The sequence below is a fragment of the Electrophorus electricus genome, chromosome 9 (assembly GCF_041902795.1).
Source record: "Electrophorus electricus isolate QZ-2024a chromosome 9, ASM4190279v1, whole genome shotgun sequence".
NCBI lineage: Eukaryota > Metazoa > Chordata > Actinopteri > Gymnotiformes > Gymnotidae > Electrophorus > Electrophorus electricus.
Genome location: NC_137505.1, coordinates 31,834,875 through 31,906,963, shown reverse-complemented (window position 1 = coordinate 31,906,963; position 72,089 = coordinate 31,834,875).

Here is a 72,089-nt window from a genome sequence, read left to right as displayed (position 1 = left end):
ATTTCTTCTCCTGTTCACAGGCCATTTTCAGATCTGCCAGAGCAAGTATCATTACTGCTGGATATAACATAGATTGTATATACTACATAATTACTACTGAATATATAAAATATAATATATATAGTACTATACATATATTAGTATCACTTTTATTGGAGCCTAAAGGCTAGCATTCATTATTAGTTATGTTAGTATTATTGCATTTCCATAGTACTTACTCTTGATGGACCTGTTATGCTCCTCCTCCTCCTGCTGTTTCTGCAGGAGCTCTGTCTCCTCCTGCTGCTTGTGTTTCAGCATCTCCTGAAGAACCTGCAGCTCCTTCTGCTTCTGCAACCTCAACTCCTTCAGCTGCTCCAACAAACTGTTCTCCAACTCCTCCTTCTCACACCGCAAACACTCCAATCGGGCCACAGGCCCCACTAGTGACACAGAACCACACACACACACACACACACACAAAGAGAGAGATAAACATGTATAAATGTATAAGAATTTGTGGATAAAATTATTATGAGATTATTTATAATCAAACGACTACACTACACAACCACATCTTCCTTTTATTTACATATTATACAGATATTTAGAGATATTTACATTTTATTTACCCGTGTGCGTCTCTCTTCTCCAAGGTAGCGGAGAGATATGAAAGGATAAAAGGGGAAAAGAATAAAATGCACGTCGGTTTTAAATTCGCAGGCTACCTGCGCTGAAGGCGTGGAAAACGAGCACGTGACGGAAAGGCTTCCGTACCCGATGGGTCCAAATCACATGCCCAGAAAAGTAGCCTTAAACCTGGACACACAATGGAGACCATTTGACCCTTTAAAATCATACTACAACCAGACTTCCAGGCCCAAGAGGTCACACAGTCATGCCCAGCAAAGTAGCTCTGGGCCTGGGCACACTTCACGCAGTTTGACCGTTTAAATAAAACTAGAAACAGACTTCCTGGCCCAAGAGGTCACACAGTCATGCCCAGCAAGGTTGCTTTAAACGTGGGCACACTTCAGACCGTTTCACTCTTTAAATCATTCAAAGCACCACATTTCAAGGCCCAAGAGGTCACAGAATCATGCCCATCAAAGTAGCTCTGGGCCTGGGCACACTTTACGGAGTTTGACCCTTTAAATAATACTACAACCAGACACATACAGGTGCGCACATATACACAGATACACATTCTGTTTAATTTCTTCACATCTGCAGACTAGAGTAAGCTGAGGGTATAGTGTTAAACCAGGAGCTACATAAACAGTATATAGTATATATAAAGAGGATATAGTGTTAAACCAGGTACTACATACAGAGTATATAGTATACATACAGAGTATATAGTTTGACCAAAAGATCGTGCTGATCTTTGATCTCCTGGTTCTTCATCTCCAGCGCCACTTTCAGACTCATAATGTCCTCCTCTATGGGCTGGTATAACCCACACATACGAATCATCACTACAGCCAGTACAATGGAAAGGTGGGAATGTGTACTGAATGTGTACTGACGTTATAAGTGAAAGGTGGAGGTACTGGTGGATGTGTACTGACACTATAAGGGATCTCTACCTGCAGTGACAGTCTGAGCTTCTCAAGTTCTTCCTCCAGAGATTTCTTCTCCTGTTCACAGGCCATTTTCAGATCTGCCAGAGCAAGTATCATTACTGCTGGATATAACATAGATTGTATATACTACATAATTACTACTGAATATATAAAATATAATATATATAGTACTATACATATATTAGTATCACTTTTATTGGAGCCTAAAGGCTAGCATTCATTATTAGTTATGTTAGTATTATTGCATTTCCATAGTACTTACTCTTGATGGACCTGTTATGCTCCTCCTCCTCCTGCTGTTTCTGCAGGAGCTCTGTCTCCTCCTGCTGCTTGTGTTTCAGCATCTCCTGAAGAACCTGCAGCTCCTTCTGCTTCTGCAACCTCAACTCCTTCAGCTGCTCCAACAAACTGTTCTCCAACTCCTCCTTCTCACACCGCAAACACTCCAATCGGGCCACAGGCCCCACTAGTGACACAGAACCACACACACACACACACACACACAAAGAGAGAGATAAACATGTATAAATGTATAAGAATTTGTGGATAAAATTATTATGAGATTATTTATAATCAAACGACTACACTACACAACCACATCTTCCTTTTATTTACATATTATACAGATATTTAGAGATATTTACATTTTATTTACCCGTGTGCGTCTCTTTTCTCCAAGGTAGCGGAGAGATATGAAAGGATAAAAGGGGAAAAGAATAAAATGCACGTCGGTTTTAAATTCGCAGGCTACCTGCGCTGAAGGCGTGGAAAACGAGCACGTGACGGAAAGGCTTCCGTACCCGATGGGTCCAAATCACATGCCCAGAAAAGTAGCCTTAAACCTGGACACACAATGGAGACCATTTGACCCTTTAAAATCATACTACAACCAGACTTCCAGGCCCAAGAGGTCACACAGTCATGCCCAGCAAAGTAGCTCTGGGCCTGGGCACACTTCACGCAGTTTGACCGTTTAAATAAAACTAGAAACAGACTTCCTGGCCCAAGAGGTCACACAGTCATGCCCAGCAAGGTTGCTTTAAACGTGGGCACACTTCAGACCGTTTCACTCTTTAAATCATTCAAAGCACCACATTTCAAGGCCCAAGAGGTCACAGAATCATGCCCATCAAAGTAGCTCTGGGCCTGGGCACACTTTACGGAGTTTGACCCTTTAAATAATACTACAACCAGACACATACAGGTGCGCACATATACACAGATACACATTCTGTTTAATTTCTTCACATCTGCAGACTAGAGTAAGCTGAGGGTATAGTGTTAAACCAGGAGCTACATAAACAGTATATAGTATATATAAAGAGGATATAGTGTTAAACCAGGTACTACATACAGAGTATATAGTATACATACAGAGTATATAGTTTGACCAAAAGATCGTGCTGATCTTTGATCTCCTGGTTCTTCATCTCCAGCGCCACTTTCTGACTCATAATGTCCTCCTCTATGGGCTGGTATAACCCACACATACGAATCATCACTACAGCCAGTACAATGGAAAGGTGGGAATGTGTACTGAATGTGTACTGACGTTATAAGTGAAAGGTGGAGGTACTGGTGGATGTGTACTGACACTATAAGGGATCTCTACCTGCAGTGACAGTCTGAGCTTCTCAAGTTCTTCCTCCAGAGATTTCTTCTCCTGTTCACAGGCCATTTTCAGATCTGCCAGAGCAAGTATCATTACTGCTGGATATAACATAGATTGTATATACTACATAATTACTACTGAATATATAAAATATAATATATATAGTACTATACATATATTAGTATCACTTTTATTGGAGCCTAAAGGCTAGCATTCATTATTAGTTATGTTAGTATTATTGCATTTCCATAGTACTTACTCTTGATGGACCTGTTATGCTCCTCCTCCTCCTGCTGTTTCTGCAGGAGCTCTGTCTCCTCATGCTGCTTGTGTTTCAGCATCTCCTGAAGAACCTGCAGCTCCTTCTGCTTCTGCAACCTCAACTCCTTCAGCTGCTCCAACAAACTGTTCTCCAACTCCTCCTTCTCACACCGCAAACACTCCAATCGGGCCACAGGCCCCACTAGTGACACAGAACCACACACACACACACACACACACACACACACACACACACACACACACACACAGAGAGAGATAAACATGTATAAATGTATAAGAATTTGTGGATAAAATTATTATGAGATTATTTATAATGAAACGACTACACTACACAACCACTTCTTCCTTTTATTTACATATTATACAGATATTTAGAGATATTTACATTTTATTTACCCGCGTGCGTCTCTCTTCTCCAAGGTAGCGGAGAGATATGAAGGGATAAAAGGGGAAAAGAATAAAATGCACGTCGGTTTTAAATTCGCAGGCTACCTGCGCTGAAGGCGTGGAAAACGAGCACGTGACGGAAAGGCTTCCGTACACGATGGGTCCAAATCACATGCCCAGAAAAGTAGCCTTAAACCTGGACACACAATGGAGACCATTTGACCCTTTAAAATCATACTACAACCAGACTTCCAGGCCCAAGAGGTCACACAGTCATGCCCAGCAAAGTAGCTCTGGGCCTGGGCACACTTCACGCAGTTTGACCGTTTAAATAAAACTAGAAACAGACTTCCTGGCCCAAGAGGTCACACAGTCATGCCCAGCAAGGTTGCTTTAAACGTGGGCACACTTCAGACCGTTTCACTCTTTAAATCATTCAAAGCACCACATTTCAAGGCCCAAGAGGTCACAGAATCATGCCCATCAAAGTAGCTCTGGGCCTGGGCACACTTCACGCAGTTTGACCCTTTAAATAATACTACAACCAGACACATACAGGTGCGCACATATACACAGATACACATTCTGTTTAATTTCTTCACATCTGCAGACTAGAGTAAGCTGAGGGTATAGTGTTAAACCAGGTACTACATAAACAGTATATAGTATATATACAGAGGATATAGTGTTAAACCAGGTACTACATACAGAGTATATAGTATACATACAGAGTATATAGTTTGACCAAAAGATCGTGCTGATCTTTGATCTCCTGGTTCTTCATCTCCAGCGCCACTTTCAGACTCATAATGTCCTCCTCTATGGGCTGGTATAACCCACACACACGAATCATCACTACAGCCAGTACAATGGAAAGGTGGGAATGTGTACTGAATGTGTACTGACGTTATAAGTGAAAGGTGGAGGTACTGGTGGATGTGTACTGACACTATAAGGGATCTCTACCTGCAGTGACAGTCTGAGCTTCTCAAGTTCTTCCTCCAGAGATTTCTTCTCCTGTTCACAGGCCATTTTCATATCTGCCAGAGCAAGTATCATTACTGCTGGATATAACATAGATTGTATATACTACATAATTACTACTGAATATATAAAATATAATATATATAGTACTATACATATATTAGTATCACTTTTATTGGAGCCTAAAGGCTAGCATTCATTATTAGTTATGTTAGTATTATTGCATTTCCATAGTACTTACTCTTGATGGACCTGTTATGCTCCTCCTCCTCCTGCTGTTTCTGCAGGAGCTCTGTCTCCTCCTGCTGCTTGTGTTTCAGCATCTCCTGAAGAACCTGCAGCTCCTTCTGCTTCTGCAACCTCAACTCCTTCAGCTGCTCCAACAAACTGTTCTCCAACTCCTCCTTCTCACACCGCAAACACTCCAATCGGGCCACAGGCCCCACTAGTGACACAGAACCACACACACACACACAGACACAGACACACACACACACACACACACACACATACACACACACACAGAGAGAGATAAACATGTATAAATGTATAAGAATTTGTGGATAAAATTATTATGAGATTATTTATAATCAAACGACTACACTACACAACCACATCTTCCTTTTATTTACATATTATACAGATATTTAGAGATATTTACATTTTATTTACCCGCGTGCGTCTCTCTTCTCCAAGGTAGCGTAGAGATATGAAAGGATAAAAGGGGAAAAGAATAAAATGCACGTCGGTTTTAAATTCGCAGGCTACCTGCGCTGAAGGCGTGGAAAACGAGCACGTGACGGAAAGGCTTCCGTACCCGATGGGTCCAAATCACATGCCCAGCAAAGTAGACTTAAACCTGGATACACAATGGAGACCATTTGACCCTTTAAAATCATACTACAAGCAGACTTCCAGGCCCAAGAGGTCACACAGCCATGCCCAGCAAAGTAGCTCTGGGCCTGGGCACACTTTACGCAGTTTGACCGTTTAAATAAAACTAGAAACAGACTTCCTGGCCCAAGAGGTCACACAGTCATGCCCAGCAAGGTTGCTTTAAACGTGGGCACACTTCAGACCGTTTCACTCTTTAAATCATTCAAAGCACCACATTTCAAGGCCCAAGAGGTCACAGAATCATGCCCATCAAAGTAGCTCTGGGCCTGGGCACACTTCACGCAGTTTGACCCTTTAAATAATACTACAACCAGACACATACAGGTGCGCACATATACACAGATACACATTCTGTTTAATTTCTTCACATCTGCAGACTAGAGTAAGCTGAGGGTATAGTGTTAAACCAGGTACTACATAAACAGTATATAGTATATATACAGAGGATATAGTGTTAAACCAGGTACTACATACAGAGTATATAGTATACATACAGAGTATATAGTTTGACCAAAAGATCGTGCTGATCTTTGATCTCCTGGTTCTTCATCTCCAGCGCCACTTTCAGACTCATAATGTCCTCCTCTATGGGCTGGTATAACCCACGCACACGAATCATCACTACAGCCAGTACAATGGAAAGGTGGGAATGTGTACTGAATGTGTACTGACGTTATAAGTGAAAGGTGGAGGTACTGGTGGATGTGTACTGACACTATAAGGGATCTCTACCTGCAGTGACAGTCTGAGCTTCTCAAGTTCTTCCTCCAGAGATTTCTTCTCCTGTTCACAGGCCATTTTCATATCTGCCAGAACAAGTATCATTACTGCTGGATATAACACAGATTGTATATACTACATAATTACTACTGAATATATAAAATATAATATAAATAGAGTACTATACATATATTAGTATCACTTTTATTGGAGCCTAAAGGCTAACATTCATTATTATGTTAGTATTATTGCATTTCCATAGTACTTACTCTTGATGGACCTGTTATGCTCCTCCTCCTCCTGCTGTTTCTGCAGGAGCTCTGTCTCCTCCTGCTGCTTGTGTTTCAGCATCTCCTGAAGAACCTGCAGCTCCTTCTGCTTCTGCAACCTCAACTCCTTCAGCTGCTCCAACAAATTGTTCTCCAACTCCTCCTTCTCACACCGCAAACAATCCAATCGGGCCACAGGCCCCACTAGTGACACAGAACCACACACACACACACACACACACACACACACACACACAGAGAGAGATAAACATGTATAAATGTATAAGAATTTGTGGATAAAATTATTATGAGATTATTTATAATCAAACGACTACACTACACAACCACTTCTTCCTTTTATTTACATATTATACAGATATTTACATTTTATTTACCCGCGTGCGTCTCTCTTCTCCAAGGTAGCGGAGAGATATGAAGGGATAAAAGGGGAAAAGAATAAAATGCACGTCGGTTTTAAATTCGCAGGCTACCTGCGCTGAAGGCGTGGAAAACGAGCACGTGACGGAAAGGCTTCCGTACCCGATGGGTCCAAATCACATGCCCAGCAAAGTAGCCTTAAACCTGGACACACAATGGAGACCATTTGACCCTTTAAAATCATACTACAACCAGACTTCCAGGCCCAAGAGGTCACACAGTCATGCCCAGCAAAGTAGCTCTGGGCCTGGGCACACTTCACGCAGTTTGACCGTTTAAATAAAACTAGAAACAGACTTCCTGGCCCAAGAGGTCACACAGTCATGCCCAGAAAGGTTACTTTAAACGTGGGCACACTTCAGACCGTTTCACTCTTTAAATCATTCAAAGCACCACATTTCAAGGCCCAAGAGGTCACAGAATCATGCCCATCAAAGTAGCTCTGGGCCTGGGCACACTTCACGCAGTTTGACCCTTTAAATAATACTACAACCAGACGCATACAGGTGCGCACATATACACAGATACACATTCTGTTTAATTTCTTCACATCTGCAGACTAGAGTAAGCTGAGGTTATAGTGTTAAACCAGGTACTACATAAACAGTATATAGTATATATACAGAGGATATAGTGTTAAACCAGGTACTACATACAGAGTATATAGTATACATACAGAGTATATAGTTTGACCAAAAGATCGTGCTGATCTTTGATCTCCTGGTTCTTCATCTCCAGCGCCACTTTCAGACTCATAATGTCCTCCTCTATGGGCTGGTATAACACACACACGAATCATCACTACAGCCAGTACAATGGAAAGGTGGGAATGTGTACTGCATGTGTACTGACGTTATAAGTGAAAGGTGGAGGTACTGGTGGATGTGTACTGACACTATAAGGGATCTCTACCTGCAGTGACAGTCTGAGCTTCTCAAGTTCTTCCTCCAGAGATTTCTTCTCCTGTTCACAGGCCATTTTCATATCTACCAGAGCAAGTATCATTACTGCTGGATATAACATAGATTGTATATACTACATAATTACTACTGAATATATAAAATATAATATATATAGTACTATACATATATTAGTATCACTTTTATTGGAGCCTAAAGGCTAGCATTCATTATTAGTTATGTTAGTATTATTGCATTTCCATAGTACTTACTCTTGATGGACCTGTTATGCTCCTCCTCCTCCTGCTGTTTCTGCAGGAGCTCTGTCTCCTCCTGCTGCTTGTGTTTCAGCATCTCCTGAAGAACCTGCAGCTCCTTCTGCTTCTGCAACCTCAACTCCTTCAGCTGCTCCAACAAACTGTTCTCCAACTCCTCCTTCTCACACCGCAAACACTCCAATCGGGCCACAGGCCCCACTAGTGACACAGAACCACACACACACACACAGACACAGACACACACACACACACACACACATACACACACACACAGAGAGAGATAAACATGTATAAATGTATAAGAATTTGTGGATAAAATTATTATGAGATTATTTATAATCAAACGACTACACTACACAACCACATCTTCCTTTTATTTACATATTATACAGATATTTAGAGATATTTACATTTTATTTACCCGCGTGCGTCTCTCTTCTCCAAGGTAGCGTAGAGATATGAAAGGATAAAAGGGGAAAAGAATAAAATGCACGTCGGTTTTAAATTCGCAGGCTACCTGCGCTGAAGGCGTGGAAAACGAGCACGTGACGGAAAGGCTTCCGTACCCGATGGGTCCAAATCACATGCCCAGCAAAGTAGACTTAAACCTGGATACACAATGGAGACCATTTGACCCTTTAAAATCATACTACAAGCAGACTTCCAGGCCCAAGAGGTCACACAGCCATGCCCAGCAAAGTAGCTCTGGGCCTGGGCACACTTTACGCAGTTTGACCGTTTAAATAAAACTAGAAACAGACTTCCTGGCCCAAGAGGTCACACAGTCATGCCCAGCAAGGTTGCTTTAAACGTGGGCACACTTCAGACCGTTTCACTCTTTAAATCATTCAAAGCACCACATTTCAAGGCCCAAGAGGTCACAGAATCATGCCCATCAAAGTAGCTCTGGGCCTGGGCACACTTCACGCAGTTTGACCCTTTAAATAATACTACAACCAGACACATACAGGTGCGCACATATACACAGATACACATTCTGTTTAATTTCTTCACATCTGCAGACTAGAGTAAGCTGAGGGTATAGTGTTAAACCAGGTACTACATAAACAGTATATAGTATATATACAGAGGATATAGTGTTAAACCAGGTACTACATACAGAGTATATAGTATACATACAGAGTATATAGTTTGACCAAAAGATCGTGCTGATCTTTGATCTCCTGGTTCTTCATCTCCAGCGCCACTTTCAGACTCATAATGTCCTCCTCTATGGGCTGGTATAACCCACGCACACGAATCATCACTACAGCCAGTACAATGGAAAGGTGGGAATGTGTACTGAATGTGTACTGACGTTATAAGTGAAAGGTGGAGGTACTGGTGGATGTGTACTGACACTATAAGGGATCTCTACCTGCAGTGACAGTCTGAGCTTCTCAAGTTCTTCCTCCAGAGATTTCTTCTCCTGTTCACAGGCCATTTTCATATCTGCCAGAACAAGTATCATTACTGCTGGATATAACACAGATTGTATATACTACATAATTACTACTGAATATATAAAATATAATATAAATAGAGTACTATACATATATTAGTATCACTTTTATTGGAGCATAAAGGCTAACATTCATTATTATGTTAGTATTATTGCATTTCCATAGTACTTACTCTTGATGGACCTGTTATGCTCCTCCTCCTCCTGCTGTTTCTGCAGGAGCTCTGTCTCCTCCTGCTGCTTGTGTTTCAGCATCTCCTGAAGAACCTGCAGCTCCTTCTGCTTCTGCAACCTCAACTCCTTCAGCTGCTCCAACAAATTGTTCTCCAACTCCTCCTTCTCACACCGCAAACAATCCAATCGGGCCACAGGCCCCACTAGTGACACAGAACCACACACACACACACACACACACACACAGACACACACACAGACACACACACAAAGAGAGAGATAAACATGTATAAATGTATAAGAATTTGTGGATAAAATTATTATGAGATTATTCATAATCAAACGACTACACTACACAACCACTTCTTCCTTTTATTTACATGTTATACAGATGTTTACAGATATTTACATTTTATTTACCCGCGTGCATCTCTCTTCTCCAAGGTAGCGGAGAGATATGAAAGGATAAAAGGGGAAAAGAATAAAATGCACGTCGGTTTTAATTTCGCAGCCTACCTGCGCTGAAGGCGTGGAAAACGAGCACGTGACGGAAAGGCTTCCGTACCCGATGGGTCCAAATCACATGCCCAGCAAAGTAGACTTAAACCTGGATACACAATGGAGACCATTTGACCCTTTAAAATCATACTACAAGCAGACTTCCAGGCCCAAGAGGTCACACAGCCATGCCCAGCAAAGTAGCTCTGGGCCTGGGCACACTTTACGCAGTTTGACCGTTTAAATAAAACTAGAAACAGACTTCCTGGCCCAAGAGGTCACACAGTCATGCCCAGCAAGGTTGCTTTAAACGTGGGCACACTTCAGACCGTTTCACTCTTTAAATCATTCAAAGCACCACATTTCAAGGCCCAAGAGGTCACAGAATCATGCCCATCAAAGTAGCTCTGGGCCTGGGCACACTTCACGCAGTTTGACCCTTTAAATAATACTACAACCAGACACATACAGGTGCGCACATATACACAGATACACATTCTGTTTAATTTCTTCACATCTGCAGACTAGAGTAAGCTGAGGGTATAGTGTTAAACCAGGTACTACATAAACAGTATATAGTATATATACAGAGGATATAGTGTTAAACCAGGTACTACATACAGAGTATATAGTATACATACAGAGTATATAGTTTGACCAAAAGATCGTGCTGATCTTTGATCTCCTGGTTCTTCATCTCCAGCGCCACTTTCAGACTCATAATGTCCTCCTCTATGGGCTGGTATAACCCACGCACACGAATCATCACTACAGCCAGTACAATGGAAAGGTGGGAATGTGTACTGAATGTGTACTGACGTTATAAGTGAAAGGTGGAGGTACTGGTGGATGTGTACTGACACTATAAGGGATCTCTACCTGCAGTGACAGTCTGAGCTTCTCAAGTTCTTCCTCCAGAGATTTCTTCTCCTGTTCACAGGCCATTTTCATATCTGCCAGAACAAGTATCATTACTGCTGGATATAACACAGATTGTATATACTACATAATTACTACTGAATATATAAAATATAATATAAATAGAGTACTATACATATATTAGTATCACTTTTATTGGAGCATAAAGGCTAACATTCATTATTATGTTAGTATTATTGCATTTCCATAGTACTTACTCTTGATGGACCTGTTATGCTCCTCCTCCTCCTGCTGTTTCTGCAGGAGCTCTGTCTCCTCCTGCTGCTTGTGTTTCAGCATCTCCTGAAGAACCTGCAGCTCCTTCTGCTTCTGCAACCTCAACTCCTTCAGCTGCTCCAACAAATTGTTCTCCAACTCCTCCTTCTCACACCGCAAACAATCCAATCGGGCCACAGGCCCCACTAGTGACACAGAACCACACACACACACACACACACACACACAGACACACACACAGACACACACACAAAGAGAGAGATAAACATGTATAAATGTATAAGAATTTGTGGATAAAATTATTATGAGATTATTCATAATCAAACGACTACACTACACAACCACTTCTTCCTTTTATTTACATGTTATACAGATGTTTACAGATATTTACATTTTATTTACCCGCGTGCATCTCTCTTCTCCAAGGTAGCGGAGAGATATGAAAGGATAAAAGGGGAAAAGAATAAAATGCACGTCGGTTTTAATTTCGCAGCCTACCTGCGCTGAAGGCGTGGAAAACGAGCACGTGACGGAAAGGCTTCCGTACCCGATGGGTCCAAATCACATGCCCAGCAAAGTAGCCTTAAACCTGGACACACAATGGAGACCATTTGACCCTTTAAAATCATACTACAACCAGACTTCCAGGCCCAAGAGGTCACACAGTCATGCACAGCAAAGTAGCTCTGGGCCTGGGCACACTTCACGCAGTTTGACCGTTTAAATAAAAGTAGAAACAGACTTCCTGGCCCAAGAGGTCACACAGTCATGCCCAGCAAGGATGCTTTAAACGTGGGCACACTTCAGACCGTTTCACTCTTTAAATCATTCAAAGCACCACATTTCAAGGCCCAAGAGGTCACAGAATCATGCCCATCAAAGTAGCTCTGGGCCTGGGCACACTTCACGCAGTTTGACCCTTTAAATAATACTACAACCAGACGCATACAGGTGCGCACATATACACAGATACACATTCTGTTTAAATTTCTTCACATCTGAAGACTAGAGTAAGCTGAGGGTATAGTGTTAAACCAGGTACTACATAAACAGTATATAGTATATATACAGAGGATATAGTGTTAAACCAGGTACTACATACAGAGTATATAGTATACATACAGAGTATATAGTTTGACCAAAAGATCGTGCTGATCTTTGATCTCCTGGTTCTTCATCTCCAGCGCCACTTTCAGACTCATAAAGTCCTCCTCTATGGGCTGGTATAACACACACACGAATCATCACTACAGCCAGTACAATGGAAAGGTGGGAATGTGTACTGAATGTGTACTGACGTTATAAGTGAGAGGTGGAGGTACTGGTGGATGTGTACTGACACTATAAGGGATCTCTACCTGCAGTGACAGTCTGAGCTTCTCAAGTTCTTCCTCCAGAGATTTCTTCTCCTGTTCACAGGCCATTTTCATATCTGCCAGAGCAAGTATCATTACTGCTGGATATAACACAGATTGTATATACTACATAATTACTACTGAATATATAAAATATAATATATATAGTACTATACATATATTAGTATCACTTTTATTGGAGCCTAAAGGCTAACATTCATTATTAGTTATGTTAGTATTATTGCATTTCCATAGTACTTACTCTTGATGGACCTGTTATGCTCCTCCTCCTCCTGCTGTTTCTGCAGGAGCTCTGTCTCCTCCTGCTGCTTGTGTTTCAGCATCTCCTGAAGAACCTGCAGCTCCTTCTGCTTCTGCAACCTCAACTCCTTCAGCTGCTCCAACAAACTGTTCTCCAACTCCTCATTCCTCATTCTCACACCGCAAACACTCCAATCGGGCCACAGGCCCCACTAGTGACACAGAACCACACACACACACACACACACACACACACACACACACACACACACACACACACACACACACACACAAAGAGAGAGATAAACATGTATAAATGTATAAGAATTTGTGGATAAAATTATTATGAGATTATTTATAATGAAACGACTACACTACACAACCACTTCTTCCTTTTATTTACATATTATACAGATATTTACAGATATTTACATTTTATTTACCCGCGTGCGTCTCTCTTCTCCAAGGTAGCGGAGAGATATGAAAGGATAAAAGGGGAAAAGAATAAAATGCACGTCGGTTTTAAATTCGCAGGCTACCTGCGCTGAAGGCGTGGAAAACGAGCACGTGACGGAAAGGCTTCCGTACCCGATGGGTCCAAATCACATGCCAAGCAAAGTAGCCTTAAACCTGGACACACAATGGAGACCATTTGACCCTTTAAAATCATACTACAACCAGACTTCCAGGCCCAAGAGGTCACACAGTCATGCCCAGCAAAGTAGCTCTGGGCATGGGCACACTTCACGCAGTTTGACCGTTTAAATAAAAGTAGAAACAGACTTCCTGGCCCAAGAGGTCACACAGTCATGCCCAGCAAGGATGCTTTAAACGTGGGCACACTTCAGACCGTTTCACTCTTTAAATCATTCAAAGAACCACATTTCAAGGCCCAAGAGGTCACAGAATCATGCCCATCAAAGTAGCTCTGGGCCTGGGCACACTTCATGCAGTTTGACCCTTTAAATAATACTACAACCAGACACATACAGGTGCGCACATATACACAGATACACATTCTGTTTAATTTATTCACATCTGCAGACTAGAGTAAGCTGAGGGTATAGTGTTAAACCAGGTACTACATAAACAGTATATAGTATATATACAGAGGATATAATGTTAAACCAGGTACTACATACAGAGTATATAGTTTGACCAAAAGATCGTGCTGATCTTTGATCTCCTGGTTCTTCATCTCCAGCGCCACTTTCAGACTCATAATGTCCTCCTCTATGGGCTGGTATAACACACACACGAATCATCACTACAGCCAGTACAATGGAAAGGTGGGAATGTGTACTGAATGTGTACTGACGTTATAAGTGAAAGGTGGAGGTACTGGTGGATGTGTACTGACACTATAAGGGATCTCTACCTGCAGTGACAGTCTGAGCTTCTCAAGTTCTTCCTCCAGAGATTTCTTCTCCTGTTCACAGGCCATTTTCATATCTGCCAGAGCAAGTATCATTACTGCTGGATATAACACAGATTGTATATACTACATAATTACTACTGAATATATAAAATATAATATATATAGTACTATACATATATTAGTATCACTTTTATTGGAGCCTAAAGGCTAACATTCATTATTAGTTATCTTAGTATTATTGCATTTCCATAGTACTTACCCTTGAGGGACCTGTTATGCTCCTCCTCCTCCTGCTGTTTCTGCAGAAGCTCTGTCTCCTCCTGCTGCTTGTGTTTCAGCATCTCCTGAAGAACCTGCAGCTCCTTCTGCTTCTGCAACCTCAACTCCTTCAGCTGCTCCAACAAACTGTTCTCCAACTCCTCCTTCTCACACCGCAAACACTCCAATCGGGCCACAGGCCCCACTAGTGACACAGAACCACACACACACACACACAGACACACACACACACACACACACAAAGAGAGAGATAAACATGTATAAATGTATAAGAATTTGTGGATAAAATTATTATGAGATTATTTATAATGAAACGACTACACTACACAACCACTTCTTCCTTTTATTTACATATTATACAGATATTTAGAGATATTTACATTTTATTTACCCGCGTGCGTCTCTCTTCTCCAAGGTAGCGGAGAGATATGAAAGGATAAAAGGGGAAAAGAATAAAATGCACGTCGGTTTTAAATTCGCAGGCTACCTGCGCTGAAGGCGTGGAAAACGAGCACGTGACGGAAAGGCTTCCGTACCCGATGGGTCCAAATCACATGCCCAGCAAAGTAGCCTTAAACCTGGACACACAATGGAGACCATTTGACCCTTTAAATAATACTACAACCAGACACATACAGGTGCGCACATATACACAGATACACATTCTGTTTAAATTTCTTCACATCTGCAGACTAGAGTAAGCTGAGGGTATAGTGTTAAACCAGGAACTACATAAACAGTATATAGTATATATACAGAGGATATAGTGTTAAACCAGGTACTACATACAGAGTATATAGTATACATACAGAGTATATAGTTTGACCAAAAGATCGTGCTGATCTTTGATCTCCTGGTTCTTCATCTCCAGCGCCACTTTCAGACTCATAAAGTCCTCCTCTATGGGCTGGTATAACACACACACGAATCATATCTACAGCCAGTACAATGGAAAGGTGGGAATGTGTACTGAATGTGTACTGACGTTATAAGTGAAAGGTGGAGGTACTGGTGGATGTGTACTGACACTATAAGGGATCTCTACCTGCAGTGACAGTCTGAGCTTCTCAAGTTCTTCCTCCAGAGATTTCTTCTCCTGTTCACAGGCCATTTTCATATCTGCCAGAGCAAGTATCATTACTGCAGGATATAACACAGATTGTATATACTACATAATTACTACTGAATATATAAAATATAATATATATAGTACTATACATATATTAGTATCACTTTTATTGGAGCCTAAAGGCTAACATTCATTATTAGTTATGTTAGTATTATTGCATTTCCATAGTACTTACTCTTGATGGACCTGTTATGCTCCTCCTCCTCCTGCTGTTTCTGCAGGAGCTCTGTCTCCTCCTGCTGCTTGTGTTTCAGCATCACCTGAAGAACCTGCAGCTCCTTCTGCTTCTGCAACCTCAACTCCTTCAGCTGCTCCAACAAATTGTTCTCCAACTCCTCCTTCTCACACCGCAAACACTCCAATCGGGCCACAGGCCCCACTAGTGACACAGAACCACACACACACACACAGAGAGAGAGATAAACATGTATAAATGTATAAGAATTTGTGGATAAAATTATTATGAGATTATTTATAATCAAACGACTACACTACACAACCACATCTTCCTTTTATTTACATATTATACAGATATTTAGAGATATTTACATTTTATTTACCTGCGTCCGTCTCTCTTCTCCAAGGTAGCGGAGAGATATGAAAGGATAAAAGGGGAAAAGAATAAAATGCACGTCGGTTTTAAATTCGCAGGCTACCTGCGCTGAAGGCGTGGAAAACGAGCACGTGACGGAAAGGCTTCCGTACCCGATGGGTCCAAATCACATGCCCAGCAAAGTAGCCTTAAACCTGGACACACAATGGAGACCATTTGACCCTTTAAAATCATACTACAACCAGACTTCCAGGCCCAAGAGGTCACACAGTCATGCCCAGCAAAGTAGCTCTGGGCATGGGCACACTTCACGCAGTTTGACCGTTTAAATAAAAGTAGAAACAGACTTCCTGGCCCAAGAGGTCACACAGTCATGCCCAGCAAGGATGCTTTAAACGTGGGCACACTTCAGACCGTTTCACTCTTTAAATCATTCAAAGCACCACATTTCAAGGCCCAAGAGGTCACAGAATCATGCCCATCAAAGTAGCTCTGGGCCTGGGCACACTTCATGCAGTTTGACCCTTTAAATAATACTACAACCAGACACATACAGGTGCGCACATATACACAGATACACATTCTGTTTAATTTATTCACATCTGCAGACTAGAGTAAGCTGAGGGTATAGTGTTAAACCAGGTACTACATAAACAGTATATAGTATATATAAAGAGGATATAATGTTAAACCAGGTACTACATACAGAGTATATAGTTTGACCAAAAGATCGTGCTGATCTTTGATCTCCTGGTTCTTCATCTCCAGCGCCACTTTCAGACTCATAATGTCCTCCTCTATGGGCTGGTATAACCCACACATACGAATCATCACTACAGCCAGTACAATGGAAAGGTGGGAATGTGTACTGAATGTGTACTGACGTTATAAGTGAAAGGTGGAGGTACTGGTGGATGTGTACTGACACTATAAGGGATCTCTACCTGCAGTGACAGTCTGAGCTTCTCAAGTTCTTCCTCCAGAGATTTCTTCTCCTGTTCACAGGCCATTTTCATATCTGCCAGAGCAAGTATCATTACTGCTGGATATAACATAGATTGTATATACTACATAATTACTACTGAATATATAAAATATAATATATATAGTACTATACATATATTAGTATCACTTTTATTGGAGCCTAAAGGCTAGCATTCATTATTAGTTATGTTAGTATTATTGCATTTCCATAGTACTTACTCTTGATGGACCTGTTATGCTCCTCCTCCTCCTGCTGTTTCTGCAGGAGCTCTGTCTCCTCCTGCTGCTTTTGTTTCAGCATCTCCTGAAGAACCTGCAGCTCCTTCTGCTTCTGCAACCTCAACTCCTTCAGCTGCTCCAACAAACTGTTATCCAACTCCTCCTTCTCACACCGCAAACACTCCAATCGGGCCACAGGCCCCACTAGTGACACAGAACCACACACACACACACACACACAGAGAGATAAACATGTATAAATGTGTAAGAATTTGTGGATAAAATTATTATGAGATTATTTATAATCAAACGACTACACTACACAACCACATCTTCCTTTTATTTACATATTATACAGATATTTAGAGATATTTACATTTTATTTACCCGCGTGCGTCTCTCTTCTCCAAGGTAGCGGAGAGATATGAAAGGATAAAAGGGGAAAAGAATAAAATGCACGTCCGTTTTAAATTCGAAGGCTACCTGCGCTGAAGGCGTGGAAAACGAGCACGTGACGGAAAGGCTTCCGTACCCGATGGGTCCAAATCACATGCCCAGCAAAGTAGCCTTAAACCTGGACACACAATGGAGACCATTTGACCCTTTAAAATCATACTACAACCAGACTTCCAGGCCCAAGAGGTCACACAGTCATGCCCAGCAAAGTACCTCTGGGCCTGGGCACACTTCACGCAGTTTGACCTTTTAAATAAAACTAGAAACAGACTTCCTGGCCCAAGAGGTCACACAGTCATGCCCAGCAAGGTTGCTTTAAACGTGGGCACACTTCAGACCGTTTCACTCTTTAAATCATTCAAAGCACCACATTTCAAGGCCCAAGAGGTCACAGAATCATGCCCATCAAAGTAGCTCTGGGCCTGGGCACACTTCACGCAGTTTGACCCTTTAAATAATACTACAACCAGACACATACAGGTGCGCACATATACACAGATACACATTCTGTTTAAATTTCTTCACATCTGAAGACTAGAGTAAGCTGAGGGTATAGTGTTAAACCAGGTACTACATAAACAGTATATAGTATATATACAGAGGATATAGTGTTAAACCAGGTACTACATACAGAGTATATAGTATACATACAGAGTATATAGTTTGACCAAAAGATCGTGCTGATCTTTGATCTCCTGGTTCTTCATCTCCAGCGCCACTTTCAGACTCATAAAGTCCTCCTCTATGGGCTGGTATAACACACACACGAATCATCACTACAGCCAGTACAATGGAAAGGTGGGAATGTGTACTGAATGTGTACTGACGTTATAAGTGAGAGGTGGAGGTACTGGTGGATGTGTACTGACACTATAAGGGATCTCTACCTGCAGTGACAGTCTGAGCTTCTCAAGTTCTTCCTCCAGAGATTTCTTCTCCTGTTCACAGGCCATTTTCATATCTGCCAGAGCAAGTATCATTACTGCTGGATATAACACAGATTGTATATACTACATAATTACTACTGAATATATAAAATATAATATATATAGTACTATACATATATTAGTATCACTTTTATTGGAGCCTAAAGGCTAACATTCATTATTAGTTATGTTAGTATTATTACATTTCCATAGTACTTACTCTTGATGGACCTGTTATGCTCCTCCTCCTCCTGCTGTTTCTGCAGGAGCTCTGTCTCCTCCTGCTGCTTGTGTTTCAGCATCTCCTGAAGAACCTGCAGCTCCTTCTGCTTCTGCAACCTCAACTCCTTCAGCTGCTCCAACAAACTGTTCTCCAACTCCTCCTTCTCACACCGCAAACACTCCAATCGGGCCACAGGCCCCACTAGTGACACAGAACCACACACACACACACACACACACACACACACACACACACACACACACACAGAGAGATAAACATGTATAAATGTATAAGAATTTGTGGATAAAATTATTATGAGATTATTTATAATCAAACGACTACACTACACAACCACTTCTTCCTTTTATTTACATATTATACAGATATTTACAGATATTTACATTTTATTTACCCGCATGCGTCTCTCTTCTCCAAGGTAGCGGAGAGATATGAAAGGATAAAAGGGGAAAAGAATAAAATGCACGTCGGTTTTAAATTCGCAGGCTACCTTCGCTGAAGGCGTGGAAAACGAGCACGTGACGGAAAGGCTTCCCTACCCGATGGGTCCAAATCACATGCCCAGCAAAGTAGCCTTAAACCTGGACACACAATGGAGACCATTTGACCCTTTAAAATCATACTACAAGCAGACTTCCAGGCCCAAGAGGTCACACAGTCATGCCCAGCAAAGTACCTCTGGGCCTGGGCACACTTCACGCAGTTTGACCGTTTAAATAAAACTAGAAACAGACTTCCTGGCCCAAGAGGTCACACAGTCATGCCCAGCAAGGTTGCTTTAAACGTGGGCACACTTTAGACCGTTTCACTCTTTAAATCATTCAAAGCACCACATTTCAAGGCCCAAGAGGTCACAGAATCATGCCCATCAAAGTAGCTCTGGGCCTGGGCACACTTCACGCAGTTTGACCCTTTAAATAATACTACAACCAGACACATACAGGTGCGCACATATACACAGATACACATTCTGTTTAAATTTCTTCACATCTGCAGACTAGAGTAAGCTGAGGGTATAGTGTTAAACCAGGTACTACATAAACAGTATATAGTATATATACAGAGGATATAGTGTTAAACCAGGTACTACATACAGAGTATATAGTATACATACAGAGTATATAGTTTGACCAAAAGATCGTGCTGATCTTTGATCTCCTGGTTCTTCATCTCCAGCGCCACTTTCAGACTCATAATGTCCACCTCTATGGGCTGGTATAACACACACACGAATCATCACTACAGCCAGTACAATGGAAAGGTGGGAATGTGTACTGAATGTGTACTGACGTTATAAGTGAAAGGTGGAGCTACTGGTGGATGTGTACTGACACTATAAGGGATCTCTACCTGCAGTGACAGTCTGAGCTTCTCAAGTTCTTCCTCCAGAGATTTCTTCTCCTGTTCACAGGCCATTTTCATATCTGCCAGAGCAAGTATCATTACTGCTGGATATAACACAGATTGTATATACTACATAATTACTACTGAATATATAAAATATAATATATATAGTACTATACATATATTAGTATCACTTTTATTGGAGCCTAAAGGCTAACATTCATTATTAGTTATGTTAGTATTATTGCATTTCCATAGTACTTACCCTTGAGGGACCTGGTATGCTCCTCCTCCTCCTGCTGTTTCTGCAGGAGCTCTGTCTCCTCCTGCTGCTTGTGTTTCAGCATCTCCTGAAGAACCTGCAGCTCCTTCTGCTTCTGCAACCTCAACTCCTTCAGCTGCTCCAACAAACTGTTCTCCAACTCCTCCTTCTCACACCGCAAACACTCCAATCGGGCCACAGGCCCCACTAGTGACACAGAACCACACACACACACACACAGACACACACACACACACACACACACACACACACACACACACACAAAGAGAGAGATAAACATGTATAAATGTATAAGAATTTGTGGATAAAATTATTATGAGATTATTTATAATGAAACAACTACACTACACAACCACTTCTTCCTTTTATTTACATATTATACAGATATTTACAGATATTTACATTTTATTTACCCGCGTGCGTCTCTCTTCTCCAAGGTAGCGGAGAGATATGAAAGGATAAAAGGGGAAAAGAATAAAATGCACGTCGGTTTTAAATTCGCAGGCTACCTGCGCTGAAGGCGTGGAAAACGAGCACGTGACGGAAAGGCTTCCGTACCCGATGGGTCCAAATCACATGCCCAGCAAAGTAGCCTTAAACCTGGACACACAATGGAGACCATTTGACCCTTTAAATAATACTACAACCAGACACATACAGGTGCGCACATATACACAGATACACATTCTGTTTAAATTTCTTCACATCTGCAGACTAGAGTAAGCTGAGGGTATAGTGTTAAACCAGGAACTACATAAACAGTATATAATATATATACAGAGGATATAGTGTTAAACCAGGTACTACATACAGAGTATATAGTATACATACAGAGTATATAGTTTGACCAAAAGATCGTGCTGATCTTTGATCTCCTGGTTCTTCATCTCCAGCGCCACTTTCAGACTCATAATGTCCTCCTCTATGGGCTGGTATAACACACACACGAATCATATCTACAGCCAGTACAATGGAAAGGTGGGAATGTGTACTGAATGTGTACTGATGTTATAAGTGAAAGGTGGAGGTACTGGTGGATGTGTACTGACACTATAAGGGATCTCTACCTGCAGTGACAGTCTGAGCTTCTCAAGTTCTTCCTCCAGAGATTTCTTCTCCTGTTCACAGGCCATTTTCATATCTGCCAGAGCAAGTATCATTACTGCTGGATATAACACAGATTGTATATACTACATAATTACTACTGAATATATAAAATATAATATATATAGTACTATACATATATTAGTATCACTTTTATTGGAGCCTAAAGGCTAACATTCATTATTAGTTATGTTAGTATTATTGCATTTCCATAGTACTTACTCTTGATGGACCTGTTATGCTCCTCCTCCTCCTGCTGTTTCTGCAGGAGCTCTGTCTCCTCCTGCTGCTTGTGTTTCAGCATCTCCTGAAGAACCTGCAGCTCCTTCTGCTTCTGCAACCTCAACTCCTTCAGCTGCTCCAACAAACTGTTCTCCAACTCCTCCTTCTCACACCGCAAACACTCCAATCGGGCCACAGGCCCCACTAGTGACACAGAACCACACACACACACACACAGACACACACACACACACACACACACACACACACACAAAGAGAGAGATAAACATGTATAAATGTATAAGAATTTGTGGATAAAATTATTATGAGATTATTTATAATGAAACGACTACACTACACAACCACTTCTTCCTTTTATTTACATATTATACAGATATTTACAGATATTTACATTTTATTTACCCGCGTGCGTCTCTCTTCTCCAAGGTAGCGGAGAGATATGAAAGGATAAAAGGGGAAAAGAATAAAATGCACGTCGGTTTTAAATTCGCAGGCTACCTGCGCTGAAGGCGTGGAAAACGAGCACGTGACGGAAAGGCTTCCGTACCCGATGGGTCCAAATCACATGCCCAGCAAAGTAGCCTTAAACCTGGACACACAATGGAGACCATTTGACCCTTTAAATAATACTACAACCAGACACATACAGGTGCGCACATATACACAGATACACATTCTGTTTAAATTTCTTCACATCTGCAGACTAGAGTAAGCTGAGGGTATAGTGTTAAACCAGGAACTACATAAACAGTATATAATATATATACAGAGGATATAGTGTTAAACCAGGTACTACATACAGAGTATATAGTATACATACAGAGTATATAGTTTGACCAAAAGATCGTGCTGATCTTTGATCTCCTGGTTCTTCATCTCCAGCGCCACTTTCAGACTCATAATGTCCTCCTCTATGGGCTGGTATAACCCACACATACGAATCATCACTACAGCCAGTACAATGGAAAGGTGGGAATGTGTACTGAATGTGTACTGACGTTATAAGTGAAAGGTGGAGGTACTGGTGGATGTGTACTGACACTATAAGGGATCTCTACCTGCAGTGACAGTCTGAGCTTCTCAAGTTCTTCCTCCAGAGATTTCTTCTCCTGTTCACAGGCCATTTTCAGATCTGCCAGAGCAAGTATCATTACTGCTGGATATAACATAGATTGTATATACTACATAATTACTACTGAATATATAAAATATAATATATATAGTACTATACATATATTAGTATCACTTTTATTGGAGCCTAAAGGCTAGCATTCATTATTAGTTATGTTAGTATTATTGCATTTCCATAGTACTTACTCTTGATGGACCTGTTATGCTCCTCCTCCTCCTGCTGTTTCTGCAGGAGCTCTGTCTCCTCCTGCTGCTTGTGTTTCAGCATCTCCTGAAGAACCTGCAGCTCCTTCTGCTTCTGCAACCTCAACTCCTTCAGCTGCTCCAACAAACTGTTCTCCAACTCCTCCTTCTCACACCGCAAACACTCCAATCGGGCCACAGGCCCCACTAGTGACACAGAACCACACACACACACACACACACACACAAAGAGAGAGATAAACATGTATAAATGTATAAGAATTTGTGGATAAAATTATTATGAGATTATTTATAATCAAACGACTACACTACACAACCACATCTTCCTTTTATTTACATATTATACAGATATTTAGAGATATTTACATTTTATTTACCCGTGTGCGTCTCTCTTCTCCAAGGTAGCGGAGAGATATGAAAGGATAAAAGGGGAAAAGAATAAAATGCACGTCGGTTTTAAATTCGCAGGCTACCTGCGCTGAAGGCGTGGAAAACGAGCACGTGACGGAAAGGCTTCCGTACCCGATGGGTCCAAATCACATGCCCAGAAAAGTAGCCTTAAACCTGGACACACAATGGAGACCATTTGACCCTTTAAAATCATACTACAACCAGACTTCCAGGCCCAAGAGGTCACACAGTCATGCCCAGCAAAGTAGCTCTGGGCCTGGGCACACTTCACGCAGTTTGACCGTTTAAATAAAACTAGAAACAGACTTCCTGGCCCAAGAGGTCACACAGTCATGCCCAGCAAGGTTGCTTTAAACGTGGGCACACTTCAGACCGTTTCACTCTTTAAATCATTCAAAGCACCACATTTCAAGGCCCAAGAGGTCACAGAATCATGCCCATCAAAGTAGCTCTGGGCCTGGGCACACTTTACGGAGTTTGACCCTTTAAATAATACTACAACCAGACACATACAGGTGCGCACATATACACAGATACACATTCTGTTTAATTTCTTCACATCTGCAGACTAGAGTAAGCTGAGGGTATAGTGTTAAACCAGGAGCTACATAAACAGTATATAGTATATATAAAGAGGATATAGTGTTAAACCAGGTACTACATACAGAGTATATAGTATACATACAGAGTATATAGTTTGACCAAAAGATCGTGCTGATCTTTGATCTCCTGGTTCTTCATCTCCAGCGCCACTTTCAGACTCATAATGTCCTCCTCTATGGGCTGGTATAACCCACACATACGAATCATCACTACAGCCAGTACAATGGAAAGGTGGGAATGTGTACTGAATGTGTACTGACGTTATAAGTGAAAGGTGGAGGTACTGGTGGATGTGTACTGACACTATAAGGGATCTCTACCTGCAGTGACAGTCTGAGCTTCTCAAGTTCTTCCTCCAGAGATTTCTTCTCCTGTTCACAGGCCATTTTCAGATCTGCCAGAGCAAGTATCATTACTGCTGGATATAACATAGATTGTATATACTACATAATTACTACTGAATATATAAAATATAATATATATAGTACTATACATATATTAGTATCACTTTTATTGGAGCCTAAAGGCTAGCATTCATTATTAGTTATGTTAGTATTATTGCATTTCCATAGTACTTACTCTTGATGGACCTGTTATGCTCCTCCTCCTCCTGCTGTTTCTGCAGGAGCTCTGTCTCCTCCTGCTGCTTGTGTTTCAGCATCTCCTGAAGAACCTGCAGCTCCTTCTGCTTCTGCAACCTCAACTCCTTCAGCTGCTCCAACAAACTGTTCTCCAACTCCTCCTTCTCACACCGCAAACACTCCAATCGGGCCACAGGCCCCACTAGTGACACAGAACCACACACACACACACACACACACAAAGAGAGAGATAAACATGTATAAATGTATAAGAATTTGTGGATAAAATTATTATGAGATTATTTATAATCAAACGACTACACTACACAACCACATCTTCCTTTTATTTACATATTATACAGATATTTAGAGATATTTACATTTTATTTACCCGTGTGCGTCTCTTTTCTCCAAGGTAGCGGAGAGATATGAAAGGATAAAAGGGGAAAAGAATAAAATGCACGTCGGTTTTAAATTCGCAGGCTACCTGCGCTGAAGGCGTGGAAAACGAGCACGTGACGGAAAGGCTTCCGTACCCGATGGGTCCAAATCACATGCCCAGAAAAGTAGCCTTAAACCTGGACACACAATGGAGACCATTTGACCCTTTAAAATCATACTACAACCAGACTTCCAGGCCCAAGAGGTCACACAGTCATGCCCAGCAAAGTAGCTCTGGGCCTGGGCACACTTCACGCAGTTTGACCGTTTAAATAAAACTAGAAACAGACTTCCTGGCCCAAGAGGTCACACAGTCATGCCCAGCAAGGTTGCTTTAAACGTGGGCACACTTCAGACCGTTTCACTCTTTAAATCATTCAAAGCACCACATTTCAAGGCCCAAGAGGTCACAGAATCATGCCCATCAAAGTAGCTCTGGGCCTGGGCACACTTTACGGAGTTTGACCCTTTAAATAATACTACAACCAGACACATACAGGTGCGCACATATACACAGATACACATTCTGTTTAATTTCTTCACATCTGCAGACTAGAGTAAGCTGAGGGTATAGTGTTAAACCAGGAGCTACATAAACAGTATATAGTATATATAAAGAGGATATAGTGTTAAACCAGGTACTACATACAGAGTATATAGTATACATACAGAGTATATAGTTTGACCAAAAGATCGTGCTGATCTTTGATCTCCTAGTTCTTCATCTCCAGCGCCACTTTCTGACTCATAATGTCCTCCTCTATGGGCTGGTATAACCCACACATACGAATCATCACTACAGCCAGTACAATGGAAAGGTGGGAATGTGTACTGAATGTGTACTGACGTTATAAGTGAAAGGTGGAGGTACTGGTGGATGTGTACTGACACTATAAGGGATCTCTACCTGCAGTGACAGTCTGAGCTTCTCAAGTTCTTCCTCCAGAGATTTCTTCTCCTGTTCACAGGCCATTTTCAGATCTGCCAGAGCAAGTATCATTACTGCTGGATATAACATAGATTGTATATACTACATAATTACTACTGAATATATAAAATATAATATATATAGTACTATACATATATTAGTATCACTTTTATTGGAGCCTAAAGGCTAACATTCATTATTAGTTATGTTAGTATTATTGCATTTCCATAGTACTTACTCTTGATGGACCTGTTATGCTCCTCCTCCTCCTGCTGTTTCTGCAGGAGCTCTGTCTCCTCCTGCTGCTTGTGTTTCAGCATCTCCTGAAGAACCTGCAGCTCCTTCTGCTTCTGCAACCTCAACTCCTTCAGCTGCTCCAACAAACTGTTCTCCAACTCCTCCTTCTCACACCGCAAACACTCCAATCGGGCCACAGGCCCCACTAGTGACACAGAACCACACACACACACACACACACACAAAGAGAGAGATAAACATGTATAAATGTATAAGAATTTGTGGATAAAATTATTATGAGATTATTTATAATCAAACGACTACACTACACAACCACATCTTCCTTTTATTTACATATTATACAGATATTTAGAGATATTTACATTTTATTTACCCGTGTGCGTCTCTCTTCTCCAAGGTAGCGGAGAGATATGAAAGGATAAAAGGGGAAAAGAATAAAATGCACGTCGGTTTTAAATTCGCAGGCTACCTGCGCTGAAGGCGTGGAAAACGAGCACGTGACGGAAAGGCTTCCGTACCCGATGGGTCCAAATCACATGCCCAGCAAAGTAGCCTTAAACCTGGACACACAATGGAGACCATTTGACCCTTTAAAATCATACTACAACCAGACTTCCAGGCCCAAGAGGTCACACAGCCATGCCCAGCAAAGTAGCTCTGGGCCTGGGCACACTTCACGCAGTTTGACCGTTTAAATAAAACTAGAAACAGACTTCCTGGCCCAAGAGGTAACAGTCATACCCAGCAAAGTACGTTTAAACCTGGAAACAAATCAGATCCTTTCTGTCATTCAAAGGAATGGGCCTGCAACTCACAACCACATCCCCAGTGAAGCGCACCGTCACCCAGCCACACTACCCCACCTTGCCCGTCCTGGAACAACCACACCTCCAGGGCACCACATGCCAATCTCTCATGCCCAGCAAACTGCAACCTCACGCAGCCAGGCCACACACTGTCTCCCCTTGTACAGTCCAAGGACGAACTCCTCCACAAACCTGGTGTTCACGCGCACACACGCAATTACAACGAATTGGTGGAGAACTTTGAAACAAACGTGCTGACTTTGAAAACTCACATCTAGGCTGGGCCAGGTCCAAATGGCCTGCAGCTCGGTGCGCATTAACTGCTTGACTGTCCGTCACGAACGCCACCTGCCAAGCGTTCGTTCCGTCCCTGGCGGATTTTAAAAAATCGTAGCGTGAGAACGATGGGTCCGATCCACGTGCCGCTTAAAGGCGATTACAGGGGAGATGCAACCCTTTCCAAAGAACCATGAAAAGACTTTCTACTCCCAAGGAAACGAGATATTAAGCCGCAATGACATCCGACGCGCGCATTTTCTCCGCCGCGCAGCACATTTAAAAAAATCACAGCGTGAAAACCGTGGGTTCGATCCGCGTGCCGCTCGAAGGCGATTACAGGGGAGATGCAGCCATTTCCAAAGAGCCATGAACAGACTTTCTACACCCAATGAGACAAGAGATATCAAGCCGCAAATACGTCCGGACCGCGTCTTTTCTCCGCAGCTCACCACATTTAAAAAAATCGTAGCGTGAAAACCGTGGGTTCGATATAGTATACATACAGAGTATATAGTTTGACCAAAAGATCGTGCTGATCTTTGATCTCCTGGTTCTTCATCTCCAGCGCCACTTTCAGACTCATAATGTCCTCCTCTATGGGCTGGTATAACACACACTCGAATCATCACTACAGCCAGTACAATGGAAAGTTGGGAATGTGTACTGACGTTATAAGTGAAAGGTGGAGCTACTGGTGGATGTGTACTGACACTATAAGGGATCTCTACCTGCAGTGACAGTCTGAGCTTCTCAAGTTCTTCCTCCAGAGAGTTCTTCTCCTGTTCACAGGCCATTTTCATATCTGCCAGAGCAAGTATCATTACTGCTGGATATAACATAGATTGTATATACTACATAATTACTACTGAATATATAAAATATAATATATATAGTACTATACATATATTAGTATCACTTTTATTGGAGCCTAAAGGCTAGCATTCATTATTAGTTATGTTAGTATTATTGCATTTCCATAGTACTTACTCTTGATGGACCTGTTATGCTCCTCCTCCTCCTGCTGTTTCTGCAGGAGCTCTGTCTCCTCATGCTGCTTGTGTTTCAGCATCTCCTGAAGAATCTGCAGCTCCTTCTGCTTCTGCAACCTCAACTCCTTCAGCTGCTCCAACAAACTGTTCTCCAACTCCTCCTTCTCACACCGCAAACACTCCAATCGGGCCACAGGCCCCACTAGTGACACAGAACCACACACACACACACACACACACACACACACACACACACACACACACACACACACACAAAGAGAGAGATAAACATGTATAAATGTATAAGAATTTGTGGATAAAATTATTATGAGATTATTTATAATCAAACGACTACACTACACAACCACATCTTCCTTTTATTTACATATTATACAGATATTTAGAGATATTTACATTTTATTTACCCGCGTGCGTCTCTCTTCTCCAAGGTAGCGGAGAGATATGAAAGGATAAAAGGGGAAAATAATAAAATGCACGTCGGTTTTAAATTCGCAGGCTACCTGCGCTGAAGGCGTGGAAAACGAGCACGTGACGGAAAGGCTTCCGTACCCGATGGGTCCAAATCACATGCCCAGCAAAGTAGCCTTAAACCTGGACACACAATGGAGAGCATTTGACCCTTTAAAATCATACTACAACCAGACTTCCAGGCCCAAGAGGTCACACAGCCATGCCCAGCAAAGTAGCTCTGGGCCTGGGCACACTTCACGCAGTTTGACCGTTTAAATAAAACTAGAAACAGACTTCCTGGCCCAAGAGGTCACAGTCATACCCAGCAAAGTACGTTTAAACCTGGAAACAAATCAGATCCTTTCTGTCATTCAAAGGAATGGGCCTGCAACTCACAACCACATCCCCAGTGAAGCGCACCGTCACCCAGCCACACTACCCCACCTTGCCCGTCCTGGAACAACCACACCTCCAGGGCACCACATGCCAATCTCTCATGCCCAGCAAACTGCAACCTCACGCAGCCAGGCCACACACTGTCTCCCCTTGTACAGTCCAAGGACGAACTCCTCCACAAACCTGGTGTTCACGCGCACACACGCAATTACAACGAATTGGTGGAGAACTTTGAAACAAACGTGCTGACTTTGAAAACTCACATCTAGGCTGGGCCAGGTCCAAATGGCCTGCAGCTCGGTGCGCATTAACTGCTTGACTGTCCGTCACGAACGCCACCTGCCAAGCGTTCGTTCCGTCCCTGGCGGATTTTAAAAAATCGTAGCGTAAGAACGGTGGGTCCGATCCGCGTGCCGCTTAAAGGCGATTACAGGGGAGATGCAAACCTTTCCAAAGAGCCATGAAAAGACTTTCTACTCCCAAGGAGACAAGAGATATTAAGCCGCAATGACGTCCGACGCGCGCATTTTCTCCGACGCGCAACACATTTAAAAAAATCATAGCGTGAAAACCGTGGGTTCGATCCGCGTGCCGCTCGAAGGCGATTACAGGGGAGATGCAGCCCTTTCCAAAGAGCCATGAACAGACTTTCTACTCCCAATGAGACAAGAGATATCAAGCCGCAAATACGTCCGGCGCGCGTCTATTCTCTGCCGCGCAACACATTTAAAAAAAATCGTAGCGTGAAAACCGTGGGTTCGATCCGCGTGCCGCTTAAAGGCGATTACAGGGGAGATGCAGCCCTTTCCAAAGAGCCATGAAAAGACTTTCTACTCCCAAGGAGACAAGAGATATTAAGCCGAAATGACGTCCGACGCGCGCATTTCCTCCGCCGCGCACCACATTTAAAAAAATCATAGCGTGAAAACCGTGGGTTCGATCCGCGTGCCGCTCGAAGGCGATTACAGGGGAGATGCAGCCCTTTCCAAAGAGGCATGAACAGACTTCCTACTCCCAAGGAGCCCAAAGATATTAAGCCGCAAATACGTCCTACGCGCGTCTTTTCTACGCCGCGCACCACATTTAAAAAATCTTATCGGAAGAACGGTGGGTCCAATCCGCGTGCCGCTTAAAGGCGATTACAAGGGAGATGCAAACCTTTCCAAAGAGCCATGAAAAGACTTTCTACTCCCAAGGAGACAATAGATATTAAGCCGAAATGACGTCCGACGCGCGCATTTTCTCCGCCGCGCACCACATTTAAAAAAATCATAGCGTGAAAACCGTGGGTTCGATCCGCGTGCCGCTCGAAGGCGATTACAGCGGAGATGCAGCCCTTTCCAAAGAGCCATGAAAAGACTTTCTACTCCCAAGGAGACAAGAGATATTAAGCCGAAATGACGTCCGACGAACGCATTTCCTCCGCCGCGCACCACATTTAAAAAAATCGTAGCGTGAAAAACGTGGGTTCGATCCGCGTGCCGCTCGAAGGCGATTACAGGGGAGATGCATCCCTTTCAAAAGAGCCATGAACAGACTTTCTACTCCCAAGGAGACCAGAAATATTAACATATAAAGCGTTACGCTCCAGTCGGATGAACGAGAAACGCTTGTACAATTGCAACGAATTGGAGGAGAAAGTTTAAACAAACGCGCTGACTTTGAACGCTCACATCTAGGCCGGGCCAACTCCAAATGGCGTGCAACTCGGTGTGCATCACCTCCATGACTGTCCCTAACGAACGCCACCTGCCACGCTTTCGGCCTATCCCTGGCGGCATTAAAAAATCGTAGCGTGATAACGATGGTTCCGATGCGCGTGCCGCTCGAAGGCGATTACAGGGGAGATACAGCCCTTTCCAAAGAGCCATGAACAGACTTTCTACTCCCAAGGAGACAAGAGATATTACGTGCATTTTCTCCGACGCGCACCACGTTTAAAAAATCGTAGCGTGAGAACGGTGGGTCCGATCCGCGTGCCGCTTAAAGGCGATTACAGGGGAGATGCAACCCTTTCCAAAGAGGCATGAACAGACTTCCTACTCCCAAGGAGCCCAAAGATATTAAGCCGCAAATACGTCCTACGCGCGTCTTTTCTACGCCGCGCACCACATTTAAAAAATCTTATCGGAAGAACGGTGGGTCCAATCCGCGTGCCGCTTAAAGGCGATTACAAGGGAGATGCAAACCTTTCCAAAGAGCCATGAAAAGACTTTCTACTCCCAAGGAGACAATAGATATTAAGCCGAAATGACGTCCGACGCGCGCATTTTCTCCGCCGCGCACCACATTTAAAAAAATCATAGCGTGAAAACCGTGGGTTCGATCCGCGTGCCGCTCGAAGGCGATTACAGCGGAGATGCAGCCCTTTCCAAAGAGCCATGAAAAGACTTTCTACTCCCAAGGAGACAAGAGATATTAAGCCGAAATGACGTCCGACGCGCGCATTTCCTCCGCCGCGCACCACATTTAAAAAAATCATAGCGTGAAAACCGTGGGTTCGATCCGCGTGCCGCTCGAAGGCGATTACAGGGGAGATGCAGCCCTTTCCAAAGAGCCATGAACAGACTTTCTACACCCAAGGAGACAAGAGATATTAAGCCGAAATGACGTCCGACGCGCGCATTTCCTCCGCCGCGCACCACATTTAAAAAAATCATAGCGTGAAAACCGTGGGTTCGATCCGCGTGCCGCTCGAAGGCGATTACAGGGGAGATGCATCCCTTTCAAAAGAGCCATGAACAGACTTTCTACTCCCAAGGAGACCAGAAATATTAACATATAAAGCGTTACGCTCCAGTCGGATGAACGAGAAACGCTTGTACAATTGCAACGAATTGGAGGAGAAAGTTTAAACAAACGCGCTGACTTTGAACGCTCACATCTAGGCCGGGCCAACTCCAAATGGCGTGCAACTCGGTGTGCATCACCTCCATGACTGTCCCTAACGAACGCCACCTGCCACGCTTTCGGCCTATCCCTGGCGGCATTAAAAAATCGTAGCGTGATAACGATGGTTCCGATGCGCGTGCCGCTCGAAGGCGATTACAGGGGAGATGGAGCCCTTTCCAAAGAGGCATGAACAGACTTCCTACTCCCAAAGAGCCCAAAGATATTAAGCCGCAAATACGTCCTACGCGCGTCTTTTCTACGCCGCGCACCACATTTAAAAAATCGTAGCGTAAGAACGGTGGGTCCGATCCGCGTGCCGCTTAAAGGTGATTACAGGGGAGATGCAAACCTTTCCAAAGAGCCATGAACAGACTTTCTACTCCCAATGAGACAAGAGATATCAAGCCGCAAATACGTCCGGCGCGCGTCTATTCTCCGCCGCGCAACACATTTAAAAAAAATCGTAGCGTGAAAACCGTGTGTTCGATCCGCGTGCCGCTTAAAGGCGATTACAGGGGAGATGCAGCCCTTTCCAAAGAGCCATGAAAAGACTTTCTACTCCCAAGGAGACAAGAGATATTAAGCCGAAATGACGTCCGACGCGCGCATTTCCTCCGCCGCGCACCACATTTAAAAAAATCATAGCGTGAAAACCGTGTGTTCGATCCGCGTGCCGCTCGAAGGCGATTACAGGGGAGATGCAGCCCTTTCCAAAGAGGCATGAACAGACTTCCTACTCCCAAGGAGCCCAAAGATATTAAGCCGCAAATACGTCCTACGCGCGTCTTTTCTACGCCGCGCACCACATTTAAAAAATCGTATCGGAAGAACGGTGGGTGCAATCCGCGTGCCGCTTAAAGGCGATTACAAGGTAGATGCAGCCCTTTCCAAAGAGCCATGAAAAGACTTTCTACTCCCAAGGAGACAAGAGATATTAAGCCGAAATGACGTCCGACGCGCGAATTTCCTCCGCCGCGCACCACATTTAAAAAAATCATAGCGTGAAAACCGTGGGTTCGATCCGCGTGCCGCTCGAAGGCGATTACAGGGGAGATGCATCCCTTTCAAAAGAGCCATGAACAGACTTTCTACTCCCAAGGAGACCAGAAATATTAACATATAAAGCGTTACGCTCCAGTCGGATGAACGAGAAACGCTTGTACAATTGCAACGAATTGGAGGAGAAAGTTTAAACAAACGCGCTGACTTTGAACGCTCACATCTAGGCCGGGCCAACTCCAAATGGCGTGCAACTCGGTGTGCATCACCTCCATGACTGTCCCTAACGAACGCCACCTGCCACGCTTTCGGCCTATCCCTGGCGGCATTAAAAAATCGTAGCGTGATAACGATGGTTCCGATGCGCGTGCCGCTCGAAGGCGATTACAGGGGAGATACAGCCCTTTCCAAAGAGCCATGAACAGACTTTCTACTCCCAAGGAGACAAGAGATATTACGCGCATTTTCTCCGACGCGCACCACGTTTAAAAAATCGTAGCGTGAGAACGGTGGGTCCGATCCGCGTGCCGCTTAAAGGCGATTACAGGGGAGATGCAAACCTTTCCAAAGAGCCATGAAAAGACTTTCTACTCCCAAGGAGACAAGAGATATTACGCCGCAATGACGTCCGACGCGCGCATTTTCTCCGACGCGCAACACATTTAAAAAAATCATAGCGTGAAAACCGTGGGTTCGATCCGCGTGCCGCTCGAAGGCGATTACAGGGGAGATGCAGCCCTTTCCAAAGAGCCATGAACAGACTTTCTACTCCCAATGAGACAAGAGATATCAAGCCGCAAATACGTCCGGCGCGCGTCTATTCTCCGCCGCGCAACACATTTAAAAAAAATCGTAGCGTGAAAACCGTGGGTTCGATCCGCGTGCCGCTTAAAGGCGATTACAAGGGAGATGCAGCCCTTTCCAAAGAGCCATGAAAAGACTTTCTACTCCCAAGGAGACAATAGATATTAAGCCGAAATGACGTCCGACGCGCGCATTTTCTCCGCCGCGCACCACATTTAAAAAAAATCATAGCGTGAAAACCGTGGGTTCGATCCGCGTGCCGCTCGAAGGCGATTACAGCGGAGATGCAGCCCTTTCCAAAGAGCCATGAAAAGACTTTCTACTCCCAAGGAGACAAGAGATATTAAGCCGAAATGACGTCCTACGCGCGCATTTTCTCCGCCGCGCACCACATTTAAAAAAAATCATAGCGTGAAAACCGTGGGTTCGATCCGCGTGCCGCTCGAAGGCGATTACAGCGGAGATGCAGCCCTTTCCAAAGAGCCATGAAAAGACTTTCTACTCCCAAGGAGACAAGAGATATTAAGCCGAAATGACGTCCGACGCGCGCATTTCCTCCGCCGCGCACCACATTTAAAAAAATCATAGCGTGAAAACCGTGGGTTCGATCCGCGTGCCGCTCGAAGGCGATTACAGGGGAGATGCATCCCTTTCAAAAGAGCCATGAACAGACTTTCTACTCCCAAGGAGACCAGAAATATTAACATATAAAGCGTTACGCTCCAGTCGGATGAACGAGAAACGCTTGTACAATTGCAACGAATTGGAGGAGAAAGTTTAAACAAACGCGCTGACTTTGAACGCTCACATCTAGGCCGGGCCAACTCCAAATGGCGTGCAACTCGGTGTGCATCACCTCCATGACTGTCCCTAACGAACGCCACCTGCCACGCTTTCGGCCTATCCCTGGCGGCATTAAAAAATCGTAGCGTGTTAACGATGGTTCCGATGCGCGTGCCGCTCGAAGGCGATTACAGGGGAGATGGAGCCCTTTCCAAAGAGGCATGAACAGACTTCCTACTCCCAAAGAGCCCAAAGATATTAAGCCGCAAATACGTCCTACGCGCGTCTTTTCTACGCCGCGCACCACATTTAAAAAATCGTAGCGTAAGAACGGTGGGTCCGATCCGCGTGCCGCTTAAAGGCGATTACAGGGGAGATGCAAACCTTTCCAAAGAGCCATGAACAGACTTTCTACTCCCAATGAGACAAGAGATATCAAGCCGCAAATACGTCCGGCGCGCGTCTATTCTCCCCCGCGCAACACATTTAAAAAAAATCGTAGCGTGAAAACCGTGTGTTCGATCCGCGTGCCGCTTAAAGGCGATTACAGGGGAGATGCAGCCCTTTCCAAAGAGCCATGAAAAGACTTTCTACTCCCAAGGAGACAAGAGATATTAAGTCGAAATGACGTCCGACGCGCGCATTTCCTCCGCCGCGCACCACATTTAAAAAAATCATAGCGTGAAAACCGTGTGTTCGATCCGCGTGCCGCTCGAAGGCGATTACAGGGGAGATGCAGCCCTTTCCAAAGAGGCATGAACAGACTTCCTACTCCCAAGGAGCCCAAAGATATTAAGCCGCAAATACGTCCTACGCGCGTCTTTTCTACGCCGCGCACCACATTTAAAAAATCGTATCGGAAGAACGGTGGGTCCAATCCGCGTGCCGCTTAAAGGCGATTACAAGGGAGATGCAGCCCTTTCCAAAGAGCCATGAAAAGACTTTCTACTCCCAAGGAGACAAGAGATATTAAGCCGAAATGACGTCCGACGCGCGCATTTCCTCCGCCGCGCCCCACATTTAAAAAAATCATAGCGTGAAAACCGTGGGTTCGATCCGCGTGCCGCTCGAAGGCGATTACAGGGGAGATGCAGCCCTTTCCAAAGAGCCATGAACAGACTTTCTACACCCAATGAGACAAGAGATATTAAGCCGCAAATACGTCCGGCGCGCGTCTTTTCTCCGCCGCGCATCACATTTAAAAAAAATCGTAGCGTGAAAAACGTGGGTTCGATCCGCGTGCCGCTCGAATGCGATTACAGGGGAGATGCATCCCTTTCAAAAGAGCCATGAACAGACTTTCTATTCCCAAGGAGACCAGAAATATTAACATATAAAGCGTTACGCTCCAGTCGGATGAACGAGAAACGCTTGTACAATTGCAACGAATTGGAGGAGAAAGTTTAAACAAACGCGCTGACTTTGAACGCTCACATCTAGGCCGGGCCAACTCCAAATGGCGTGCAACTCGGTGTGCATCACCTCCATGACTGTCCCTGACGAACGCCACCTGCCACGCTTTCGGCCTATCCCTGGCGGCATTAAAAAATCGTAGCGTGATAACGATGGTTCCGATGCGCGTGCCGCTCGAAGGCGATTACAGGGGAGATACAGCCCTTTCCAAAGAGCCATGAACAGACTTTCTACTCCCAAGGAGACAAGAGATATTACGCGCATATTCTCCGACGCGCACCACGTTTAAAAAATCGTAGCGTGAGAACGGTGGGTCCGATCCGCGTGCCGCTTAAAGGCGATTACAGGGGAGATGCAGCCCTTTCCAAAGAGCCATGAACAGACTTTCTACTCCCAATGAGACAAGAGATATCAAGCCGCAAATACGTCCGGCGCGCGGCTATTCTCCGCCGCGCAACACATTTAAAAAAAATCGTAGCGTGAAAACCGTGGGTTCGATCCGCGTGCCGCTTAAAGGCGATTACAGGGGAGATGCAGCCCTTTCCAAAGAGCCATGAAAAGACTTTCTACTCCCAAGGAGACAAGAGATATTAAGCCGAAATGACGTCCGACGCGCGCATTTCCTCCGCCGCGCACCACATTTAAAAAAATCATAGCGTGAAAACCGTGGGTTCGATCCGCGTGCCGCTCGAAGGCGATTACAGGGGAGATGCAGCCCTTTCCAAAGACGCATGAACAGACTTCCTACTCCCAAGGAGCCCAAAGATATTAAGCCGCAAATACGTCCTACGCGCGTCTTTTCTACGCCGCGCACCACATTTAAAAAATCGTATCGGAAGAACGGTGGGTCCAATCCGCGTGCCGCTTAAAGGCGATTACAAGGGAGATGCAAACCTTTCCAAAGAGCCATGAAAAGACTTTCTACTCCCAAGGAGACAATAGATATTAAGCCGAAATGACGTCCGACGCGCGCATTTTCTCCGCCGTTCACCACATTTAAAAAAATCATAGCGTGAAAACCGTGGGTTCGATCCGCGTGCCGCTCGAAGGCGATTACAGCGGAGATGCAGCCCTTTCCAAAGAGCCATGAAAAGACTTTCTACTCCCAAGGAGACAAGAGATATTAAGCCGAAATGACGTCCGACGCGCGCATTTCCTCCGCCGCGCAGCACATTTAAAAAAATCGTAGCGTGAAAAACGTGGGTTCGATCCGCGTGCCGCTCGAAGGCGATTACAGGGGAGATGCATCCCTTTCAAAAGAGCCATGAACAGACTTTCTACTCCCAAGGAGACCAGAAATATTAACATATAAAGCGTTACGCTCCAGTCGGATGAACGAGAAACGCTTGTACAATTGCAACGAATTGGAGGAGAAAGTTTAAACAAACGCGCTGACTTTGAACGCTCACATCTAGGCCGGGCCAACTCCAAATGGCGTGCAACTCGGTGTGCATCACCTCCATGACTGTCCCTAACGAACGCCACCTGCCACGCTTTCGGCCTATCCCTGGCGGCATTAAAAAATCGTAGCGTGATAACGATGGTTCCGATGCGCGTGCCGCTCGAAGGCGATTACAGGGGAGATACAGCCCTTTCCAAAGAGCCATGAACAGACTTTCTACTCCCAAGGAGACAAGAGATATTACGTGCATTTTCTCCGACGCGCACCACGTTTAAAAAATCGTAGCGTGAGAACGGTGGGTCCGATCCGCGTGCCGCTTAAAGGCGATTACAGGGGAGATGCAACCCTTTCCAAAGAGGCATGAACAGACTTCCTACTCCCAAGGAGCCCAAAGATATTAAGCCGCAAATACGTCCTACGCGCGTCTTTTCTACGCCGCGCACCACATTTAAAAAATCTTATCGGAAGAACGGTGGGTCCAATCCGCGTGCCGCTTAAAGGCGATTACAAGGGAGATGCAAACCTTTCCAAAGAGCCATGAAAAGACTTTCTACTCCCAAGGAGACAATAGATATTAAGCCGAAATGACGTCCGACGCGCGCATTTTCTCCGCCGCGCACCACATTTAAAAAAATCATAGCGTGAAAACCGTGGGTTCGATCCGCGTGCCGCTCGAAGGCGATTACAGCGGAGATGCAGCCCTTTCCAAAGAGCCATGAAAAGACTTTCTACTCCCAAGGAGACAAGAGATATTAAGCCGAAATGACGTCCGACGCGCGCATTTCCTCCGCCGCGCACCACATTTAAAAAAATCATAGCGTGAAAACCGTGGGTTCGATCCGCGTGCCGCTCGAAGGCGATTACAGGGGAGATGCATCCCTTTCAAAAGAGCCATGAACAGACTTTCTACTCCCAAGGAGACCAGAAATATTAACATATAAAGCGTTACGCTCCAGTCGGATGAACGAGAAACGCTTGTACAATTGCAACGAATTGGAGGAGAAAGTTTAAACAAACGCGCTGACTTTGAACGCTCACATCTAGGCCGGGCCAACTCCAAATGGCGTGCAACTCGGTGTGCATCACCTCCATGACTGTCCCTAACGAACGCCACCTGCCACGCTTTCGGCCTATCCCTGGCGGCATTAAAAAATCGTAGCGTGATAACGATGGTTCCGATGCGCGTGCCGCTCGAAGGCGATTACAGGGGAGATGGAGCCCTTTCCAAAGAGGCATGAACAGACTTCCTACTCCCAAAGAGCCCAAAGATATTAAGCCGCAAATACGTCCTACGCGCGTCTTTTCTACGCCGCGCACCACATTTAAAAAATCGTAGCGTAAGAACGGTGGGTCCGATCCGCGTGCCGCTTAAAGGTGATTACAGGGGAGATGCAAACCTTTCCAAAGAGCCATGAACAGACTTTCTACTCCCAATGAGACAAGAGATATCAAGCCGCAAATACGTCCGGCGCGCGTCTATTCTCCGCCGCGCAACACATTTAAAAAAAATCGTAGCGTGAAAACCGTGTGTTCGATCCGCGTGCCGCTTAAAGGCGATTACAGGGGAGATGCAGCCCTTTCCAAAGAGCCATGAAAAGACTTTCTACTCCCAAGGAGACAAGAGATATTAAGCCGAAATGACGTCCGACGCGCGCATTTCCTCCGCCGCGCACCACATTTAAAAAAATCATAGCGTGAAAACCGTGTGTTCGATCCGCGTGCCGCTCGAAGGCGATTACAGGGGAGATGCAGCCCTTTCCAAAGAGGCATGAACAGACTTCCTACTCCCAAGGAGCCCGAAGATATTAAGCCGCAAATACGTCCGACGCGCGTCTTTTCTACGCCGCGCACCACATTTAAAAAATCGTATCGGAAGAACGGTGGGTCCAATCCGCGTGCCGCTTAAAGGCGATTACAAGGTAGATGCAGCCCTTTCCAAAGAGCCATGAAAAGACTTTCTACTCCCAAGGAGACAAGAGATATTAAGCCGAAATGACGTCCGACGCGCGAATTTCCTCCGCCGCGCACCACATTTAAAAAAATCATAGCGTGAAAACCGTGGGTTCGATCCGCGTGCCGCTCGAAGGCGATTACAGGGGAGATGCATCCCTTTCAAAAGAGCCATGAACAGACTTTCTACTCCCAAGGAGACCAGAAATATTAACATATAAAGCGTTACGCTCCAGTCGGATGAACGAGAAACGCTTGTACAATTGCAACGAATTGGAGGAGAAAGTTTAAACAAACGCGCTGACTTTGAACGCTCACATCTAGGCCGGGCCAACTCCAAATGGCGTGCAACTCGGTGTGCATCACCTCCATGACTGTCCCTAACGAACGCCACCTGCCACGCTTTCGGCCTATCCCTGGCGGCATTAAAAAATCGTAGCGTGATAACGATGGTTCCGATGCGCGTGCCGCTCGAAGGCGATTACAGGGGAGATACAGCCCTTTCCAAAGAGCCATGAACAGACTTTCTACTCCCAAGGAGACAAGAGATATTACGCGCATTTTCTCCGACGCGCACCACGTTTAAAAAATCGTAGCGTGAGAACGGTGGGTCCGATCCGCGTGCCGCTTAAAGGCGATTACAGGGGAGATGCAAACCTTTCCAAAGAGCCATGAAAAGACTTTCTACTCCCAAGGAGACAAGAGATATTACGCCGCAATGACGTCCGACGCGCGCATTTTCTCCGACGCGCAACACATTTAAAAAAATCATAGCGTGAAAACCGTGGGTTCGATCCGCGTGCCGCTCGAAGGCGATTACAGGGGACATGCAGCCCTTTCCAAAGAGCCATGAACAGACTTTCTACTCCCAATGAGACAAGAGATATCAAGGCGCAAATACGTCCGGCGCGCGTCTATTCTCCGCCGCGCAACACATTTAAAAAAAATCGTAGCGTGAAAACCGTGGGTTCGATCCGCGTGCCGCTTAAAGGCGATTACAAGGGAGATGCAGCCCTTTCCAAAGAGCCATGAAAAGACTTTCTACTCCCAAGGAGACAATAGATATTAAGCCGAAATGACGTCCGACGCGCGCATTTTCTCCGCCGCGCACCACATTTAAAAAAAATCATAGCGTGAAAACCGTGGGTTCGATCCGCGTGCCGCTCGAAGGCGATTACAGCGGAGATGCAGCCCTTTCCAAAGAGCCATGAAAAGACTTTCTACTCCCAAGGAGACAAGAGATATTAAGCCGAAATGACGTCCTACGCGCGCATTTTCTCCGCCGCGCACCACATTTAAAAAAAATCATAGCGTGAAAACCGTGGGTTCGATCCGCGTGCCGCTCGAAGGCGATTACAGCGGAGATGCAGCCCTTTCCAAAGAGCCATGAAAAGACTTTCTACTCCCAAGGAGACAAGAGATATTAAGCCGAAATGACGTCCGACGCGCGCATTTCCTCCGCCGCGCACCACATTTAAAAAAATCATAGCGTGAAAACCGTGGGTTCGATCCGCGTGCCGCTCGAAGGCGATTACAGGGGAGATGCATCCCTTTCAAAAGAGCCATGAACAGACTTTCTACTCCCAAGGAGACCAGAAATATTAACATATAAAGCGTTACGCTCCAGTCGGATGAACGAGAAACGCTTGTACAATTGCAACGAATTGGAGGAGAAAGTTTAAACAAACGCGCTGACTTTGAACGCTCACATCTAGGCCGGGCCAACTCCAAATGGCGTGCAACTCGGTGTGCATCACCTCCATGACTGTCCCTAACGAACGCCACCTGCCACGCTTTCGGCCTATCCCTGGCGGCATTAAAAAATCGTAGCGTGATAACGATGGTTCCGATGCGCGTGCCGCTCGAAGGCGATTACAGGGGAGATGGAGCCCTTTCCAAAGAGGCATGAACAGACTTCCTACTCCCAAAGAGCCCAAAGATATTAAGCCGCAAATACGTCCTACGCGCGTCTTTTCTACGCCGCGCACCACATTTAAAAAATCGTAGCGTAAGAACGGTGGGTCCGATCCGCGTGCCGCTTAAAGGCGATTACAGGGGAGATGCAAACCTTTCCAAAGAGCCATGAACAGACTTTCTACTCCCAATGAGACAAGAGATATCAAGCCGCAAATACGTCCGGCGCGCGTCTATTCTCCGCCGCGCAACACATTTAAAAAAAATCGTAGCGTGAAAACCGTGTGTTCGATCCGCGTGCCGCTTAAAGGCGATTACAGGGGAGATGCAGCCCTTTCCAAAGAGCCATGAAAAGACTTTCTACTCCCAAGGAGACAAGAGATATTAAGCCGAAATGACGTCCGACGCGCGCATTTCCTCCGCCGCGCCCCACATTTAAAAAAATCATAGCGTGAAAACCGTGGGTTCGATCCGCGTGCCGCTCGAAGGCGATTACAGGGGAGATGCAGCCCTTTCCAAAGAGCCATGAACAGACTTTCTACTCCCAAGGAGCCCAAAGATATTAAGCCGCAAATACGTCCTACGCGCGTCTTTTCTACGCCGCGCACCACATTTAAAAAATCTTAGCGTGAGAACGGTGGGTCCGATCCGCGTGCCGCTTAAAGGCGATTACAAGGGAAATGCAGCCCTTTCCAAAGAGCCATGAAAAGACTTTCTACTCCCAAGGAGACAAGAGATATTAAGCCGCAATGACGTCCGACGCGCGCATTTTCTCCGCCGCGCAACACATTTTAAAAAATCATAGCGTGAAAACCGTGGGTTCGATCCGCGTGCCGCTCGAAGGCGATTACAGGGGAGATGCAGCCCTTTCCAAAGAGCCATGAACAGACTTCCTACTCCCAACGAGACAAGAGATATTAAGCCGCAATGACGTCCGACGCGCGCATTTATTGCGCCGCGCACCACATTTAAAAAATCGTAGCGTGAGAACGGTGGGTCCGATCCGCGTGCCGCTTAAAGGCGATTACAGGGGAGATGCAGCCCTTTCCAAAGAGCCATGAACAGACTTTCTACTCCCAAGGAGACAAGAGATATTAAGCCGCAATGACGTCCGACGCGCGCATTTTCTCCGCCGCGCACCACATTTAAAAAAATCATAGCGTGAAAACCGTGGGTTCCATCCGCGTGCCGCTCGAAGGCGATTACAGGGGAGATGCAGCCCTTTCCTAAGAGCCATGAACAGACTTTCTATTCCCAAGGAGACAAGAGATATTAAGCCGCAATGACGTCCGACGCGCGCATTTTCTCCGCTGCGCAGCACATTTAAAAAAATCATAGCGTGAAAACCGTGGGTTCGATCCGCGTGCCGCTCGAAGGCGATTACAGGGGAGATGCAGCCCTTTCCAATGAGCCATGAACAGACTTTCTACTCCCAAGGAGACCAGAGATATTAACAGATAAAGCGTTACGCTCTAGTCGGATGAGCGAGAAACGCTTGTACAATTGCAACGAATTGGAGGAGAAAGTTTAAACAAACGCGCTGACTTTGAACGCTCACATCTAGGCCGGGCCAGGACCAAATGGCCTGCAACTCGGCGCGCATCACCTCCATGACTGTCCCTAACGAACGCCACCTGCCACGCTTTCGGCCCGTCCCTGTCGGCATTAAAAAATCGTAGCGTGATAACGATGGTTCCGATCCGCGTGCCGCGCGAAGGCGGTTACAGGGGAGATGCAGCCCTTTCCAAAGAGCCATGAACAGACTTTCTACTCCCAAGGAGCCCAAAGATATTAAGCCGCAAATACGTCCTACGCGCGTCTTTTCTACGCCGCGCACCACATTTAAAAAATCGTAGCGTAAGAACGGTGGGTCCGATCCGCGTGCCGCTTAAAGGCGATTACAGGGGAGACGCAACCCTTTCCAAAGAGCCATGAAAAGACTTTCTACTCTCAAGGAGACAAGAGATATTAAGCCGAAATGACGTCCAACACGCGCATTTTCTCCGCCGCGCACCACATTTAAAAAAATCATAGCGTGAAAACCGTGGGTTCGATCCGCGTGCCGCTCGAAGGCGATTACAGGGGAGATGCAGCCCTTTCCAAAGAGGCATGAACAGACTTCCTACTCCCAAGGAGCCCAAAGATATTAAGCCACAAATACGTCCGGACCGCGACTTTTCTCCGCAGCTCACCACATTTAAAAAAATCGTAGCGAGAAAACCGTGGGTTCGATATAGTATACATACAGAGTATATAGTTTGACCAAAAGATCGTGCTGATCTTTGATCTCCTGGTTCTTCATCTCCAGCGCCACTTTCAGACTCATAATGTCCTCTTCTATGGGCTGGTATAACCCACACATACGAATCATCACTACAGCCAGTACAATGGAAAGGTGGGAATGTGTACTGAATGTGTACTGACGTTATAAGTGAAAGGTGGAGGTACTGGTGGATGTGTACTGACACTATAAGGGATCTCTACCTGCAGTGACAGTCTGAGCTTCTCAAGTTCTTCCTCTAGAGATTTCTTCTCCTGTTCACAGGCCATTTTCATATCTGCCAGAGCAAGTATCATTACTGCTGGATATAACATAGATTGTATATACTACATAATTACTACTGAATATATAAAATATAATATATATAGTACTATACATATATTAGTATCACTTTTATTGGAGCCTAAAGGCTAGCATTCATTATTAGTTATGTTAGTATTATTGCATTTCCATAGTACTTACTCTTGATGGACCTGTTATGCTCCTCCTCCTCCTGCTGTTTCTGCAGGAGCTCTGTCTCCTCATGCTGCTTGTGTTTCAGCATCTCCTGAAGAACCTGCAGCTCCTTCTGCTTCTGCAACCTCAACTCCTTCAGCTGCTCCAACAAACTGTTCTCCAACTCCTCCTTCTCACACCGCAAACACTCCAATCGGGCCACAGGCCCCACTAGTGACACAGAACCACACACACACACACACACACACAAAGAGAGAGATAAACATGTATAAATGTATAAGAATTTGTGGATAAAATTATTATGAGATTATTTATAATCAAACGACTACACTACACAACCACATCTTCCTTTTATTTACAAATTATACAGATATTTAGAGATATTTACATTTTATTTACCCGCGTGCGTCTCTCTTCTCCAAGGTAGCGGAGAGATATGAAAGGATAAAAGGGGAAAAGAATAAAATGCACGTCGGTTTTAAATTCGCAGGCTACCTGCGCTGAAGGCGTGGAAAACGAGCACGTGACGGAAAGGCTTCCGTACCCGAAGGGTCCAAATCACATGCCCAGCAAAGTAGCCTTAAACCTGGACACACAATGGAGACCATTTGACCCTTTAAATAATACTACAACCAGACACATACAGGTGCGCACATATACACAGATACACATTCTGTTTAAATTTCTTCACATCTGCAGACTAGAGTAAGCTGAGGGTATAGTGTTAAACCAGGTACTACATAAACAGTATATAGTATATATACAGAGGATATAGTGTTAAACCAGGTACTACATACAGAGTACATAGTATATATACAGAGTATATAGTTTGACCAAAAGATCGTGCTGATCTTTGATCTCCTGGTTCTTCATCTCCAGCGCCACTTTCAGACTCATAATGTCCTCCTCTATGGGCTGGTATAACACACACACGAATCATCACTACAGCCAGTACAATGGAAAGGTGGGAATGTGTACTGAATGTGTACTGACGTTATAAATGAAAGGTGGAGCTACTGGTGGATGTGTACTGACACTATAAGGGATCTCTACCTGCAGTGACAGTCTGAGCTTCTCAAGTTCTTCCTCCAGAGATTTCTTCTCCTGTTCACAGGCCATTTTCATATCTGCCAGAGCATGTATCATTACTGCTGGATATAACACAGATTGTATATACTACATAATTACTACTGAATATATAAAATATAATATATATAGTACTATACATATATTAGTATCACTTTTATTGGAGCCTAAAGGCTAACATTCATTATTAGTTATGTTAGTATTATTGCATTTCCATAGTACTTACTCTTGATGGACCTGTTATGCTCCTCCTCCTCCTGCTGTTTCTGCAGGAGCTCTGTCTCCTCCTGCTGCTTGTGTTTCAGCATCTCCTGAAGAACCTGCAGCTCCTTCTGCTTCTGCAACCTCAACTCCTTCAGCTGCTCCAACAAACTGTTCTCCAACTCCTCCTTCTCACACCGCAAACACTCCAATCGGGCCACAGGCCCCACTAGTGACACAGAACCACACACAGACACAGACACACACACACACACACACACACACACACACACACAGACACACACACACACACACACACACACACACACACACACACACAAAGAGAGAGATAAACATGTATAAATGTATAAGAATTTGTGGATAAAATTATTATGAGATTATTTATAATGAAACGACTACACTACACAACCACTTCTTCCTTTTATTTACATATTATACAGATATTTACAGATATTTACATTTTATTTACCCGCGTGCGTCTCTCTTCTCCAAGGTAGCGGAGAGATATGAAAGGATAAAAGGGGAAAAGAATAAAATGCACGTCGGTTTTAAATTCGCAGGCTACCTGCGCTGAAGGCGTGGAAAACGAGCACGTGACGGAAAGGCTTCCGTACCCGATGGGTCCAAATCACATGCCCAGCAAAGTAGCCTTAAACCTGGACACACAATGGAGACCATTTGACCCTTTAAATAATACTACAACCAGACACATACAGGTGCGCACATATACACAGATACACATTCTGTTTAAATTTCTTCACATCTGCAGACTAGAGTAAGCTGAGGGTATAGTGTTAAACCAGGAACTACATAAACAGTATATAGTATATATACAGAGGATATAGTGTTAAACCAGGTACTACATACAGAGTATATAGTATACATACAGAGTATATAGTTTGACCAAAAGATCGTGCTGATCTTTGATCTCCTGGTTCTTCATCTCCAGCGCCACTTTCAGACTCATAAAGTCCTCCTCTATGGGCTGGTATAACACACACACGAATCATATCTACAGCCAGTACAATGGAAAGGTGGGAATGTGTACTGAATGTGTACTGACGTTATAAGTGAAAGGTGGAGGTACTGGTGGATGTGTACTGACACTATAAGGGATCTCTACCTGCAGTGACAGTCTGAGCTTCTCAAGTTCTTCCTCCAGAGATTTCTTCTCCTGTTCACAGGCCATTTTCATATCTGCCAGAGCAAGTATCATTACTGCTGGATATAACACAGATTGTATATACTACATAATTACTACTGAATATATAAAATATAATATATATAGTACTATACATATATTAGTATCACTTTTATTGGAGCCTAAAGGCTAACATTCATTATTAGTTATGTTAGTATTATTGCATTTCCATAGTACTTACTCTTGATGGACCTGTTATGCTCCTCCTCCTCCTGCTGTTTCTGCAGGAGCTCTGTCTCCTCTTGCTGCTTGTGTTTCAGCATCTCCTGAAGAACCTGCAGCTCCTTCTGCTTCTGCAACCTCAACTCCTTCAGCTGCTCCATCAAATTGTTCTCCAACTCCTCCTTCTCACACCGCAAACACTCCAATCGGGCCACAGGCCCCACTAGTGACACAGAACCACACACACACACACAGAGAGAGAGATAAACATGTATAAATGTATAAGAATTTGTGGATAAAATTATTATGAGATTATTTATAATCAAACGACTACACTACACAACCACTTCTTCCTTTTATTTACATATTATACAGATATTTACAGATATTTACATTTTATTTACCCGCGTGCGTCTCTCTTCTCCAAGGTAGCGGAGAGATATGAAAGGATAAAAGGGGAAAAGAATAAAATGCACGTCGGTTTTAAATTCGCAGGCTACCTGCGCTGAAGGCGTATAAAACGAGCACTTGAGGGAAAGGCTTCCGTACCCGATGGGTCCAAATCACATGCCCAGCAAACTAGCCTTAAACCTGGACACACAATGGAGACCATTTGACCCTTTAAAATCATACTAAAACCAGACTTCCAGGCCCAAGAGGTCACACAGTCATGCCCAGCAAAGTAGCTCTGGGCCTGGGCACACTTCACGCAGTTTGACCGTTTAAATAAAACTAGAAACAGACTTCCTGGCCCAAGAGGTCACAGAGTCATGCCTGGGTCTGGGCACACTTCACGCAGTTTGACCCTTTAAATAATACTACAACCAGACACATACAGGTGCGCACATATACACAGATACACATTCTGTTTAATTTCTTCACATCTGCAGACTAGAGTAAGCTGAGGGTATAGTGTTAAACCAGGTACTACATAAACAGTATATAATATATATACAGAGGACATAATGTTAAACCAGGTATTACATACAGAGTATATAGTTTTACCAAAAGATCGTGCTGATCTTTGATCTCCTGGTTCTTCATCTCCAGCACCACTTTCAGACTCATGTCCTCCTCTATGGGCTGGTATAACACACACACACACACACACACACACACACAAATTAGCAAGCCATATAGTGTAGAAATAGATAGATGTTATTCAGGGACCTCATTTATAAAACTTTGTGGATTCCAAAGTGAAAGTGTGTGTATTCTGCACAAATAACAGGAAATGGCATATACCCCCCAAAAACTTAGATTTCTAAAGCCTCGAGTATGAATTATTGGGAGATAGAGGCGACAATGCAGCGCTAAAGACAAAAAAGGAATTTTAACCACAGGTATGAGTGGCAGCACCAGCAACCGCAGGTGTGAGTGGCATTATATTTACATTTACCCTCCACATCCTTTGTGTCTGTGTATTCGTCCTCGATGCGTCCAGCACACCATCTCCAGAAACGCCTCATTTTTCCTCTGTCTTCTTCAGTGTCTTTCCACAGACTGATCTGTAAAGGTGTTCATGGGATTCCCCTCACGTGTGACATCGGGCCACAGGACATATGGGGTTCTAAAGTTCCAAGAGCGTAGATGAGTTGTTTTTCTTTGAATTTCCTAATTTCATTGCTGCCATAGCAGCAACTGGCAATGCAAACAGACGTGTCATTAATGCAGTGACTCTACCTCAACCTGGATTGATCAACCATGTACGGCTCACCGGAGACTGTGATACGTATAACATCCCAAAGTGTACTTAATTCTGAGCAAAATCTAACTAGCCTCATTACTGCTGAACTATGAGGGGCCATTTAGGGAGAAATCAGGGAAACACTACTTGTACATACATATGAAACATTTTCACATAAATAGCCTACTACTTACATTTGTGTATAATAATTTAAACTCGCATATACACGCACTTGCCCACTCAATCTCTGGTGCGTAAACAAAGAGTTGCACTATGCTTATGTTGGTATGGGGGTGTCTGTGTGTATATAACAATTTTCAGTGCGCCCGGAAGTCATTTCATTGTCATTTCAAGGCAGATATTTAACATGTGTACAGTGCGTATAATAGACAGAGGAAGACTGTTGAACTATTAATATTAGGACGGTTATTGACATCTGTGTAATGAGTAGTGCTTCTCTTAATGACAACTGTAACTGTTTTCCCATATAGAATTGTGTGCCTTATATTGTTTGGAGGAACTTTTTCTTCTCATTTAGAAATATGTGGACTAAGTGCTCAGATTGTCTTATTACTTATTATGCTCAGTCTCACCATTTTTGGCAGATTTCACCACGTTATTACGAACGTGGATACGTTATCTTATAATTATAAGCAGTGTGAGATGTGAAGCTAAGCGGAGCACATGTGCAGAATTTCTAACAATAGCCTGTTTTGTATAGCCTGGCTAACTGACCAATCAGTGAAATTAAATGTGGTTGCTGAGCCTGTTGCAGCTGGGTCAATTTAATTTGATTTCATTGTGTTTAATTTTAAACTCAGCTGCGTGCCATGAGACACAAGTTAATCTGAGCATTTTTTGTTCTAACGCCGACTTAACCTAGCCATGTTTTACAGTTATCTTGAAATAATTGAGGTTCATCGCTAGAGGGTGCTGTTCATCTTTTTTTTTCTTTTTTTTCTATTATTGATCAGGAAAAAACGATAAAATAGAGAATTTGTGGATAAAATTATTATGAGATTATTTATAATGAAACGACTACACTACACAACCACTTCTTCCTTTTATTTACATATTATACAGATATTTAGAGATATTTACATTTTATTTACCCGCGTGCGTCTCTCTTCTCCAAGGTAGCGGAGAGATATGAAAGGATAAAAGGGGAAAAGAATAAAATGCACGTCGGTTTTAAATTCGCAGGCTACCTGCGCTGAAGGCGTGGAAAACGAGCACGTGACGGAAAGGCTTCCGTACCCGATGGGTCCAAATCACATGCCCAGCAAAGTAGCCTTAAACCTGGACACACAATGGAGACCATTTGACCCTTTAAAATCATACTACAACCAGACTTCCAGGCCCAAGAGGTCACACAGTCATGCCCAGCAAAGTAGCTCTGGGCCTGGGCACACTTCACGCAGTTTGACCCTTTAAATAATACTACAACCAGACACATACAGGTGGGCACATATACACAGATACACATTCTGTTTAATTTCTTCACATCTGCAGACTAGAGTAAGCTGAGGGTATAGTGTTCAACCAGGTACTACATAAACAGTATATAGTATATATACAGAGGATATAGTGTTAAACCAGGTACTACATACAGAGTATATAGTATACATACAGAGTATATAGTTTGACCAAAAGATCGTGCTGATCTTTGATCTCCTGGTTCTTCATCTCCAGCGCCACTTTCAGACTCATAATGTCCTCCTCTATGGGCTGGTATAACCCACACACACGAATCATCACTACAGCCAGTACAATGGAAAGGTGGGAATGTGTACTGAATGTGTACTGACTTTATAAGTGAAAGGTGGAGGTACTGGTGGATGTGTACTGACACTAGAAGGGATCTCTACCTGCAGTGACAGTCTGAGCTTCTCAAGTTCTTCCTCCAGAGATTTCTTCTCCTGTTCACAGGCCATTTTCATATCTGCCAGAGCAAGTATCATTACTGCTGGATATAACATAGATTGTATATACTACATAATTACTACTGAATATATAAAATATAATATATATAGTACTATACATATATTAGTATCACTTTTATTGGAGCCTAAAGGCTAGCATTCATTATTAGTTATGTTAGTATTATTGCATTTCCATAGTACTTACTCTTGATGGACCTGTTATGCTCCTCCTCCTCCTGCTGTTTCTGCAGGAGCTCTGTCTCCTCCTGCTGCTTGTGTTTCAGCATCTCCTGAAGAACCTGCAGCTCCTTCTGCTTCTGCAACCTCAACTCCTTCAGCTGCTCCAACAAACTGTTCTCCAACTCCTCCTTCTCACACCGCAAACACTCCAATCGGGCCACAGGCCCCACTAGTGACACAGAACCACACACACACACAGACACAGACAAACACACACACACAGACACACACACACACACACACACACACACACACACACACACAGAGAGATAAACATGTATAAATGTATAAGAATTTGTGGATAAAATTATTATGAGATTATTTATAATGAAACGACTACACTACACAGCCACTTCTTCCTTTTATTTACATATTATACAGATATTTACAGATATTTACATTTTATTTACCCGCGTGCGTCTCTCTTCTCCAACATAGCGGAGAGATATGAAAGGATAAAAGGGGAAAAGAATAAAATGCACGTCGGTTTTAAATTCGCAGGCTACCTGCGCTGAAGGCGTGGAAAACGAGCACGTGACGGAAAGGCTTCCGTACCCGATGGGTCCAAATCACATGCCCAGCAAAGTAGCCTTAAACCTGGACACACAATGGAGACCATTTGACCCTTTAAATAATACTACAACCAGACACATACAGGTGCGCACATATACACAGATACACATTCTGTTTAAATTTCTTCACATCTGCAGACTAGAGTAAGCTGAGGGTATAGTGTTAAACCAGGAACTACATAAACAGTATATAGTATATATACAGAGGATATAATGTTAAACCAGGTACTACATACAGAGTATATAGTTTGACCAAAAGTTCGTGCTGATCTTTGATCTCCTGGTTCTTCATCTCCAGCGCCACTTTCAGACTCAATGTCCTCCTCTATGGGCTGGTATAAGCCACACATACGAATCATCACTACAGCCAGTACAATGGAAAGGTGGGAATGTGTACTGAATGTGTACTGACGTTATAAGTGAAAGGTGGAGCTACTGGTGGATGTGTACTGACACTATAAGGGATCTCTACCTGCAGTGACAGTCTGAGCTTCTCAAGTTCTTCCTCCAGAGATTTCTTCTCCTGTTCACAGGCCATTTTCATATCTGCCAGAGCAAGTATCATTACTGCTGGATATAACATGGATTGTATATACTACATAATTACTACTGAATATATAAAATATAATATATATAGTACTATACATATATTAGTATCACTTTTATTGGAGCCTAAAGGCTAACATTCATTATTAGTTATGTTAGTATTATTGCATTTCCATAGTACTTACTCTTGATGGACCTGTTATGCTCCTCCTCCTCCTGCTGTTTCTGCAGGAGCTCTGTCTCCTCCTGCTGCTTGTGTTTCAGCATCTCCTGAAGAACCTGCAGCTCCTTCTGCTTCTGCAACCTCAACTCCTTCAGCTGCTCCAACAAACTGTTCTCCAACTCCTCCTTCTCACACCGCAAACACTCCAATCGGGCCACAGGCCCCACTAGTGACACAGAACCACACACACACACACACACACACAAAGAGAGAGATAAACATGTATAAATGTATAAGAATTTGTGGATAAAATTATTATGAGATTATTTATAATCAAACGACTACACTACACAACCACATCTTCCTTTTATTTACATATTATACAGATATTTAGAGATATTTACATTTTATTTACCCGCGTGCGTCTCTCTTCTCCAAGGTAGCGGAGAGATATGAAAGGATAAAAGGGGAAAAGAATAAAATGCACGTCGGTTTTAAATTCGCAGGCTACCTGCGCTGAAGGCGTGGAAAACGAGCACGTGACGGAAAGGCTTCCGTACCCGATGGGTCCAAATCACATGCCCAGCAAAGTAGCCTTAAACCTGGACACGCAATGGAGAGCATTTGACCCTTTAAAATCATACTACAACCAGACTTCCAGGCCCAAGAGGTCACACAGCCATGCCCAGCAAAGTAGCTCTGGGCCTGGGCACACTTCACGCAGTTTGACCGTTTAAATAAAACTAGAAACAGACTTCCTGGCCCAAGAGGTCACAGTCATACCCAGCAAAGTACGTTTAAACCTGGAAACAAATCAGATCCTTTCTGTCATTCAAAGGAATGGGCCTGCAACTCACAACCACATCCCCAGTGAAGCGCACCGTCACCCAGCCACACTACCCCACCTTGCCCGTCCTGGAACAACCACACCTCCAGGGCACCACATGCCAATCTCTCATGCCCAGCAAACTGCAACCTCACGCAGCCAGGCCACACACTGTCTCCCCTTGTACAGTCCAAGGACGAACTCCTCCACAAACCTGGTGTTCACGCGCACACACGCAATTACAACGAATTGGTGGAGAACTTTGAAACAAACGTGCTGACTTTGAATACTCACATCTAGGCTGGGCCAGGTCCAAATGGCCTGCAGCTCGGTGCGCATTAACTGCTTGACTGTCCGTCACGAACGCCACCTGCCAAGCGTTCGTTCCGTCCCTGGCGGATTTTAAAAAATCGTAGCGTGATAACGATGGTTCCGATCCGCGTGCCGCTTAAAGGCGATTACAGGGGAGATGCAACCCTTTCCAAAGAACCATGAAAAGACTTTCTACTCCCAAGGAAACGAGATATTAAGCCGCAATGACATCCGACGCGCGCATTTGCTCCGCCGCGCACCACATTTAAAAAAATCATAGCGTGAAAACCGTGGGTTCGATCCGCGTGCAGCTCGAAGGCGATTACAGGGGAGATGCAGCCCTTTCCAAAGAGCCATGAAAAGACTTTCTACTCCCAAGGAGACAGGAGATATTAAGCCGAAATGACGTCCGACGCGCGCATTTCCTCCGCCGCGCACCACCTTTAAAAAAATCATAGCGTGAAAACCGTGGTTCGATCCGAGTGCCGCTCGAAGGCGATTACAGGGGAGATGCAGCCCTTTCCAAAGAGGCATGAACAGACTTCCTACTCCCAAGGAGCCCAAAGATATTAAGCCGCAAATACGTCCTACGCGCGTCTTTTCTACGCCGCGCACCACATTTAAAAAATCGTATCGGAAGAACGGTGGGTCCAATCCGCGTGCCGCTTAAAGGCGATTACAAGGGAGATGCAAACCTTTCCAAAGAGCCATGAAAAGACTTTCTACTCCCAAGGAGACAAGAGATATTAAGCCGAAATGACGTCCGACGCGCGCATTTCCTCCGCCGCGCACCACATTTAAAAAAATCATAGCTTGAAAACCGTGGGTTCGATCCGCGTGCCGCTCGAAGGCGATTACAGGGGAGATGCAGCCCTTTCCAAAGAGCCATGAACAGACTTTCTACACCCAATGAGACAAGAGATATTAAGCCGCAAATACGTCCGGCGCGAGTCTTTTCTCTGCCGCGCAACACATTTAAAAAAAATCGTAGCGTGAAAAACGTGGGTTCGATCCGCGTGCCGCTCGAAGGCGAATACAGGGGAGATGCATCCCTTTCAAAAGAGCCATGAACAGACTTTCTACTCCCAAGGAGACCAGAAATATTAACATATAAAGCGTTACGCTCCAGTCGGATGAACGAGAAACGCTTGTACAATTGCAACGAATTGGAGGAGAAAGTTTAAACAAACGCGCTGACTTTGAACGCTCACATCTAGGCCGGGCCAACTCCAAATGGCGTGCAACTCGGTGCGCATCACCTCCATGACTGTCCCTAACGAACGCCACCTGCCACGCTTTCGGCCCGTCCCTGGCGGCATTAAAAAATCGTAGCGTGATAACGATGGTTCTGATGCGCGTGCCGCTCGAAGGCGATTACAGGGGAGATACAGCCCTTTCCAAAGAGCCATGAACAGACTTTCTACTCCCAAGGAGACAAGAGATATTACGCGCATTTTCTCCGACGCGCACCACGTTTAAAAAATCGTAGCGTGAGAACGGTGGGTCCGATCCGCGTGCCGCTTAAAGGCGATTACAGGGGAGATGCATCCCTTTCCAAAGAGCCATGAACAGACTTTCTACTCCCAAGGAGACCAGAGATATTAACAGATAAAGCGTTACGCTCCAGTCGGATGAGCGAGAAACGCTTGTACAATTGCAACGAATTGGAGGAGAAAGTTTAAACAAACGCGCTGACTTTGAAGGCTCACATCTAGGCCGGGCCAGGTCCAAATGGCCTGCAACTCGGTCCGCATCACGTCCATGACTTTTCCTAACGAACGCCACCTGCCAAGCTTTCGGCCCGTCCCTGTCGGCATTAAAAAATCGTAGCGTGATAAGGATGGTTCCGATCCGCGTGCCGCGCGAAGGCGATTACAGGGGAGATGCAGCCCTTTCCAAAGAACCATGAAAAGACTTTCTACTCCCAAGGAGACAAGAGATATTAAGCCGCAATGACGTCCGACGCGCGCATTTTCTCCGCCGCGCAGCACATTTTAAAAAATCATAGCGTGAAAACCGTGGGTTCGATCCACGTGCCGCTCGAAGGCGATTACAAGGGAGATGCAAACCTTTCCAAAGAGCCATGAAAAGACTTTCTACTCCCAAGGAGACAATAGATATTAAGCCGAAATGACGTCCGACGCGCGCATTTTCTCCGACGCGCACCACATTTAAAAAAATCATAGCGTGAAAACCGTGGGTTCGATCCGCGTGCCGCTCGAAGGCGATTACAGCGGAGATGCAGCCCTTTCCAAAGAGCCATGAAAAGACTTTCTACTCCCAAGGAGACAAGAGATATTAAGCCGCAATGACGTCCGACGCGCGCATTTTCTCCGACGCGCAACACATTTAAAAAAATCATAGCGTGAAAACCGTGGGTTCGATCCGCGTGCCGCTCGAAGGCGATTACAGGGGAGATGCAGCCCTTTCCAAAGAGGCATGAACAGACTTCCTACTCCCAAGGAGCCCAAAGATATTAAGCCGCAAATACGTCCTACGCGCGTCTTTTCTACGCCGCGCACCACATTTAAAAAATCGTATCGGAAGAACGGTGGGTCCAATCCGCGTGCCGCTTAAAGGCGATTACAAGGGAGATGCAAACCTTTCCAAAGAGCCATGAAAAGACTTTCTACTCCCAAGGAGACAATAGATATTAAGCCGAAATGACGTCCGACGCGCGCATTTTCTCCGCCGCTCACCACATTTAAAAAAATCATAGCGTGAAAACCGTGGGTTCGATCCGCGTGCCGCTCGAAGGCGATTACAGCGGAGATGCAGCCCTTTCCAAAGAGCCATGAAAAGACTTTCTACTCCCAAGGAGACAAGAGATATTAAGCCGAAATGACGTCCGACGCGCGCATTTCCTCCGCCGCGCACCACATTTAAAAAAATCATAGCTTGAAAACCGTGGGTTCGATCCGCGTGCCGCTCGAAGGCGATTACAGGGGAGATGCAGCCCTTTCCAAAGAGCCATGAACAGACTTTCTACACCCAATGAGACAAGAGATATTAAGCCGCAAATACGTCCGGCGCGAGTCTTTTCTCTGCCGCGCAACACATTTAAAAAAAATCGTAGCGTGAAAAACGTGGGTTCGATCCGCGTGCCGCTCGAAGGCGAATACAGGGGAGATGCATCCCTTTCAAAAGAGCCATGAACAGACTTTCTACTCCCAAGGAGACCAGAAATATTAACATATAAAGCGTTACGCTCCAGTCGGATGAACGAGAAACGCTTGTACAATTGCAACGAATTGGAGGAGAAAGTTTAAACAAACGCGCTGACTTTGAACGCTCACATCTAGGCCGGGCCAACTCCAAATGGCGTGCAACTCGGTGCGCATCACCTCCATGACTGTCCCTAACGAACGCCACCTGCCACGCTTTCGGCCCGTCCCTGGCGGCATTAAAAAATCGTAGCGTGATAACGATGGTTCTGATGCGCGTGCCGCTCGAAGGCGATTACAGGGGAGATACAGCCCTTTCCAAAGAGCCATGAACAGACTTTCTACTCCCAAGGAGACAAGAGATATTACGCGCATTTTCTCCGACGCGCACCACGTTTAAAAAATCGTAGCGTGAGAACGGTGGGTCCGATCCGCGTGCCGCTTAAAGGCGATTACAGGGGAGATGCATCCCTTTCCAAAGAGCCATGAACAGACTTTCTACTCCCAAGGAGACCAGAGATATTAACAGATAAAGCGTTACGCTCCAGTCGGATGAGCGAGAAACGCTTGTACAATTGCAACGAATTGGAGGAGAAAGTTTAAACAAACGCGCTGACTTTGAAGGCTCACATCTAGGCCGGGCCAGGTCCAAATGGCCTGCAACTCGGTCCGCATCACGTCCATGACTTTTCCTAACGAACGCCACCTGCCAAGCTTTCGGCCCGTCCCTGTCGGCATTAAAAAATCGTAGCGTGATAAGGATGGTTCCGATCCGCGTGCCGCGCGAAGGCGATTACAGGGGAGATGCAGCCCTTTCCAAAGAACCATGAAAAGACTTTCTACTCCCAAGGAGACAAGAGATATTAAGCCGCAATGACGTCCGACGCGCGCATTTTCTCCGCCGCGCAGCACATTTTAAAAAATCATAGCGTGAAAACCGTGGGTTCGATCCACGTGCCGCTCGAAGGCGATTACAAGGGAGATGCAAACCTTTCCAAAGAGCCATGAACAGACTTTCTACTCCCAAGGAGACAAGAGATATTACGCGCATTTTCTCCGACGCGCACCACGTTTAAAAAATCGTAGCGTGAGAACGGTGGGTCCGATCCGCGTGCCGCTTAAAGGCGATTACAGCGGAGATGCAGCCCTTTCCAAAGAGCCATGAAAAGACTTTCTACTCCCAAGGAGACAAGAGATATTAAGCCGCAATGACGTCCGACGCGCGCATTTTCTCCGACGCGCAACACATTTAAAAAAAATCATAGCGTGAAAACCGTGGGTTCGATCCGCGTGCCGCTCGAAGGCGATTACAGGGGAGATGCAGCCCTTTCCAAAGAGCCATGAACAGACCTTCTACTCCCAATGAGACAAGAGATATCAAGCCGCAAATACGTCCGGCGCGCGTCTATTCTCCGCCGCGCAACACATTTAAAAAAAATCGTAGCGTGAAAACCGTGGGTTCGATCCGCGTGCCGCTTAAAGGCGATTACAGGGGAGATGCAGCCCTTTCCAAAGAGCCATGAAAAGACTTTCTACTCCCAAGGAGACAAGAGATATTAAGCCGAAATGACGTCCGACGCGCGCATTTCCTCCGCCGCGCACCACAATTAAAAAAATCATAGCGTGAAAACCGTGGGTTCGATCCGCGTGCCGCTCGAAGGCGATTACAGAGGAGATGCAGCCCTTTCCAAAGAGGCATGAACAGACTTCCTACTCCCAAGGAGCCCAAAGATATTAAGCCGCAAATACGTCCTACGCGCGTCTTTTCTACGCCGCGCACCACATTTAAAAAATCGTATCGGAAGAACGGTGGGTCCAATCCGCGTGCCGCTTAAAGGCGATTACAAGGGAGATGCAAACCTTTCCAAAGAGCCATGAAAAGACTTTCTACTCCCAAGGAGACAATAGATATTAAGCCGAAATGACGTCCGACGCGCGCATTTTCTCCGCCGCGGACCACATTTAAAAAAATCATAGCGTGAAAACCGTGGGTTCGATCCGCGTGCCGCTCGAAGGCGATTACAGCGGAGATGCAGCCCTTTCCAAAGAGCCATGAAAAGACTTTCTACTCCCAAGGAGACAAGAGATATTAAGCCGAAATGACGTCCGAAGCGCGCATTTCCTCCGCCGCGCACCACATTTAAAAAAAATCATAGCGTGAAAACCGTGGGTTCGATCCGCGTGCCGCTCGAAGGGGATTACAGGGGAGATGCAGCCCTTTCCAAAGAGCCATAAACAGACTTTCTACACCCAATGAGACAAGAGATATCAAGCCGCAAATACGTCCGGCGCGCGTCTATTCTCCGCCGCGCAACACATTTAAAAAAAATCGTAGCGTGAAAACCGTGGGTTCGATCCGCGTGCCGCTTAAAGGCGATTACAGGGGAGATGCAGCCCTTTCCAAAGAGCCATGAAAAGACTTTCTACTCCCAAGGAGACAAGAGATATTAAGCCGAAATGACGTCCGACGCGCGCATTTCCTCCGCCGCGCACCACATTTAAAAAAATCATAGCGCGAAAACCGTGGGTTCGATCCGCGTGCCGCTCGAAGGCGATTACAGGGGAGATGCAGCCCTTTCCAAAGAGGCATGAACAGACTTCCTACTCCCAAGGAGCCCAAAGATATTAAGCCGCAAATACGTCCTACGCGCGTCTTTTCTACGCCGCGCACCACATTTAAAAAATCGTATCGGAAGAACGGTGGGTCCAATCCGCGTGCCGCTTAAAGGCGATTACAAGGGAGATGCAAACCTTTCCAAAGAGCCATGAAAAGACTTTCTACTCCCAAGGAGACAATAGATATTAAGCCGAAATGACGTCCGACGCGCGCATTTTCTCCGCCGCTCACCACATTTAAAAAAATCATAGCGTGAAAACCGTGGGTTCGATCCGCGTGCCGCTCGAAGGCGATTACAGCGGAGATGCAGCCCTTTCCAAAGAGCCATGAAAAGACTTTCTACTCCCAAGGAGACAAGAGATATTAAGCCGAAATGACGTCCGACGCGCGCATTTCCTCCGCCGCGCACCACATTTAAAAAAATCATAGCTTGAAAACCGTGGGTTCGATCCGCGTGCCGCTCGAAGGCGATTACAGGGGAGATGCAGCCCTTTCCAAAGAGCCATGAACAGACTTTCTACACCCAATGAGACAAGAGATATTAAGCCGCAAATACGTCCGGCGCGCGTCTTTTCTCTGCCGCGCAACACATTTAAAAAAAATCGTAGCGTGAAAAACGTGGGTTCGATCCGCGTGCCGCTCGAAGGCGATTACAGGGGAGATGCATCCCTTTCAAAAGAGCCATGAACAGACTTTCTACTCCCAAGGAGACCAGAAATATTAACATATAAAGCGTTACGCTCCAGTCGGATGAACGAGAAACGCTTGTACAATTGCAACGAATTGGAGGAGAAAGTTTAAACAAACGCGCTGACTTTGAACGCTCACATCTAGGCCGGGCCAACTCCAAATGGCGTGCAACTCGGTGCGCATCACCTCCATGACTGTCCCTAACGAACGCCACCTGCCACGCTTTCGGCCCGTCCCTGGCGGCATTAAAAAATCGTAGCGTGATAACGATGGTTCCGATGCGCGTGCCGCTCGAAGGCGATTACAGGGGAGATACAGCCCTTTCCAAAGAGCCATGAACAGACTTTCTACTCCCAAGGAGACAAGAGATATTACGCGCATTTTCTCCGACGCGCACCACATTTAAAAAATCGTAGCGTGAGAACGGTGGGTCCGATCCGCGTGCCGCTTAAAGGCGATTACAGGGGAGATGCATCCCTTTCCAAAGAACCATGAAAAGACTTTCTACTCCCAAGGAGACAAGAGATATTAAGCCGCAATGACGTCCGACGCGCGCATTTTCTCCGCCGCGCAGCACATTTAAAAAAATCATAGCGTGAAAACCGTGGGTTCGATCCGCGTGCCGCTCGAAGGGGATTACAGGGGAGATGCAGCCCTTTCCAAAGAGCCATAAACAGACTTTCTACACCCAATGAGACAAGAGATATTAAGCCGCAAATACGTCCGGCGCGCGTCTTTTCTCCGCCGCGCAACACATTTAAAAAAAATCGTAGCGTGAAAACCGTGGGTTCGATCCGCGTGCCGCTCGAAGGCGATTACAGGGGAGATGCAGCCCTTTCCAAAGAGCCATGAACAGACTTTCTACTCCCAATGAGACAAGAGATATCAAGCCGCAAATACGTCCGGCGCGCGTCTATTCTCCGCCGCGCAACACATTTAAAAAAAATCGTAGCGTGAAAACCGTGGGTTCGATCCGCGTGCCGCTTAAAGGCGATTACAGGGGAGATGCAGCCCTTTCCAAAGAGCCATGAAAAGACTTTCTACTCCCAAGGAGACAAGAGATATTAAGCCGAAATGACGTCCGACGCGCGCATTTCCTCCGCCGCGCACCACATTTAAAAAAATCATAGCGCGAAAACCGTGGGTTCGATCCGCGTGCCGCTCGAAGGCGATTACAGGGGAGATGCAGCCCTTTCCAAAGAGGCATGAACAGACTTCCTACTCCCAAGGAGCCCAAAGATATTAAGCCGCAAATACGTCCTACGCGCGTCTTTTCTACGCCGCGCACCACATTTAAAAAATCGTATCGGAAGAACGGTGGGTCCAATCCGCGTGCCGCTTAAAGGCGATTACAAGGGAGATGCAAACCTTTCCAAAGAGCCATGAAAAGACTTTCTACTCCCAAGGAGACAATAGATATTAAGCCGAAATGACGTCCGACGCGCGCATTTTCTCCGCCGCTCACCACATTTAAAAAAATCATAGCGTGAAAACCGTGGGTTCGATCCGCGTGCCGCTCGAAGGCGATTACAGCGGAGATGCAGCCCTTTCCAAAGAGCCATGAAAAGACTTTCTACTCCCAAGGAGACAAGAGATATTAAGCCGAAATGACGTCCGACGCGCGCATTTCCTCCGCCGCGCACCACATTTAAAAAAATCATAGCTTGAAAACCGTGGGTTCGATCCGCGTGCCGCTCGAAGGCGATTACAGGGGAGATGCAGCCCTTTCCAAAGAGCCATGAACAGACTTTCTACACCCAATGAGACAAGAGATATTAAGCCGCAAATACGTCCGGCGCGCGTCTTTTCTCTGCCGCGCAACACATTTAAAAAAAATCGTAGCGTGAAAAACGTGGGTTCGATCCGCGTGCCGCTCGAAGGCGATTACAGGGGAGATGCATCCCTTTCAAAAGAGCCATGAACAGACTTTCTACTCCCAAGGAGACCAGAAATATTAACATATAAAGCGTTACGCTCCAGTCGGATGAACGAGAAACGCTTGTACAATTGCAACGAATTGGAGGAGAAAGTTTAAACAAACGCGCTGACTTTGAACGCTCACATCTAGGCCGGGCCAACTCCAAATGGCGTGCAACTCGGTGCGTATCACCTCCATGACTGTCCCTAACGAACGCCACCTGCCACGCTTTCGGCCCGTCCCTGGCGGCATTAAAAAATCGTAGCGTGATAACGATGGTTCCGATGCGCGTGCCGCTCGAAGGCGATTACAGGGGAGACACAGCCCTTTCCAAAGAGCCATGAACAGACTTTCTACTCCCAAGGAGACAAGAGATATTACGCGCATTTTCTCCGACGCGCACCACATTTAAAAAATCGTAGCGTGAGAACGGTGGGTCCGATCCGCGTGCCGCTTAAAGGCGATTACAGGGGAGATGCATCCCTTTCCAAAGAACCATGAAAAGACTTTCTACTCCCAAGGAGACAAGAGATATTAAGCCGCAATGACGTCCGACGCGCGCATTTTCTCCGCCGCGCAGCACATTTAAAAAAATCATAGCGTGAAAACCGTGGGTTCGATCCACGTGCCGCTCGAAGGCGATTACAGGGGAGATGCAGCCCTTTCCAAAGAGGCATGAACAGACTTCCTACTCCCAAGGAGCCCAAAGATATTAAGCCGCAAATACGTCCTACGCGCGTCTTTTCTACGCCGCGCACCACATTTAAAAAATCGTATCGGAAGAACGGTGGGTCCAATCCGCGTGCCGCTTAAAGGCGATTACAAGGGAGATGCAAACCTTTCCAAAGAGCCATGAAAAGGCTTTCTACTCCCAAGGAGACAATAGATATTAAGCCGAAATGACGTCCGACGCGCGCATTTTCTCCGCCGCGCACCACATTTAAAAAAATCATAGCGTGAAAACCGTGGGTTCGATCCGCGTGCCGCTCGAAGGCGATTACAGCGGAGATGCAGCCCTTTCCAAAGAGCCATGAAAAGACTTTCTACTCCCAAGGAGACAAGAGATATTAAGCCGAAATGACTTCCGACGCGCGCATTTCCTCCGCCGCGCACCACATTTAAAAAAATCATAGCGTGAAAACCGTGGGTTCGATCCGCGTGCCGCTCGAAGGCGATTACAGGGGAGATGCAGCCCTTTCCAAAGAGGCATGAACAGACTTCCTACTCCCAAGGAGCCCAAAGATATTAAGCCGCAAATACGTCCTACGCGCGTCTTTTCTACGCCGCGCACCACATTTAAAAAATCGTATCGGAAGAACGGTGGGTCCAATCCGCGTGCCGCTTAAAGGCGATTACAAGGGAGATGCAAACCTTTCCAAAGAGCCATGAAAAGACTTTCTACTCCCAAGGAGACAATAGATATTAAGCCGAAATGACGTCCGACGCGCGCATTTTCTCCGCCGCTCACCACATTTAAAAAAATCATAGCGTGAAAACCGTGGGTTCGATCCGCGTGCCGCTCGAAGGCGATTACAGCGGAGATGCAGCCCTTTCCAAAGAGCCATGAAAAGACTTTCTACTCCCAAGGAGACAAGAGATATTAAGCCGAAATGACGTCCGACGCGCGCATTTCCTCCGCCTCGCACCACATTTAAAAAAATCATAGCTTGAAAACCGTGGGTTCGATCCGCGTGCCGCTCGAAGGCGATTACAGGGGAGATGCAGCCCTTTCCAAAGAGCCATGAACAGACTTTCTACACCCAATGAGACAAGAGATATTAAGCCGCAAATACGTCCGGCGCGCGTCTTTTCTCTGCCGCGCAACACATTTAAAAAAAATCGTAGCGTGAAAAACGTGGGTTCGATCCGCGTGCCGCTCGAAGGCGATTACAGGGGAGATGCATCCCTTTCAAAAGAGCCATGAACGGACTTTCTACTCCCAAGGAGACCAGAAATATTAACATATAAAGCGTTACGCTTCAGTCGGATGAACGAGAAACGCTTGTACAATTGCAACGAATTGGAGGAGAAAGTTTAAACAAACGCGCTGACTTTGAACGCTCACATCTAGGCCGGGCCAACTCCAAATGGCGTGCAACTCGGTGCGCATCACCTCCATGACTGTCCCTAACGAACGCCACCTGCCACGCTTTCGGCCCGTCCCTGGCGGCATTAAAAAATCGTAGCGTGATAACGATGGTTCCGATGCGCGTGCCGCTCGAAGGCGATTACAGGGGAGATACAGCCCTTTCCAAAGAGCCATGAACAGACTTTCTACTCCCAAGGAGACAAGAGATATTACGCACATTTTCTCCGACGCGCACCACGTTTAAAAAATCGTAGCGTGAGAACGGTGGGTCCGATCCGCGTGCCGCTTAAAGGCGATTACAGGGGAGATGCATCCCTTTCCAAAGAGCCATGAACAGACTTTCTACTCCCAAGGAGACCAGAGATATTAACAGATAAAGCGTTACGCTCCAGTCGGATGAGCGAGAAACGCTTGTACAATTGCAACGAATTGGAGGAGAAAGTTTAAACAAACGCGCTGACTTTGAAGGCTCACATCTAGGCCGGGCCAGGTCCAAATGGCCTGCAACTCGGTCCGCATCACGTCCATGACTTTTCCTAACGAACGCCACCTGCCAAGCTTTCGGCTCGTCCCTGTCGGCATTAAAAAATCGTAGCGTGATAAGGATGGTTCCGATCCGCGTGCCGCGCGAAGGCGATTACAGGGGAGATGCAGCCCTTTCCAAAGAACCATGAAAAGACTTTCTACTCCCAAGGAGACAAGAGATATTAAGCCGCAATGACGTCCGACGCGCGCATTTTCTCCGCCGCGCAGCACATTTAAAAAAATCATAGCGTGAAAACCGTGGGTTCGATCCACGTGCCGCTCGAAGGCGATTACAGGGGAGATGCAGCCCTTTCCAAAGAGGCATGAACAGACTTCCTACTCCCAAGGAGCCAAAAGATATTAAGCCGCAAATACGTCCTACGCGCGTCTTTTCTACGCCGCGCACCACATTTAAAAAATCGTATCGGAAGAACGGTGGGTCCAATCCGCGTGCCGCTTAAAGGCGATTACAAGGGAGATGCAAACCTTTCCAAAGAGCCATGAAAAGACTTTCTACTCCCAAGGAGACAATAGATATTAAGCCGAAATGACGTCCGACGCGCGCATTTTCTCCGACGCGCACCACATTTAAAAAAATCATAGCGTGAAAACCGTGGGTTCGATCCGCGTGCCGCTCGAAGGCGATTACAGCGGAGATGCAGCCCTTTCCAAAGAGCCATGAAAAGACTTTCTACTCCCAAGGAGACAAGAGATATTAAGCCGCAATGACGTCCGACGCGCGCATTTTCTCCGACGCGCAACACATTTAAAAAAAATCGTAGCGTGAAAACCGTGGGTTCGATCCGCGTGCCGCTTAAAGGCGATTACAGGGGAGATGCAGCCCTTTCCAAAGAGCCATGAAAAGACTTTCTACTCCCAAGGAGACAAGAGATATTAAGCCGAAATGACGTCCGACGCGCGCATTTCCTCCGCCGCGCACCACATTTAAAAAAATCATAGCGTGAAAACCGTGGGTTCGATCCGCGTGCCGCTCGAAGGCGATTACAGGGGAGATGCAGCCCTTTCCAAAGAGGCATGAACAGACTTCCTACTCCCAAGGAGCCCAAAGATATTAAGCCGCAAATACGTCCTACGCGCGTCTTTTCTACGCCGCGCACCACATTTAAAAAATCGTATCGGAAGAACGGTGGGTCCAATCCGCGTGCCGCTTAAAGGCGATTACAAGGGAGATGCAAACCTTTCCAAAGAGCCATGAAAAGACTTTCTACTCCCAAGGAGACAATAGATATTAAGCCGAAATGACGTCCGACGCGCGCATTTTCTCCGCCGCTCACCACATTTAAAAAAATCATAGCGTGAAAACCGTGGGTTCGATCCGCGTGCCGCTCGAAGGCGATTACAGCGGAGATGCAGCCCTTTCCAAAGAGCCATGAAAAGACTTTCTACTCCCAAGGAGACAAGAGATATTAAGCCGAAATGACGTCCGACGCGCGCATTTCCTCCGCCGCGCACCACATTTAAAAAAATCATAGCTTGAAAACCGTGGGTTCGATCCGCGTGCCGCTCGAAGGCGATTACAGGGGAGATGCAGCCCTTTCCAAAGAGCCATGAACAGACTTTCTACACCCAATGAGACAAGAGATATTAAGCCGCAAATACGTCCGGCGCGCGTCTTTTCTCCGCCGCGCAACACATTTAAAAAAAATCGTAGCGTGAAAAACGTGGGTTCGATCCGCGTGCCGCTCGAAGGCGATTACAGGGGAGATGCATCCCTTTCAAAAGAGCCATGAACAGACTTTCTACTCCCAAGGAGACCAGAAATATTAACATATAAAGCGTTACGCTCCAGTCGGATGAACGAGAAACGCTTGTACAATTGCAACGAATTGGAGGAGAAAGTTTAAACAAACGCGCTGACTTTGAACGCTCACATCTAGGCCGGGCCAACTCCAAATGGCGTGCAACTCGGTGTGCATCACCTCCATGACTGTCCCTAACGAACGCCACCTGCCACGCTTTCGGCCTATCCCTGGCGGCATTAAAAAATCGTAGCGTGATAACGATGGTTCCGATGCGCGTGCCGATCAAAGGCGATTACAGGGGAGATACAGCCCTTTCCAAAGAGCCATGAACAGACTTTCTACTCCCAAGGAGACAAGAGATATTACGCGCATTTTCTCCGACGCGCACCACGTTTAAAAAATCGTAGCGTGAGAACGGTGGGTCCGATCCGCGTGCTGCTTAAAGGCGATTACAGGGGAGATGCAGCCCTTTCCAAAGAGCCATGAAAAGACTTTCTACTCCCAAGGAGACAAGAGATATTAAGCCGAAATGACGTCCGACGCGCGCATTTCCTCCGCCGCGCACCACATTTAAAAAAATCATAGCGTGAAAACCGTGGGTTCGATCCGCGTGCCGCTCGAAGGCGATTACAGAGGAGATGCAGCCCTTTCCAAAGAGGCATGAACAGACTTCCTACTCCCAAGGAGCCCAAAGATATTAAGCCGCAAATACGTCCTACGCGCGTCTTTTCTACGCCGCGCACCACATTTAAAAAATCGTATCGGAAGAACGGTGGGTCCAATCCGCGTGCCGCTTAAAGGCGATTACAAGGGAGATGCAAACCTTTCCAAAGAGCCATGAAAAGACTTTCTACTCCCAAGGAGACAATAGATATTAAGCCGAAATGACGTCCGACGCGCGCATTTTCTCCGCCGCGCACCACATTTAAAAAAATCATAGCGTGAAAACCGTGGGTTCGATCCGCGTGCCGCTCGAAGGCGATTACAGCGGAGATGCAGCCCTTTCCAAAGAGCCATGAAAAGACTTTCTACTCCCAAGGAGACAAGAGATATTAAGCCGAAATGACGTCCGACGCGCGCATTTCCTCCGCCGCGCACCACATTTAAAAAAATCATAGCGTGAAAACCGTGGGTTCGATCCGCGTGCCGCTCGAAGGCGATTACAGGGGAGATGCAGCCCTTTCCAAAGAGGCATGAACAGACTTCCTACTCCCAAGGAGCCCAAAGATATTAAGCCGCAAATACGTCCTACGCGCGTCTTTTCTACGCCGCGCACCACATTTAAAAAATCGTATCGGAAGAACGGTGGGTCCAATCCGCGTGCCGCTTAAAGGCGATTACAAGGGAGATGCAAACCTTTCCAAAGAGCCATGAAAAGACTTTCTACTCCCAAGGAGACAATAGATATTAAGCCGAAATGACGTCCGACGCGCGCATTTTCTCCGCCGCTCACCACATTTAAAAAAATCATAGCGTGAAAACCGTGGGTTCGATCCGCGTGCCGCTCGAAGGCGATTACAGCGGAGATGCAGCCGTTTCCAAAGAGCCATGAAAAGACTTTCTACTCCCAAGGAGACAAGAGATATTAAGCCGAAATGACGTCCGACGCGCGCATTTCCTCCGCCGCGCACCACATTTAAAAAAATCATAGCTTGAAAACCGTGGGTTCGATCCGCGTGCCGCTCGAAGGCGATTACAGGGGAGATGCAGCCCTTTCCAAAGAGCCATGAACAGACTTTCTACACCCAATGAGACAAGAGATATTAAGCCGCAAATACGTCCGGCGCGCGTCTTTTCTCTGCCGCGCAACACATTTAAAAAAAATCGTAGCGTGAAAAACGTGGGTTCGATCCGCGTGCCGCTCGAAGGCGATTACAGGGGAGATGCATCCCTTTCAAAAGAGCCATGAACAGACTTTCTACTCCCAAGGAGACCAGAAATATTAACATATAAAGCGTTACGCTCCAGTCGGATGAACGAGAAACGCTTGTACAATTGCAACGAATTGGAGGAGAAAGTTTAAACAAACGCGCTGACTTTGAACGCTCACATCTAGGCCGGGCCAACTCCAAATGGCGTGCAACTCGGTGCGCATCACCTCCATGACTGTCCCTAACGAACGCCACCTGCCACGCTTTCGGCCCGTCCCTGGCGGCATTAAAAAATCGTAGCGTGATAACGATGGTTCCGATGCGCGTGCCGCTCGAAGGCGATTACAGGGGAGATACAGCCCTTTACAAAGAGCCATGAACAGACTTTCTACTCCCAAGGAGACAAGAGATATTACGCGCATTTTCTCCGACGCGCACCACGTTTAAAAAATCGTAGCGTGAGAACGGTGGGTCCGATCCGCGTGCCGCTTAAAGGCGATTACAGGGGAGATGCATCCCTTTCCAAAGAGCCATGAACAGACTTTCTACTCCCAAGGAGACCAGAGATATTAACAGATAAAGCGTTACGCTCCAGTCGGATGAGCGAGAAACGCTTGTACAATTGCAACGAATTGGAGGAGAAAGTTTAAACAAACGCGCTGACTTTGAAGGCTCACATCTAGGCCGGGCCAGGTCCAAATGGCCTGCAACTCGGTCCGCATCACGTCCATGACTTTTCCTAACGAACGCCACCTGCCAAGCTTTCGGCCCGTCCCTGTCGGCATTAAAAAATCGTAGCGTGATAAGGATGGTTCCGATCCGCGTGCCGCGCGAAGGCGATTACAGGGGAGATGCAGCCCTTTCCAAAGAACCATGAAAAGACTTTCTACTCCCAAGGAGACAATAGATATTAAGCCGAAATGACGTCCGACGCGCGCATTTTCTCCGCCGCTCACCACATTTAAAAAAATCATAGCGTGAAAACCGTGGGTTCGATCCGCGTGCCGCTCGAAGGCGATTACAGCGGAGATGCAGCCCTTTCCAAAGAGCCATGAAAAGACTTTCTACTCCCAAGGAGACAAGAGATATTAAGCCGAAATGACGTCCGACGCGCGCATTTCCTCCGCCTCGCACCACATTTAAAAAAATCATAGCTTGAAAACCGTGGGTTCGATCCGCGTGCCGCTCGAAGGCGATTACAGGGGAGATGCAGCCCTTTCCAAAGAGCCATGAACAGACTTTCTACACCCAATGAGACAAAAGATATTAAGCCGCAAATACGTCCGGCGCGCGTCTTTTCTCTGCCGCGCAACACATTTAAAAAAAATCGTAGCGTGAAAAACGTGGGTTCGATCCGCGTGCCGCTCGAAGGCGATTACAGGGGAGATGCATCCCTTTCAAAAGAGCCATGAACGGACTTTCTACTCCCAAGGAGACCAGAAATATTAACATATAAAGCGTTACGCTCCAGTCGGATGAACGAGAAACGCTTGTACAATTGCAACGAATTGGAGGAGAAAGTTTAAACAAACGCGCTGACTTTGAACGCTCACATCTAGGCCGGGCCAACTCCAAATGGCGTGCAACTCGGTGCGCATCACCTCCATGACTGTCCCTAACGAACGCCACCTGCCACGCTTTCGGCCCGTCCCTGGCGGCATTAAAAAATCGTAGCGTGATAACGATGGTTCCGATGCGCGTGCCGCTCGAAGGCGATTACAGGGGAGATACAGCCCTTTCCAAAGAGCCATGAACAGACTTTCTACTCCCAAGGAGACAAGAGATATTACGCACATTTTCTCCGACGCGCACCACGTTTAAAAAATCGTAGCGTGAGAACGGTGGGTCCGATCCGCGTGCCGCTTAAAGGCGATTACAGGGGAGATGCATCCCTTTCCAAAGAGCCATGAACAGACTTTCTACTCCCAAGGAGACCAGAGATATTAACAGATAAAGCGTTACGCTCCAGTCGGATGAGCGAGAAACGCTTGTACAATTGCAACGAATTGGAGGAGAAAGTTTAAACAAACGCGCTGACTTTGAAGGCTCACATCTAGGCCGGGCCAGGTCCAAATGGCCTGCAACTCGGTCCGCATCACGTCCATGACTTTTCCTAACGAACGCCACCTGCCAAGCTTTCGGCTCGTCCCTGTCGGCATTAAAAAATCGTAGCGTGATAAGGATGGTTCCGATACGCGTGCCGCGCGAAGGCGATTACAGGGGAGATGCAGCCCTTTCCAAAGAACCATGAAAAGACTTTCTACTCCCAAGGAGACAAGAGATATTAAGCCGCAATGACGTCCGACGCGCGCATTTTCTCCGCCGCGCAGCACATTTAAAAAAATCATAGCGTGAAAACCGTGGGTTCGATCCACGTGCCGCTCGAAGGCGATTACAGGGGAGATGCAGCCCTTTCCAAAGAGGCATGAACAGACTTCCTACTCCCAAGGAGCCCAAAGATATTAAGCCGCAAATACGTCCTACGCGCGTCTTTTCTACGCCGCGCACCACATTTAAAAAATCGTATCGGAAGAACGGTGGGTCCAATCCGCGTGCCGCTTAAAGGCGATTACAAGGGAGATGCAAACCTTTCCAAAGAGCCATGAAAAGACTTTCTACTCCCAAGGAGACAATAGATATTAAGCCGAAATGACGTCCGACGCGCGCATTTTCTCCGACGCGCACCACATTTAAAAAAATCATAGCGTGAAAACCGTGTGTTCGATCCGCGTGCCGCTCGAAGGCGATTACAGCGGAGATGCAGCCCTTTCCAAAGAGCCATGAAAAGACTTTCTACTCCCAAGGAGACAAGAGATATTAAGCCGCAATGACGTCCGACGCGCGCATTTTCTCCGACGCGCAACACATTTAAAAAAAATCGTAGCGTGAAAACCGTGGGTTCGATCCGCGTGCCGCTTAAAGGCGATTACAGGGGAGATGCAGCCCTTTCCAAAGAGCCATGAAAAGACTTTCTACTCCCAAGGAGACAAGAGATATTAAGCCGAAATGACGTCCGACGCGCGCATTTCCTCCGCCGCGCACCACATTTAAAAAAATCATAGCGTGAAAACCGTGGGTTCGATCCGCGTGCCGCTCGAAGGCGATTACAGGGGAGATGCAGCCCTTTCCAAAGAGGCATGAACAGACTTCCTACTCCCAAGGAGCCCAAAGATATTAAGCCGCAAATACGTCCTACGCGCGTCTTTTCTACGCCGCGCACCACATTTAAAAAATCGTATCGGAAGAACGGTGGGTCCAATCCGCGTGCCGCTTAAAGGCGATTACAAGGGAGATGCAAACCTTTCCAAAGAGCCATGAAAAGACTTTCTACTCCCAAGGAGACAATAGATATTAAGCCGAAATGACGTCCGACGCGCGCATTTTCTCCGCCGCTCACCACATTTAAAAAAATCATAGCGTGAAAACCGTGGGTTCGATCCGCGTGCCGCTCGAAGGCGATTACAGCGGAGATGCAGCCCTTTCCAAAGAGCCATGAAAAGACTTTCTACTCCCAAGGAGACAAGAGATATTAAGCCGAAATGACGTCCGACGCGCGCATTTCCTCCGCCGCGCACCACATTTAAAAAAATCATAGCTTGAAAACCGTGGGTTCGATCCGCGTGCCGCTCGAAGGCGATTACAGGGGAGATGCAGCCCTTTCCAAAGAGCCATGAACAGACTTTCTACACCCAATGAGACAAGAGATATTAAGCCGCAAATACGTCCGGCGCGCGTCTTTTCTCCGC